The sequence below is a fragment of the Haemaphysalis longicornis genome, unplaced genomic scaffold (genome assembly GCF_048455015.1).
Source record: "Haemaphysalis longicornis isolate Haplotype H1 unplaced genomic scaffold, Haemaphysalis longicornis Haplotype H1 scaffold_7, whole genome shotgun sequence".
NCBI lineage: Eukaryota > Metazoa > Arthropoda > Arachnida > Ixodida > Ixodidae > Haemaphysalis > Haemaphysalis longicornis.
The window spans coordinates 191,274,082-191,346,170 of NW_027526422.1; the positions used below are offsets into that span (position 1 = coordinate 191,274,082).

Consider the following 72,089-nt stretch of genomic DNA (forward strand, 5'->3'; position numbering starts at 1 on the left):
AGTTCAACAGGTCTCGTTGCTCAAACCGTGTAGCGTATCATTTTATGAGGGTTGCACTAGACATCTTATCTAAGCTATACAAGTAGAGAAGACGGTGTCTGTGTTGAGTACGTTCACAGGTGTGTTGTAAAAGGGCGGGGAATGCAAATTCCCAGAGGTAGTTGTACTAGCGCGACTACGGAAATTTTTGCTTCGCAATTTGCGAATACGGTATCTTTTCAAGTTTATACCCGCTGGGTCTAATGATGTGAATGATGGTTTAAAATAGCTCACCAGAAAGGTGCGGCATATTTGTTTGGCGAAAAGAAAGAATTATAACTTTGCGTGCCTCATTGCTGTCCCTCAACCACTGATCAATAGCAAGCACATATATTTCTAACAGCGAGAGCACCAACTTTGTGTACATTGATGGTCGTTATATTTCTTAGACAGTACCACCCAATAGCATGCGTCTCTTAAAGTGGGTTGTATTTGGCGAACGGCGCATGGCGGCAGAGAAACCGGTAACACATCATGAGTTGCGTGGACCACGGCTAAAGCGAGCTCGTCATAACTGCGCAGAGATGACGAGGCACAATGTCCCAGCCACCCCTAACTAAACGAAGAAATCTTCTCCAAGCCTAAAGCTGCATCTGTTCTCGTTTTAGAGCATGCTGTCTTTTCATGCAATGTGATGTTTTCATACTTATCGTCGTTTGTCTGCACCGTCGTTGTGACGCGTTCGATTATTACGCGGCGCAGTTCTGACCGCCCTCCTTGTTTAAGCTGTTGACCCGAGCCGCCTTCTGGAGATTTGTTGTGCCTGAACGCCGCAATCTACTTCAGTGTGCACCAGCAAACTTGCTTTCGGATTGAGCAGATGCTGCTAATACGAATGAATATGAGCCGAAATATTTTAGTAGAAGGTTCGGGAAATAGCAACGCTGTTTTAATTTATAACAAAGTCTTTATCACACTTTTTCTCACAGGTCACGTTGGAGGCAGTTTTGTAATATACTAAAAATGTATTCCTCTGTTTCGGAACAGGAAGTCTAAATAGACCCTATGATTATGTGCTGGGGCTTGATGTTTTCTACAGTAGGACGCATTTAGTGCGTTTGGCTGTTTATCAGGTTATTTACCAATTAGACAATAATAAAATTTTAGTACATGAAGGTATTTTATTACGTATAAAGGGGCACGTTGTGGTTGAAGCAACTCCTCAGTCTGCGTTCTCCCATGTACCATTCATAATCATAATGACTCGAATATTGTATTTTCATTACTTTTAATGTTAGAGCCAAGAAGTACCACTAGCTAGTGTAGAATGGTACTTACTTTAGGTGATAGCAAGGTTTTGTTTCATACGCAACTTGATAATTTAATAATTGATTACGAATTCGCGCCGATGCTACACAGATAATGAGGTGCGCCGTAGTGGAGGACCCCGGACTAATTTGGACAACGGGGGGATCTCTAAGGCGCGCCAAAATCGCGAATACACCAGCGTTTTAGCCTTTCTCGAACATAAAAAAGCGGCCACTGTACCGAGAAAGTTCACTTCACAACCCCCTCATTTGAACATTTGCCGTGTTACTGCACACAAAACTGAAAACTTTTCAAAAACAAAGCGTGAGTGCGTGCAATGAAGATATACTGGACCGTAGCGGGAACTGAACTAGGGCAAAAAAACCGGATATAATTGGGGAGCTCACCATTGTTCTCAACCTACTATTTCGCACGTGTAGCGTTGGCTTAGGTAACCTGTCTTCAAGACGATTCGGGCACTGTGAAAACCCTGCTGGCCCAGGTTTGGTTTCCCAGGGACAGCGTAGGACCTGCTTACTGTTACAAGCTACATATTGAGTTGTAAATAGGCATTTTCGAAACACAAATTGCCTCATTCATGGATACGCCGTTACTAGCTGGTTGTATGCTACTGTTATTCCGATAAATTGGTGAACCTGACCTGAACGAAATACCGTCCATAAATTGTTCACCTCTTGGTCTCTTTTCGGGGAGCCTTGCGGCCTCAGTGGCCCACCTTAGACAGCGTTTTTACAACCGGACAAGAGGGAGTTTGGGTGTTGTCCATGGCGTCGATTTCTTCGTAATCACGTTGATTTACGTCACACTAACGGCACAATTCTGTAAACAGACCGCAAACCAGCCATCCTTTATTTTATCCTATTTACGATACCGGTATGACAATTACGCGGAATTAGTACGCAGTTTCGTACACCTATTGTTGGGATTTGGGCGTTCCTGGCATCTTTTGCCGCGTATTGATACCGCCACTTTCAGTACCTAATAGCGTAGTCGACCAATTTGTATGGTTTTGTAGGAAAAGCATGGCTCAGTCATGTTTATCGGTTGATTTGAAACAGCTTCATTTTTAAAACAATCAAAATCACCTTTCATTGCATAGCTACGTTGTCCTGGTGGATTCAAGGAATTTCAGCTTTCTTTTAAGCCATACAGAGCAACTGAATACAGGAATAGCAATACTTTTTTTTCTAAATAAAGAAGTCAGTAATCTTTGACGAGCCTTCAACAGCGGTTTACACTGATACTGCTGCCTAATTTATTGTTGATTTATGTGAAGAGGTGTTCGTATTGACGACAGGTACTCGAGAATCAGCGCCTGGGTTGTTCAGGTTATAACTCTGGGATCCCACGAAAACTATTTCCAGAACTAAAGCTATAATATTAAAATGTAACAAAGTTGCGTATTCCAAAATTGGAAATACTCAAAGTTTCAATAGAGTAAGTCTGAAATTTTAACTAATATATAGAAGCTGACAAGACAACACCACGCAAAAAATTGCAAGCTTTTGATTAGGGTAGCTCAGCGATGTATATTGCGAAAATTTATCAGGGCCGTGTCACTTTTAAAGCAAAGCTTTCTACCTGTACCTGCCAACGGTTCTTTAGTGGCGTGAGGGGCAAGAAACTCCCAGCGCGGCTAGGGATGGAGAGGGCGCTTTTCACTCACGGAGCGCAGTGCAGATGGCGTGGTGATAGGGCGCTACTACCCAGCGTTCCCCGCACCCAGGTGACTGCTCGCACCGGCGGGCGCGTCGGCATGACGGCTTTGTGGTCTGCTTTACTGACAGTTGTTTGGGGACCGTTTTGGTGCTGCTTCGCTTCCATTGCGCTCTTTCTTCGCACAGCTTGACTAACTTTTTTTACAGCACGTGCTGGGTAACCCGGACCCTGCGGAATTAAGTGGGCATACGGCAAAGATACTTTACGAATTGGTTTGCAAGGCGGGAAAACAAAATGTGGCGAGGCTAGAGAAACTCTTTCGACGAATGGGGCCCCGTTTTCTGAATTGGTGAATACTAATTTGGTCGTGGTTTAAGAGGTATTAGAAAAGGCGAAAGGAGCAACTGGATTTGATAAATAGTGATTATCCAAGCTCCCTGATCTTTCTCGAAATTCTCAAGCTTACTAAAGTAACTTGTTTAAATCGGTATAAATGGGAATCACTAAGCTCACATTCCAAATTCTTTCGGTGTCTGCGCTTGTGTCACGCGTTGTTGTAGCACCGAGCTAGCATATCAGGATGGCTAGGTTCCGCTGTCTAATCCTTCGAAAGACGGTCATCTCTGTTTTCTCTACGCCGACGCATGGCCGGGCTACAGCGGCGGTGTCCGCTCGGCCGTGCCCGACGGTACTGCGTTCGGTACGCCGCCCCGCGAATTGCAGGTAACGTCTGGCAGAATCTCTGGTTTTACTTTTCTAAAGTGGCGTGTGTGAATTTAAGTGACGTTTCTTGGTCAATTGTTGTTGGAGTCGTTTAAAGCTTTGCTTTCCACCCACCTTCACAGCGTGGATTATAGCCTTTTTTTATTGAGTTTCCAAAACAGTTATTTGAAAAAAATTAATGCATTGAAGTATGACTTGCTTTCTTGCTTGCATGAAAGCTTTCCCTTAAGGAATAATGGCTTCTGCCAAAACAAATTAGCCATGAATAACATCATTGCTGTAGTGTCTTCTATCGAAGAGTCATTCCATTCTGGCTGCACAGCAACTGCCATTTTCCTGGACAGAAAAGCTGCCTTAGACTAGGTCCTCAAACAGCAATCATCGCCGCTCCTGAGAACAATGTTCTTGGCAGGACACACGCATGCATAACGGATTACCTTGATGGACGGCAGCTTTTCACGTCTACTCCAAACGGCCCCACTACATACTTCGCTGTAGAAGAGGGTGTGCCAGAAGGTGCTGTACTAACTTCATTGCTATTGAACCTGACCATCATTTCAATCAAGCGAATCCTGTTGCGTGGATGGAAGATCAGGCTTTATGGAGATGACATCTGTATCTGGTGTTCCTCACGTGCTTGGCGATACACACAGCAGCGCCTACAGAAAGCCCTACATAACATCTCCAGCTACCTCGCAGCCCACGGCCTTCAACTATCACCTCATTAGTGAGTAGCCATCGCTTTCACACGAAAAAAACGTAGATTGTTACCGACTGATGCTACGCGGCCACACACTTTCATATGCACGAGTCGAAAGATTTCTTGGAATTTTAATAGACCGTAAATTGACCTGGTCACCTGAGGTCAAACCGCTACGGGCCTGCAATTCTTCGACCACTCAGGTGTTGCAGTTTCTTGGGAGCTCCAGCTAAGTCAGTGCTTGTCCTTCAATGGTTATGCTGCACATCCGGTATAGCCTCTCAATCATACATCAAATATCAGATGCAAGCATAAAGAGTCAGTCAGAAAGAAACAACTATTTTCCCGTCTGTTCTTGGCTTCCTAACGGTCTTTCGAGCATCGGAACCCCTGCCTGAGCCGTCCCGTCTTATAGCACGACAAGCCTCAGGCTCGTGGGATTTCCGGCTCTATGCTTGCTGTCCCCATATTTTGACCGGTAGTGTCTTAATCGATGCCTTTTAAGGCGAATATGCTCTGCAGGAAAGCCAACCTTCTCTGGCGTTGGTGAGGAAGGATCGCGGGTGAAGTGAGAGAAAAACCGCTTTCCGTGGCAGGAATCGAACCTCGGTCCCTCGCGTTATGAAGCCGACGTCTGTCCTATTAGCCATTTCGACGTGATCGAAGCAGTTTTGCCTTTGACGATGACGATTGGGGGCGGAGCAGGCTCAGCTCTTTTAATGGGGATTCATCTGCGGTTGTCAGAGTTTAGACTTTGACTCGCAGGCACTTCGCACTTTCATCGTTTGCGCTTTGACAGTGATTGCAGCGACTTCTCCTTTGGCACTTCGCCATTTGATTTTCGCATGCAGGAATTCTCCGAGCTCTTAACATCGTCGTCGTTAGACGGAACAACTTGAACTTTATTCTGCGTGTGGAGCTCGGCTGCTTCATTAGTTTTACGAACCCCTTTTTTCCAAGGAAGGTATCAAGCAGGAAGCTATGCGGTAGGAAGAGCCGGAGGTTCGCCGTACCGTCGATGTGACTCGGCGCCACTGGCTCAGCATGTTTTTAGCCTCTGCGTATTTTCAAGTGGAGGTGTCGTTTTGGTGGAAGTTGATGCTTGTTCGTTTATATATATGGTAGACACGTTATGGCGTTTATTTTTATTGTGGTTGTGCTTTGCCATGCATCCTATGAACAAGAGTTTTCTGTGGCTCTGTTGCACGTATTCTACTTGCGGGCCCCCTTGTTCACCTGTCACACGATATATCACCAGCTCCACGCAGAAAGACCAGCTCTTGTGGCACCTGTGCCAACGGGCTCGGGTTTCATCGTGGTAACGCACTCGGATCCTACCCTTCAGACAAGGGCTCTCTTTTTCGGTGCTAAGGTGTTATATTTATGTTATAGACCGGCGGTTCTGAAGGTGTAGCCATTTTGACTTACATCAAACAGTTTTCTGAAGAAGATAGGGTTACACGTGGCATATACAAGTCAATTTTAAATGTCTTGCATTGCCCCGACAAAGTTAGTTGAATAGACTGGCAGAGAAAAGACGGCAGGACCGCCTCTTGGAAATAAGCAATATCTAAACCATACCATGAGGATGGCGTTTATTATGACAGAGTATTTCATTTAGAACACGATAGAACACACTACGTACACCTGCGAAGGATGTGCGAAGAGTGCTCTTCGCGTGGCCTACGGCCGGCCATGGCATAAAAGGAAAGAAAACAAAACGCAGGCTTATGTCAGCTTTGTCGCCTAGATTTCCACGTACGCTAGGTCCTTCGCTGCTGCTTAGGGTCACCTAAAAATTCAGGTACTGTGCTACCTAATTTGGAAACCCGAATGTTGTCTGTTAAATAGGTTTCAAATAGTTATCACAAAAACGTTTCTGAGAGCCTATTTCGAAGGGGTTAGTAGGGCGAATTATGTAGTTGTGGCTGAGCAAGCCGTGTTTTCAGTGCAGCATTGGCCAAGATCCTATTGTCCGCCAAAATATTGTAGCACAAAGGTTTCTTTTCCCATTGCGTGTTGCAATCAACAAGGTTATTCTATATCTTTACAGGGATAATTCACTCTGGACCAACTTCGGGAACATCTTTCCAAGATTGCAAAAGCAATGCCAGCCCGACTGCTGAAGGGTAGCCTCCAAGGTCATGTGCCTCAATCGGGCGAGGGGCTATAATAAATACCGATGCCTCTCTTTGGGATTAAAAAACCTGGAATGGGTATATTTTCTCCAATTCTTAACTGGTTATTTTCAGATCGTCATTTGAATTTTATCCCCATGGGCTATGCTGAACACTTCGATGTACTGACGGCCCTAAGAAAATTAGATATATTCATATTGCTATATTATTCGTTATTATTATCATAACCATCACCACCAACAACAACCGCATAGTGAGGTCCACTGCATGACGAAAGCCTCCCTCATCAACTTACAACCGATGCTATCGTGCGGAGCTCGAGTGCCTGAGTTGGATCTCAAGTTTTTTATTTCGCCCCCCTACCGAGTTATTGGCCTTCCCCATCTTTGATGCCTGTCTCCCAGGTGTAAACAATTAATCCAGAGCCCTCCACTACAGCGCGTCCAATCACCTGTGTAGCTTCGGCGCATTAAATCTCCTAATTAAAATTGCACCCGTATCTCCCAATTCACTCTGTTATCCTGGTGGTCCACCGCTTGTCAATTCGTCTCACTACGTGCCCAGCCCAAGTCCTTTCATTTTCCTTTGTTTCAACTATGATATAACCTACTCGAATTTGTTCCCTTCCCCAGGAATCTCGTCTTCTGACCCCAAGTTTTACTCCTGTCGTTATTCGATGCATGGTGCGTTGAGCCGACCTACGCTTCCTTACCAGTTGGTAAGCAAACTAAGGCGCCAAGTTTCCGCTCCATATGATATCACCGCCAGGATGCATTGCTTCCATATTGTTCTTTTCAGTGATAGAGCTATCTGTCTTCTACTGTTTGAGACGGCCTTTCGAGTGTACCCGAGCCCATACCAATTCTGTGCCGGCTTTCTCCCTCGTGGTTGAGGTCAGCAATGAAACTCCATTTGGGGTAGATGTATTCTTCAATATCTTCAAGCGCTTCGTTACGCAGCCTAAAGAGTGCGCTTTTGGTACGCCTATGTATAATTACTTTAAACTTACAGTCAAGCCCGGATATATCTATTCCGGACATATCAAGTAATTGTATATATCGAGCAGTCCAAACACCCAATTGAAAATACTATGCAAAAATTGAGCACTTTTCTACCCGTGTATGAAAGTCTCGCCGGCCGCAATATTCCATATATCGAACGCCGTGCCGCAAGTGTCCCTGCAAGTGCGCATCTCAAGATAGAGTTGCGAGCGATGATGATGACTTCTTGGGCGTGGCGTCCATGGGTGGCATTCAACTCCTCCTCGGCATGCTCGAAGCGATAACGTGTCTATAACTTCATTACAACGAGAATGCAGGGTGGGATTGGATGCGAAAATGGAGGGGGACGGTGAGAAAAAACCTACCGGAGGCGTTGTGACCCAGTGGTGGCTCTGCTGGCACGGAAACCGGTGCAACTTGGTGCGTGTTTGCTTTATTCCAGGCGGCGTGTCTCGGGAGTCATGGTCGCGAACAAACGAAAGAACTTGGATTCAGGAACTAAGGTGAATATTATTATACGGGGAGGCCACTAAAAAGGGCCCATCTCCCCGCGAGGGGGACTCGAGTAAATGCGTCGCATAGGGGGTGCGTGTATTGCGTTAACGTTTAGTGTTTGGGGAGTTGGTGGTAGTGAATGCGTTGTATCAGCAGCTTCTTGACGTAGTTTGAATGAGTCAAGGATATAAGGCGCGTTCGTAGCCTTTCATTCTGTGTCGTTTTGTGGCGCAGTGGGAAGAGCACCTTGTACCTCGCGTTCCGCCCACAGGTAGTGAATGCGTTGTATCAGCAGCTTCTTGACGTAGTTTGAATGAGTCAAGGATATAAGGCGCGTTCGTAGCCTTCCATTCTGTGTCGGCTTTGTGGCGCAGTGGGTAGAGCACCATGTACCTTGCATTCCGCCCGCAGGGTCGTGGGATCGAAACCAGGCGCTGGTAAGTATTATTTTTTTATACAGTGTAGGGGGAGGGGTGCGGACCTGTTGTTGAGAGCGAGGAGGGTAGCGTGATGCGGGAGAGGAGGAGTGGGGGAGAGGGCGCACCTGGAACGGCTGTTGCAGACGCCGAGGCACGCCAACGCCGGGTGACATCGTGAGTTAAAGAAATGCTCTGCATTTAAAAGAAGCCTTCGGTTGCAGATGCATTAGAGATTCGAAACTTCTCGCAGCACGTTACAGCACGACACGGCGCGCGAGCTTAAGGGGAAAGAAGCTCATCCCACGCGTTTTGAAGGGTGTCATGGGCGTGTTTCGGCAGCTTGTTCAGAAAATGGTCTTTACTACGGCTCCAGACGAGATGTGTGAGGACACACAAGACGACAGCGTTAGGTGCATCGAGAGTTAATTGTACAGCTGTCAGCATTCTCATGCGCCATACCGGATTCCGGAACATTGCTTCAATTCGTCAGCGTTGACGATGATGTAAAGGCTATGGTGGATTGAAACGATGCGTGATCGCGCTGGGGATGGCCGTTACCGCAGAACCGTACCTTATTAGCGACCATGAAGACGTTAGCCCAGCTTGCGTCAGCATTCAGCGGAATTAGCGGCGTGGTGGCGCAGTTGATGGCGCCGGGATTCGTCATTCGAAAAGCGTAGGTAAGCTTTAAAGCATTTCGGAGAACTTCATGATGCAGCAGATAAAGCAAGAGAAGCTCAACAAAGTTTTTCGTGCTAAATAAAGTGCGGTGGTTGTCGCACTGCTTCGTATTTATAGTTCTTTGAGAAACAAATCAGCACGCTAACTCTGGTCTCGGTATCGGAAAGGTCTCAGTTACGCGCGGATATTACAGATAAGCTTCAGATGGGCATGTTTTATGTTTCGAATTATCGAATTATCGAATGTATCAAACTATTTCGTAATCCCCTTGGAGTTTGATACATCCTAGATCGACTTTATTCATAGTTATTTCTAGCCTCCCGGCCATGCTTTCTGAATGTAGTTTCTCAAGCATTACTTGTAAGTGTTCTGCTGACTCACCAAGCTACAGTATGCCATCTGCGAACCTCAAAGGCCCATGTAATCTCGTTTTCCCGTAAACCTATGTGTTCCCAGTCACGCTTCCTGGATACCCCTTTCACACATGCTGGGAACATTTTTGGCGAGATGTATCGCCTTGTCGTATCGACAATTTGTTGCATTGCTTGTAAAGGATTATCCTGCCAGTACATCTTTTGTAGATAACGTCTAGACCACTAATGCAGGTCTCCTTCACTCCCGGGTCTTTCAATGCATCCAGCGTGGCTCCGATGTGCACTGAATCGAAGGCTTTTAAATGCGAATGCATTTCTTAGCCGCGGGTTGTCTTGCGTCGTTGAGCGGCGTGCGCCTAGCAACAGCTGTGGCGCGCGCCTAGCAACAGGAGCAGGTGCGGAGTAGCGGAGGGCAAGGGGAAATGAGGAGCGTGCTCGGCGTGTGAGGGCGCTCGCATCGCGGAGCTCCGGCCGAGTAGCGGAGAGTGAGTGGAGAGGAGGAGCGCGCTCGGCGTGTGAGGGCACTCGCATCGCGGAGCTCGGGGCGGAGAGAGAGCTCGCGCGCGGGCTGGCGCGGGTATTTATCTCCTCTCCGCGTACCCCTCTCCGCTCGCTGCGCATATAAATACAGGGAGCGCGCGCCTCTCTCCGTGACTGCTTGCCGACTGGCGCCTTGATAGCGATGGAAGTCGGTGAAGACGAATCCCTCGCGGCAACGATACCGCAAAGAAGAATTCGGTGCACCCAATCAATTCGCATTTCCGCACGATCCCCTTCGGGGAGGTGGGGGGATTTTTTCATTGAGGAATTTCTTTCTCTCGAAGGGTCGAATTTCTCGAAGGCTTTTTGGTCGTTGAGAAATTTCGGCCCTCTGAAATTCTCGTGGCAACCTAAATGGGGCCATTCACGCAACATTGAGGTCATTATTACGGACCTTTGTTGTAGTGTTCACCAGTTCAGGTGCCAGGTCTCGGCTGACGCAAACTGCTCTGGGAAGTTACTGCAACGGAGGTGTGTCTATTGAGCAGTATCTTTTGACCTGTCGAGAATTTTCAACTCTCAGACATCACCCCTTGAGCCGCCTCTTTGAAGGCTGGGGGTAGCTGTGTCAGTGCCGGCTTTTCTATCACTGAAGGTTTCAGAAACAAGGATCTGTCACCTGGAAGTTCGCTCGGCTCTGCTGCCATCCATTGGAGATTTAAATAGATATAAAATCTAATTCGATTAAGTTACTCTCGCACCTCACAACGTTTCTTCAACGTATGCATGTCTGCACCTTTTTCTCTTATTTTATTATTAACACTTTATTATTGCTTCGATCTTGAGGTAAAGAAGCAAAAACAACTTTCAAATGCCTCTAAATTATTGTCCTCGAGTACCGTGATTAGACGACTACTTTTTCCCTCGAACCACGGATATTTACTTGATCCCCTGATCGGGTATGCGCCATTCAGAGAGGAACAGAAAAAACGTTCGCGAAGAGCACGTGTAAAAAGAAAGGAAGAAGAGAGGCGCAGGCGAAAACACAGGTGGCAACGCGGAGCCAGGAGGACCGAATTGATCGGTAAGCTCTAGGGTGGACGTCAACGAGCAGGACACCTCACTGCCGAGTCACATCATCCAACCCCCCTTGAAGACTGCCAACGTGGGCTCTGCGGGTTCAACACCATGGAGTTAATACTACGGACTCTAGAGGAAAAGCTGGCCGGCCACCCCGTTCATTTAAAGTGTTAAACCTGTGCGCAGCCATGATGCCACCCTAACATCGTTGTCCGCGGTCTTTTTGCCTACTAGAGTTGGCGGCAGTAGTGGGTATTCAAGTAGCAACCAACGAATTCCATCATGGCAGACACCGTTGCAGTGAATGCGCCGTGACAACTTCGCTGTGTAGAAACGTTGTGTTGGGTTTTTCCTGTGGTAGGTAGCGACGTTTTGTGCCATGCTAACGCGTTAGACGCAATGTTGAATTCTGCGCAACTTAGAAGGGTAGCACGTAGATTAGCGGGTACTTCGTAAGCTCGGAGACGTAACTTTTGCGTATGCGTCACGGAGCGTTCGGTCGTCGCTGCGTAGTTGAGCAGACGTCTTTTTCGTGTTCCTGTGCTTCGTAGGGACTTCATTTCGGCGGCCCGTTGTACGCGCGGGCCACCCCCTTGGATGTGAACGTCGCCCTGATTTTGCTCTGTTGGTGTGGGCGGTGGAGTGCCAGCTCCCGCCCCCTCCCCCCTCCCCCAGCACCCGTCTGTCGGCTGTACTCTAATCCAGCGAAATTTGACGCGGTCGGGACCGCCGCAGACTTCGCTCCTCGTCGCAGCAAGTTCATCTCGATCCGCGCCTCACCGTTGCCTTCGAGGCTTCTGGTCTCCCGGACGCGGCATTACGCCAGCCAACAGTGTTCGTGGTGTGTTGTGTGCGACGGAATCAACCATACTGGAACTACTCTTCTCTACTCTTACCTCACCTTTCCAATCTTTACTTTACTTTTCTCTCTTATCCTAATTCCCCTACTATTCCCGATTGTGTTAAATGCCGGTGAGCTCGCGTGAGAGCTTAATAATATCCCCAGTCTATTTCTTTTCTTCCTTCAAAAACAAATCACTTCCCCATGATTTCTTTTTTCCACTGATTTTTTTTCCTGGTGGCTTCCCTCTTATTCGCGCATGCGCTGCTTCTCTATATATCATTTTGTGGGCGCTAAAAGAGTTCACTTGATATGCAGCGCTAGTCCTGCGTAGTCTTTTCTTTGTTTTCCCGTCTGTACAGCGCTATTTTAACATGTTTCACACGCCTCGCCCCCCCCCCCCCCTGTATGCGTCAGCTGATAGTCTTCGCGATCTGCTGAGGTGCTCATTACAACTACTTGCTATTTTAGCAAATAGAAGTCCGAACTGGACAATGCTTCCAAGAAATCGTATTTTTTACTGCACTTTATGCTAAACAAACATGCTTTCTGAGATAGTGTAAGTGCCTGTCTACGAGGCCCCTGCAGCACGTGTGTCAACTTTTGTTTCCACTTGAAATGCTTTTAGGTAGTGCCCCTTGCATTAGCATAGATTCAATAACCGTGATATACCCAAGCCTATTATTACTATGTTATGTGCATCATGAAGCTCACTCAAGAAATTTTTCCTTTTTCTAGGTGTGCTTAGAAAGAAGATTTGACATTGGTTGTGTGCTTGGGGAAGTCACACACGATACATTATTAATGTTGCCAGGTTGCATTAGGTCGCAATTATTCTATTTAAAGCAGCTTAAACAAAATCTCAACAAAAGCAAATCAGAAACTAAAACGGTATGCAAAACATGCAGTGCCATTCTGAGTTGGTGGTACCTATAGCTTTCAGTACTTACAAACACAAAGAAAGTAACGCAAGTGTTCATTAGTATCACCGCAGGGCTCTTTGCCCTTTAAAATTCTTCATCCCCCTGTGTAAGAATGAGTAAAGAGGAAAATATTGTGAGAACTGACTTGCCTCCAGCAAAGCCATGGCAGGTTTAAAGCTTTAAAGCCAATAAACAGGCAGGGCTAGAAGCCAAAAATGTTTTGCAAAGAAAATGAAGTTCAATATAAAAACATTTTGCAGTTGAGAAGCGCAGAAGAACGAAATAAACTTGTACAAATAATGGCAGAATAAATGAAATGAAAGGCAGCATGAATGAGGCGCATCAGGGAGAGGCAGCATGAACAAAACAAGTGCAATTCTAAGAGTCACTTTGGGGCAAAAGCCTGCCAGAAAGGAGCAGCACCACTTCAGGAAAAAAATGGAAATTATGTCCAGTATTTACACCAATATACACAACAAATCAGTCGTATTTCACTTGTGAACACGGTGCAGTTGAGGCTATCAAACCAATTATCGTCTTGAAGAAGCAGATTTAGGTGCGTAAGAGAGAGAAAAAACACTTAGAGATTCTGTAGGGCGTTGCCAGCGTGTAGCATCCTTCGTTTGCCAATTTTGTCGTTTTCCTTGCCTAGTTTTATTCCGTTTCTTTTTTGCCGGTGCTGCTGTATTTGTACTTGCCAACCCCACGCCCGGTATTTTTTATTTTCTCCTCAATTTCCTATCCTTTATTCATACCAGTCCTTTCTTTCCCTTTCTTGACCCTTATCCCGGTTCCCATGTGTAGCGCAGCCGACCGCAAGTTCTTCTCATTCTTTTCTTGAGTAACCTCCCTACCTTTCTTCTACTGTTTGTTCCTTTGAACTCGCACACTAGGTCATGTTAGACTCGCGGTTAGCATTACAAACGTCCCTAAAGGTCTGGGGGGAGTTTTGGTGAGAATTGCTTGCAGATGTGGGCCCGTTGCCTTTTCTGTGTTTTTTTTTTTTGCTTGTTCTCGCAGCCAAAGAGTAATGTACTATATGTGCTGTACGTATGAAAAGTAATGTACTTATGCATGTGTACAGGGTTTCATTGGGTTCAGCTTGCACAGATAAATCCTCATGTCTCAAACATAACCTGCTGAAGAATGAGAGGGCACGGCTATCGATGTCAAATTTGTCTTTGTTACGTTGCCGGAATTGCAACACAGAATATGTTCTGTTGTGATAAGTACATGATGCATAGTGGTTGATGGCGTTATCGTTCCCCAATTATTTTGATGAAACTAAGAATGCTGGTGATTTCAACCAGAATGAGCTGAAACATTCATAATAAGCTACAGAATTACTTTCACCCAGCTGTGGTAGTGCAACTTCGTCGTCGTTCTTGTTGCTGTGAGCACGCTGGAATGGAAGCTTGGAAATTTGACAAGGTCTAGCACGGCATCTCCCGGGTTACCGGTTTGATAGCATAAATAAGAAGGCTGTGCTGTGCGTATCGGGCTGTGGGGTGGATGGTTCATTGTATAACTTCTTTCTAACTGATGTAGTCAGCTGATAACTTCTCTAGGTCATCCCGGCTGAACCGATACGCACAGATGTAATTGTCGCAAATAACAAATTACAGAGTTTAATTTATTGTCAGCTATCTTACTGGCTGCTACATGCAATATATATTAAATCTGAATACTCAACACTACTGAATGATGATTGTTCCATGCTAGGCTATTTGATTTACCTTTATACTCTGCTGAAAAGTTCCGTATATACGGAATTATGAGAATACGGAGTTCATACGGAGTGTGACGCCCCCAAGCGTAATGAATGCAGATAATATTTTCACAAACACGGGAATTATATGAGTCTGCACAATATGAACTTTTGGCCCAGTTTTCGTGTTTTTATTTTCAACAGTAAGCGAGATAACACTCCCTATGATTTGCGTATACTCCGTATGTACGGAATTCATACAGGCAATGATTTCGCGGTTCTAGTGATCATACGGACTTAAAACAGGGGTCAAATTTTTCAAAAGGCATGCGCTGTTTTATTTTCATGTGCTTCTCAAAAATCGTTTTTGTTTTGTGGCGGCTTTGCGTCATGCTAGGATTGTACTCCGCATTCCCATATTTTCGTATATACGGAACGTTTCAGGATGGTAGTTAATATTTGGCAGCTATTTAAACATTACCCACTATTATTTCACTGATAAGGCGCAATAACTAATTTATAGGTACACTCAAATTCATTTACTTGTGAAGGGAGACATATATACTTGGTCGACGTCGCCTTGCACAAATGCACAGCATGCCATTGCGACTTGAGAAGGCGCGTATGTACGTTAGCACAAGACGCTTCGAAGGCGGTTTCTATAGACAGACAGATTTCCGGCCAAACCGCAGGCATTTCATGCAAAACTGGGCGCGAACGGAAGCGGCCGTTTCCCTTCATTATCGAAGGCGCACAGAAAGGACAGAATATTTTTTTAACCCCCAAAGAGGCTGGTGCCCAGATTTCATCGCCTATGGCTCGGATTAATGAATTTTACTCCTCTGTCTCCTCCTCTGTGCAGGTATATACGTGGGCCACATACGAGTGGCAGTACAAGTAGACGGGAAAAAGTGTAACTTCGCTGATCTATCGAGCACTGGTAATGTGTCATGCAAATCCTCATTAGGAGTGCATACGGGTGCACTATATCTTATCTTTAAAAATTTTGGATTGCGTGTTTCAGTGATCGAAGGAGCATGCATCTATCGAAAACTGGTACCTTTCTGCTTCGCCTTGTCCTCCTCTAAAAAACATCTTTTTGGGCAAATAAAATTACCATCAGTAGTACTATTGTTCGGCGCTTGTTTCTTTTGTCACTCAAACAAAACAGCGTTTAGTGAGAGTATAACAGCACAGGTAAACAAGAACCTAGTTTTAGGCTAGACATCGCAAAATCTTTCGGACGCTTGTTTGTTTTTTATTTAAGAATCGTGCACACTCAAAGGGAGCCGATCTGCCCAGCAATGTATCACGTAACATGACATGACCGGTTGACGGCGAGTTCAAGTCGGCAGCAGCCACTCCCAGCCATGTAGGGAATGCTATCCATGAAAATAGGCGGCAGCAGATTTATTCTTATCGTCGACAGTGTGCGGTCTGCAGCACGGGGGTCGATTAGATAGTTTGCGGAAGCGTCTAAATGACACAGTACACGACACCATGGTGCGCTAGTGTGAGGCTTTATAAATTACTTCCACATGACTGACGCTCCCCACAAAATACCGAAACTGAATTTCGTGCCACAGCCCCCATTTGTTTTCGCTTAATAGTTTATTAATTTTTGTTTATCAAACATTAATGCGTTGAAAAAACTAATAAAACCATACAATACGTAGTATATGCCCTCCTTCGTTGAGTTTAGGGGCCTAAATTTGTGCCTGATCTGCAGAAATTGGTTAACGGTATGTTCAACAACTGATCTAGCAACAACAGCGTGGCATCAAGGCGGAATTCGTGTTTAGACAATTTTCAGGGCCAGCTTTACCCGCCTGTTCAGCACCGCCACTTCGACGAGCTAGCGCGCGATCCCCAATGGCGCGTCCTTGGTGAAACATGACCGCGCCAACGCCCCTCGTACCACTACTGCTTACCGATGTCATGGAGCCTGCACGTGAGCCTCAACGTTTGTAGGCTGTACCTGCTTTCATAGGGACTGCACTGATTTAATTAGATTTTTAAGGGTGAAGTCCTTTAGGAACTCGCTATGTCCGTGCCGATATCTGGAGTTGCCCGTGATACAGAGAACTACAATATTTTAATAGTGGCAAAAGCAACGGCATCTTCAATGAGAAGCAGCGAGGCCAAAAAAGCGGAAAACCGAAATGGGCGGTGCCGTCGATTACTAGAGGTGAAATAGTGTAGCGGATACAGACGCCGCCTGCCACTCGTTGTCCCTTTGTTCAAGTCCCGGCGTGCGCCATTTTCCCTTTTCGAAACCCATGCATACGAATAAAAGCAAATGCTCTGTGCTAAACACCGACTGATTTATTGCTGCTGTTGAATAATGACAGCAAAAAAATCTAGAAATTCACAGAATTGTCTACTAATGCCTAGCGTTCTTGTGCCACTTGTGTCGAGTGCGAGTCCTTTGCAGTCAAATATGAGTATGAGTAGCGAAAGTCATTGGTTTATTTTATTCTTTTTAAGTTTTGTTTGTTTCTTTTATGGAATGATGCAAATTTTAGAAATATAGTGATGAAGCGCCTTTAGTTGGCTGATAATAATTTTTCCGAAGGTGCAAGGCGTACTGCAGAGTTAGACCGTTTACGGTATTTTTTATTCGCATTTCTGCGTTCTTTAGCGGACTTTTTATTTCATTCTTCGGTTGTGGAAGGAAATGTATAAGGTGCATACTTTTGACTTTGTGAGATAATATGTGAAAATTTTATTTATTTTTTTTTCTCTTTTATTTTTTGAAAGGCTGCCCAGCAAATTATCCTTGTTCACGCTATTTTAACAATAAAAGCTGTTTTTTTGGCCAAATCTGAATTTTTTGTTGAAATGCAGGGCGTTACACGGTCCTGGCTGCGGAGGTACTCGGCAAAGAATGCTACCCATTACATTTTTGGCATAGAGAGACGCACAGTCTTTCTCTCGGCCAAGTAGTTTAGTGCGGCCGATATGACGGTTGTACGCTTTCCCCAATTGTCAATGCCTCTCTTCCCCTACCAAAGGTACCTACATGTAAGAGATCTACAATATTTGATATGCAAAAAAATAGGCGCACAGCCATGAACTTCTCGGTCTATTTGACGCCTTGGGCTTTAAAAACACGCGCATAAAGTTGTCTTTGCCGCATGGCGTCTTGATGTGAGGGCACCGAGAGATAGAGAGAGAGAGAATAGAAAGTGGGGCAAAGGTTCATAGGGCCGCCGCAACGTGCAGTGCCCGCCACGAAGAGCGTCGAAAAATGTATGAAATCGTAACGTAATACAGCTAAGCTATGAAAAAGCACATAACATCTTGACCATAAGTGTGCTTTAGGCATCTTGTTCGTGCGCTCCATGCATATACAAAAAAAAAACCTAATAGTCCCACAGCGAGGTTGGAACCCATGAATGCTGATTGGAAGGCGGACACTCTATCCACTACACTACGTCCTTCCAGTATTCCGCAGCGGCGCCCCTAGCGAATTTCGTAATTCTGGCTTCAATTTCTCTGTGCCGCTTTTGCCACTATTACAATATTCTAGTTCACTGTACCCCTACGCAAAGCGCTTTACGTGCGCATAGAGTTCTTGTATATAGCTCCCCAAGGGGAGCAGAGTCCCGCGTCCATCCGCCATCTTGAGTTCCAGGTCGTGCGGGAAAACCACCCTTCTGGTATATAGGCCGCCGCGACAGCGGTAGAGGCGAGGAGGAGCGGCGAGGAGGAGTGACGAGGAGCGGCCTGGCAAAAACTGGCGCACGATATTGGACCGCTTATCAGATAAGCCGCCGCCGCCGCTGTCTCCGCTTCCACAACCGCCGATGCTCAGTTGAGCAGAACTGAGTGAACACGGGGTCTTGTGCGTAGCACGGAAAGCGGGCTTTCTTGTCGAACTGGAACCGGGGGCATGTGGCAATCCGACGCGCATCTCTTGCGCTAAGCGATATACAGGAACTCTACGAGCGCACAGCATTGTACGCCATCTATCGAGAGTTGCGCGCACAGTAGTACCATCCCGGTGCCATCTGGGGAGATCGCCGTTAACTCCAGTAAGCGCGAATTTCAAGGGGTACGAAACGCAAAAATAAACCAAAAAACTTAAACTACCTCACGATAATTCGCGGAAACAGACGCCGTGAACGATGCCGAGGGTGCGAAGTACTGGGACGCGAATTGTCTTTCGTGTGGCGCTTGTCATTTACACTGCATTTAGTGCACCTCAAAATCATTTAGAACTCAGAGTGCATCAGCATGCACTGACGACTACGCTGATCACACAGGCAATACACAACTTCTGTACCAGTGCTTCGTACCCTCGGCATCGTTCACGGCGTGGAGATGTGTGATTTTTTTTTTTATTTCTGTATTTGGCATGGAATTTGTCCCGTAAGTATACTCCTTTTTTCCGACGCCAAAGTCCTAATCGCCTCGTTTCCTCCGCGCGGTTAGGAAAACCTCGTAGTCATAAGAACAACCTGCTATAAAGCATGCTAATCACCTCAGATATTACCAGCTTGGTTTGCGTGGCCCATAGCATGTGACATTATATGTGAACTGGATCGTTTAAATTTATGCGTGAGGCCCCGGGGTACCAAAGATTTTCTCTGTCTTTAGTTTTCCTCTTACGGCTCGGGAGTTAAGTGCCAGTCAGATGTATGCCTGAGGGGAAACAGACGTTTGCTAAAAAACTACCAGTATGAATCAGACAAAGTGCACCGACATGCAATACGGGCATAAAAAAACACCGAATTGTTCCACGCTGCGGGGAGAGGTGCAATCACCCAGTGCACTGACACACCCACGTTTGCTCAAATCACCACTGATTAAAAAACAAAAATAAAAAGCTTTGTTTGGTAGTTTTATTGAGATCTCTTCCCTAATGCAAGAATATTTCATCATAATCTGCTTCGTCAAGAGAAAGGTTTTTACACATTACATGAATGAACAAATCATTTCTTCATCAGCCCTCCCTTCTTCCCCCCCCCCCTGGCCCGTGCAATCTCATCACCAAAAAATCACAGGATTACCTTCTCATAGCCACCGCTCATAAAGAACGTTACACTTTACTGTTGTCTATCCTGAGTTTTGAAAACGTATGTTTCCCTTGACTGAAAGTAAGCATTTTTTCGTAAAGGAGATTGCGGGGATGTTGTGTAGGGCAGTTCTTACCAGGGGCTGGAGGTATTAGAAAACTAAATTATCCCCAAAATTTCCCATTGCAATTATGTGAATACAACGCAACGTCCATATTACATAAACCTCTCATGCTGATTTTTATGTTAGCACAAAAGGGGCTCCCGTAATTTCAAAGGCTTACCAGGTGCAGCCACCAACAGAGCATTGCATCTGCCTCCTTTTACTACCCCTAATGCGCTGAATTCCGCAGCTGAAAATGACCCTGATAGAGTGTTCGAGCACATGCGTGAGAGATTATCGTGGTAGAGGATGACAATTTAGTCTCATACACCCCTGCGGCGCAATTCGCGGAAAAGTGTTATCAAATAGTCATTTAGTTGTATTCATTGCTAGAAATTATTTGTTTTTCAAAAGCATCCATCACTCCTAGACCGCACACAACCTACACGTAATAACGTTCGTCAGTTTGTGCATTAATAAGCTCTAAACCAAATCAGCGAAAGTGAATTGCGGAAACTCCTGTTAGGCACTTTTTGATTCCCGACTTCAGGAGTAGTGGATATCCTCTCATAAATTTTTCTGACCCTTAATTGGACGCAGGAGTGATATTTTCGTGTAAAACAGCGTACCTGCCGCTTTGATTGTAATCCACATCACTTAAAAATCGTATCGGAAGTTTGTTTTGTACTTCCTGTATTTACCCACGCACTATACTTCGCTAATACGCGGTGTCGTGTGGATGCCTACAAAAAAACTCTTCTCCTTGGACGCAAAGAGGGATCCAGAACAGCCGCATTCCCTCCCTCTCTCACCCCATCAGGGATTTTTGTATCGGGGAGTGTAGAGAAGGAGGAAGCAATGCCACTAACTCTACCCGCACCAGTGAACTAACTACAATACACTTTTTTTTTATTTTGCGGGCTATGCACGAATCATGTGCGCTTTCCATAGATGCTGCCACTGCGTCAATCACATATTTACCAATTTCCTCAGATGCGACAGGAATAAAAACCACCGGTATCTTGTGTATACTACCAAAGGGTACTTGGAAATTTGTTTTTATTTTCAACAGAGAAATAAGTATTTTCTGGAACATTTTCGTCTTAGTGGTGCTCAGGTTTTCTTTACTCTTTGTTTTTTTCTGGTCCTCTGTCATGTGGTGGTAAGAGCACATACCCGAAGGGGGATTGGCCCCAGAAGAAGATGTTGTCATAAAAGAGGAAGAGAAAGAAGAATCAGCATACGGGATGGTGAGAAGGATTTTGGAGTGACCAATGGAGAAGAAACACAGGGTAATCGAAGAGGAGGAGGAGGTAGCTTGTTCAGCGAATGGGAACTGCACACGATTAATGCGAGGTGAAGAGGAAGAGAACAAGGTTGGAGTGGACAGAGTGGAACGGGTTCTTTGGAGGAACGGTGGGAAGTTCGGGCCGTGCCTGCACAACGCACCAGCGGCATCGCACCGTTTGGCAGCGGGCTGCCCGGAACCACCGATTACCAGCAGCTGCGCTCTGCTGGCCTCCTGCTGACCGGCGGCATCGCACCGCCGGCGACCCGTCGAGCAGTGCCCCACGATGCACCAGCGGCACCGCACCGTCTGGCAGCGGGCAGCTCAAGACCACCGATTACCAGCAGCTTCGCTCTGCTGGCCCCCTGCTGAGCCGCACTGCTCAGCGGAGCCGAGTCATCGCACCGCGGTCCGCCGGACCACGACGCACCAGAACGGGCCATCGCGACGTTCGGCGAAGTTCGGCGACGCGGAAGCCAACCAACCCACTGGGCCACGTCATCTGCATCGCACCGTGGTACCGGCGGTAGGATTTGTTTGAATGTGACAGATGCAGTTAATGTTTTATAGTGACTCTAGGAGTAGATTTTTGGTAGTGTGAGGTTGTGCCTGTTTTTTTTGTATTGTGTGATATGCTTGTGAGTGTGTTATGTTCGCGTTCGTTTGAGGTTTTGGTTCTGTAAATATATTGTGTGGTCATCAAATGAATCAAGTTGAGCCTCATTTCTCCGCCGCGTGAGACGCGTGACAAAACATTTGGCGAGCCTGCTAGGATTTATCCTTGGCCCAAACACGCGTCTCACCTCGCGGAGAGATGAATCTCGAGAAACTTTTAAGCTTGGCTAGTACATTAGGTTTGACCAAGGAGGAGGTGTTCAGCCTGTACGAACGGGAGAGTACAAGGTTACGAGAGAGAGCTCAAGAAGATGAGAGGAAAGCCGTGCAGGAAATAGAGATTTTGGAACTTAAGGTACGCCTAGCAGAGTTAAAGCGGCGCCGCGAGGAAATAGGACGGAGAAAGAACGGTGAACGCGCCGCACGTGAGTATGAAGGCACGATGGTCGCTGACCTCTCTGAGGCACGAGAGAAAGAAAGAACGCAGATAGGTGACCGCGAAGAAGCACGTGCTGTTGAGAGAACGGGGTTTGCACAGTGCTGTGATGGGAATGAAAAAAAAGGAAGAAAGGTTCTCGCGAACGACCACTCAGGCAAAAGGCGCGTTTGATCGGCCAGGCGGTGAACTGGCCGGATGGGGCAGAATCGCCGACCAGGCGCCTGAAGATGAGTGCACTGAGAACTCGCCAAGCGAGGACAGCGCATTGCCGCCTAGTATCTCTGTGGAGCCAGTTGGTTTTACGGTCTCTGAAAGAATAATAACTGAGACGGAGGTACCTGCCGCTCCGTGCACTGGCAGTAATGGCATCCGGACAGAAAGCTCTATTGCTGGTCGGGTACAAATGCCTATCACTATTGAGAATACACTTGCCCCAAAAAAGGACAGTGCGAATTTTCTAGACAGCTCAGCGGACAGCTCAGCGTCTAAGATGATAAACGGGGTCACCAGTGCACAGCCAGGTGGAGGGATTTCAGAGCAACTAGGACAGTTCCCTCAGACCGAGCAGCTTGTTGTTGACAAGGAGTCCCGGCTCGAGAAATTTAGGCAAGGCCCAGGACCGGGGTTAGTCCCAAGCGAAAGGCAATGGCCAGCGCACCATCAGGTTTCTGAGACTCAAGAATGCGAGAAAATATGTCCGTCTTTTCGTAAGCGTGCGAAGCAGAGGAAAAAGATGTCGGGTCTTAGAAGGTTCTAGTGCATAAGCGAAGCTGTGAGAAAAGTGATAGGGTAGCTGGGAAGTTCGTAGAGTTAACGCACGCTACCAAGAGGACGCGCAGAAAACCAGTTAAGGCCTGTGAGACGAACGGCTGGCTCAGTAATCAGCACCCCGGCCAAGGTGGCTTCGGACAAAAGATATGCAGTGAGTTTTCCTCCGGGAGTAGCCAGATTACCGTCAGAGGAGACCGAAAGCGCAGACGTGCCAAGAAGACAAAAACGAAGAAATCGTGCGAGTCGTGCACAATGGAGAGAAAGCTTGCACTAGAGGACTGGAGACAGGGCACGGATCATAGGGCAGTGAGACAAGTGAACATTGGTGGTGGTGCCAACCGAGAAGACAGTGTAATGAAAGGGGCTGAATGGACGAAGCGCAAGAAGGTGAAGATGAAGGCAAGTGTCACCTAACCTGATGGAATACACGGAGATGACCTGGACGGAAAGAGGACTGATAAAGGTGACGAATAGGCTGGGTACTAAGATAAAGCATAAATGTTGTGGTATGGTGCAGACAAGGTGTTGTAGGAGTATGAAGTGTACACGGAAAGGAGGTAGTTGAGTAGTGTAGAATAATTGTGTTTTCAAGCTTGAGATTGGTTGATGTATTTGATTTTGGTGATATTAGAATACTTTGCGTGAGTAGATTAGTGCAAGAGAATGAGGAAGAGTTGTCTTTTAGTAATACGTGTTGTGATTGACTGTAGAATTTGAAGTTTTGGTAAAGAGTGAACTCGGTGTGCGATGAATATTAGTAGTTGAGTAGGACTGATGTAGTAGGTTAATAGGACTGAGGTTGTTGTGACGTACGGACTGCGGACTTTGTTTCCACGAACAGGCGTGGTGTGTAGCAGTTTTTTTTTTAAACAAAAAAAACTCTTCAATTTTGGGGGGTAATGTCATGTGGTGGTAAGAGCACATACCCGAAGGGGGATTGACCCCAGAAGAAGATGTTGTCATAAAAGAGGAAGAGAAAGAAGAATCAGCATACGGGATGGTGAGAAGGATTTTGGAGTGACCAATGGAGAAGAAACACAGGGTAATCGAAGAGGAGGAGGAGGTAGCTTGTTCAGCGAATGGGAACTGCACACGATTAATGCGAGGTGAAGAGGAAGAGAACAAGGTTGGAGTGGACAGAGTGGAACGGGTTCTTTGGAGGAACGGTGGGAAGTTCGGGCCGTGCCTGCACAACGCACCAGCGGCATCGCACCGTTTGGGAGCGGGCTGCCCGGAACCACCGATTACCAGCAGCTGCGCTCTGCTGGCCTCCTGCTGACCGGTGGCATCGCACCGCCGGCGACCCGTCGAGCAGTGCCCCACGACGCACGAGCGGCACCGCACCGTCTGGCAGCGGGCAGCTCAAGACCACCGATTACCAGCAGCTTCGCTCTGCTGACCCCCTGCTGAGCCGCGCTGCTCAGCGGAGCCGAGTCATCGCACCGCGGTCCGCCGGACCACGACGCACCAGAACGGGCCATCGCGACGTTCGGCGAAGTTCGGCGACGCGGAAGCCAACCAACCCACTGGGCCACGTCATCTGCATCGCACCGTGGTACCGGCGGTAGGATTTGTTTGAATGTGACAGATGCAGTTAATGTGTTATAGTGACTCTAGGAGTAGATTTTTGGTAGTGTGACGTTGTGCCTGTTTTTTTGTATAGTGTGATATGCTTGTGAGTGTGTTATGTTCGCGTTCGTTCGAGGTTTTGGTTCTGTAAATATATTGTGTGGTCAAGTTGAGCCTCATTTCTCCGCCGCGTGAGACACGTGACATCCTCTTTGTCTTTTTCGTGGGACCTCTGCTCCTCAATCAAAATCCTGCGTACGCTCCTGTCACCTTGAGTCACAGTTTCACCGGGCGATGGTCACCTAGCGTTTTTTTAAAGAAAACCCTCATTTCTAATCTTAACATAATATTCCCCTATGCTTTTCAGTACCACTACTACTGTTTAGACAATATAACTCATTACTACACTATTGTACAGTAAAACCCGGCTATAACGAACCCGGATAGAGCGGATTATGCTATATACCGAACAAAAATATTTCAGTTACGGAAATACATGGGAAACCTATTCCTTATAAGGAAGTTCACATCCGATATATCGAATTCTGGGCGCCTAGAATGGCCACCGAAATGCATGATCTCGGAGCGGCGATTGACATGTGGGTTGGCCGCGACAACGGAGCAAGATCCGCAACTGAGACATTGCACCTCACACGGAGCGACGTGACGCCCAATACTTTTCGTAACTGTTTCCAACGCGCGGGACTCGCGACGGAACCCACCCAGTCAGCGAGTCAGGACCAAGACAGCAGCATCGGTGAACTGTGGGAAGAGCTCGCCAGCGTTCCCGATGATGTCGCGAGTGAAATCCGTCCGACGCTTATAATGAAGCCCTTTCGGCTGTCGATGTGCTCCGCCAATGCTTCTTAGATTTTTCACGACGCGGACTCGAACTGGTGCAAACAATGTTTCGTGTAGAGATGCTATGCTAGTTGAAGCCGCCAAATCGAAAGTGAAAACAAAAATAACCGCTTTTTTGCAACGTGGGCAGTTAAGGCGGAAAGTAGCTTTATTAGTTGCAATAAATTGATTATTTTGGTATGGTAATGGCTACTGTACTGCGTTCGTTTCTGCATACGTGGATGGCGGATTTGGTTAGGGGGGGGGGGGGGGTCCCGCAGATTGCGAACTCGTAACAATAAGCTCGTTATAGGCGGGTTCGGCTATATCGAACTATTGGATATATCGAACTAATCACGGTGCATATTTCAGTTCGCCATAAACGGGTTTGACGGTATATACTGATGGACTAGCCAAGCAACTTTTTGCATCGGAGACAGGAAAAGACAAAGGTGTAGAGGTAATATTGTATAACATGTATAAACGTAATATTGCTAACAAAACTAAAACAAAACGGCCTCCTATGTACTCATCGCTCTAGGTCCTGCAATTAGAGTATCTCTAAATTTATTCGTATTGGCTTCCTGCACTTGAAGTCGGTTATGGAAGTTATGAGGGCTTAGAAACACCAACACAAGAATACCCGACTGCTTTTTTTCCCTGAGACATCGTAATTACTGCAGTTCGCGTTTCTTCTAAGAGCGTTCAGGCTCTTTAGATTTGGAGCATAGCTTGGGTCCACTATTTGTGTACGGTTCCCTACCTCATGCGTGGCCTCCTACTGCGTCTGCTAATCACTTAGCATTAATAGCACAACCGCTGTACAAGCAGTAAGTTCAGAACAAAAGTGCAGAACAAAATACCGTAAGTGCTGAACAAAATACCAAGAAAATGCCGAGCCCGCGTGAGCACGTGCCTCGCGGCGACCGCCTAGTGCCCGGCTGGTGCAGTGGCTTTACAGACAAAAATAACTCCCGCGCTGTCTCCAAACGTTGCCCCGCATGTAATGCTTGACATGAGAAACACGACGATATTGATGCATATGGCGATTATTACTACTACCGGAGTGCAAAGCAACAACGGAACATGTAAGTAAACAACTTCAAACTTGTACAAATGCATGTTGATGTTCCCTTCAGGTCTCACGTATAAAGACACCCTCCGGCATCGTAATAGTTTAGGCCTTTCGCGACTTAGGGCAGGCTTCGCCAGTTGACCTGGTGGAAGTTAACAATGCTGAGGATAAATTTGCATCCACTACTCGCACCCGCCGCGGTGGCTCAGTGGATAAGGCGTTGGGCTGCTGAGCACGAGGCCACGGGTTCGATTCCCGGCAGCGGCTGCCGCTTTTCTGATGGCGGCGAGAAGCACTAACGCCCGTGCGTACCAGATTTCGGCGCACTTTAAAGATCGGCAGGTGGTCAGATCAATCCGGAGCCCTCCACTACGGCGCGCCTCATCGCCTGCGTTGCGTCGGTGCGTTAAACCCTACAATCAAATCAAAATCTATTACTCGCTCCGAAGAAGACGACGACCACTTTGATGCATATGGCCATGATTACTAGCACCGAAACCATGTGAATAACTTGACTGCGTGTCCGGCAGTACTCACCTTCAACAACTTCGCCATTTACGTCCTGCGCGTGAGTGCATGCTTACCTGAATTTTTCGTGTCTGTGGAACACGGTTCACAAGAATTATAGGGGTACTTGAGTGCACACTGTTGCTAGGTCCCGTCACGAAAGACAATCATTATCTTCTCTGCTCCTTTACTTTATCTCTCCACGGAATTTAATTGATTGTAGGGTTTAGTGCGCCGACGCAACGCAGGCGATGAGGCGCGCCGTAGTGAAGGGCTCCGGATTAATTTCGACCACCTGGGGATCTTTAACCTGCCCCGAAATCTCGTACACACGGGCGTTTTTGCTTATCGCCTCCATCAGAAAAGCGGCCGCCGCGGCCGGGAATCGAACCCGTCCACGGAATCGCCTGTCACGAGCCACAATATTACAGCGTCAACCAGAAATGATATCAAGGAAAGCGTCTCGAAATTGCCGACGTGACCAAAGCGCATATGTGCCGGTCCTGCTGTGATGAGTGAAGAAATGTTCACTTAGCCTGCGCAATGCGCTCGTGGGACTGTATCCTACCAAGAATGGAGTTCACCATCTCGTTAAAGGCTTTTATGGCACGACATGACTTACGCTATGTTAAGAATACCGACGCAAAAGCCATATCGTGATCTACGGATGTAAAAAGACGGCGTGTCACGCTGTTCGGGTGGCTGAGACTTGAAATGACGCCAGTCTTTAAAGTTACCCTTACAAAAATGGATTCTGAGTTTCAATTCTTTTCCTGTTGAGTTTTTGTTGAATCAACAGAAACTTAATTCAAACTCAATTGGCTATTGAGATGTGTCAGTACAAACTCAAAATGATTTTTATTGAGAAAACGCAACACAAAACCAATTGACACCAGTCAATTGAAAATCTTTGGAGAACCAATGGACAAAACTCATTAGGCTCAAACATACACTTTGAAGGGTTATTTTTTTCAGCGCTGCCCACTGTGTCTACGGAATTAAGACTACTAGGTTACTTTTATGCTTTTTTATTTTACATTGACATTTCTATTGAGTGCAGTCAATAAAAAGTCAACAAGGTTTCAATAGACAAACCTCAACAGAATGTCAAATGACTTCCTTTAATTGAAACTCAATAGAGTTTCTACTGACAAAACTAAGTAGGATTGAGAGTCGAACTAGTTGGTGAACATACATTGTTGAAAATTATACCGGTGTCCTTCTTTCTTTTCCATGTTTTATGGTTCGCGCTTAATTTTCAACACTGATGAAACTCCGTAGGGTAATCCAGTAGCCTTTACCAGCAGCATATCTTTGCACAAATAATAATTATACCTGCTAAGTGGGGAAATCAATTGTATTGGGCAATTTTTGAATGCATTTCCTCAAATACTGCCGCAACATGGTTTGCACAAAACAATGGAGGAAATAAACATTGACAAAACTCCAGTGACTCATCTCTTCTGGCACGTGACTCCCGCGGAAACGTTTCCTTGCTATAGCAGCTGATTTTCTTCTTTATACCTTAGCACACATTGACATAATGGGTGAGCAATCTTCAGTACTGCTAAGGTTCCGCTTTGGGACGCTTTAGCGGCAGTGGAGATATTCGAAGTCAGTCTTCGGGGAAGGTTGGTGCGGAATCATGAAGCATGCATATCTCGGCGGGGAAAAAACAGAAAGGCGGGGGAAGGGGGGGGGGGGGGGGGCTACACATCTCGGGTCCCAGTTCTGGGGACAAAAAAAAATAACTCCTCCTACCTCTTTTCACACATACAATGCTGTGATACGTTGTGTTACGGGGGGCGGGGGGACGGAGGTAGATTTAAAAAGTCATTTCATCTGCTACATCTGCAAAAGTCATATGTGACATCGCATCCTAGTGCGATGATTCAGTGTTTTTCTGTGGAGGCACGATAATAACAGCGCTGTTTTGCAGAAATGAATACTTATCTCACAAACCCAAACGCGAAAGAATATTCCAGTAACGAAAATGTGCCTATAGGGTGTATTCACAGAGCCTTGGACCGCGCGGCGGCGCTACCTGCGCGGCGGCGGCGACGCCATATTTGAGGTTGCACTCCGCCGCGCGGGCAGCGCGTCTCCCGTCGCGACGCATGGTTTGCGGTGTGGTGCTAGCAGGAACGTTTGTGTGAAGGATGTTTTTCTCTACGTGATTCATGCGTTTGAGAATGCCTGGTCGTAACAAGTAGCCAGCGTTGTTTTCGCTGCGAAATTCAGGATGCGCTGTTCACGTCTCCCACAACTGCAGACCCGAAGCAGGCCGAACGACGAAAGCAAGCACGCCGTTTTTTTTGTTGTTTTTTGTTGTTTTGATAGGCCAGGGCAGTGCTTGAAAGCGGCATGATTTCGCGCGACGAATGCAACTGTCCCATGGTTTGACAGGCACGGCCAGCGGCATGCATGACCCCGTCCGTTTTTGCTATTTCGCGCTACCTCGGTGTCATTCCCGTGCGCCGATTTCTTTATTTCCTCCGTTGCTTGAAGCGACCGTTGCCCGAGTTGAGAAAATTTCTTCACCCAAGGCTTCGAGGATATTTGATGTGGTGGTGGCGTGTGAGAGAGGAGCTGGTTTTACCGTGCACCACCCAGGCATCTGGCGCGCTTCTTGAGGAGTATGAGAGACGTTGAGGTGCTCTGGCGACAGTGTTCTGCGCGTTAAACGCACGAAGGTCGTCCATTTGAGCTCCTAATGAAGCGGAACAATTACGCACAGGGTCTGGGTGGAAACCATCGCGAGGTAAGTACGTGATAAAATTAGGTATGGTGACGACGACAAAGATACCACCGATGATTTTTTTTTCAAGTGTTGTCCTTTTGGTAAAGACGAAGCGGAAATTATAAGCAGAACGACATTATGGAACACGCTTTGGCTACTTTGGAAGCAGCGCAGAGACAAGTGACAAAGGCTGCTCTAGTTTGTCCCCGCATACGTTAACGTTCGTCTCTGCGCTGTTCTTGAAGTAGTAAAACTGTGTGTCTGATCACGTAATACGCTTGGTCATTAGAGAACCGTCGAAGGCGACGAAGAAGAATTGGATCAATTTGGATGCCCGCAAACCTGGGAAGCGATATTTTTTGCGTGTACGCGTACGTGCGTTCACCTCAATACTCGAAGTAGCCCATGTTGAGGCTGGGAGCCCAGTATGGTTCGTCTCATCCATAAAGTACGCCGGCTACCTTAATTTGTGAACATGTTAAGCATGCGAATGTTTCAAACGTGTGACGAGGTGCGAGGTGAAAGCTCTGACGCCCATCGTCCCGGGGCCCACCTGAATGAAACGGGCTCCAACAGATTCGGTACTGATCAGCCATATTATCGATAACTTCTTTGGGAATTCGTCGAATGAAGACAGACAGCCTTCAAGCACTGCCTTAGCCATCGCTTCGCAACAGCGAAAGAAAAAAAAATACACGGCGCGCTTGATTTTGTCGTGCGGCCTGCGTCGGGTCTGCGGTTGTAGGAGACCAGCGCAATCCGGATTTCCGAAGCGAGAACAATGCTAGTTATTTGTTACAACAAGGCGTTCGCAAACTCACGAATCATGCAGAAAAAAAACACCGTCCACACGAACGTTCTTGCCAGCAGCACGCTGCAAACCACGTTTCGCGTCGGGAAATGCGCTGCCCGCGCGGCGAAGTGCAACCTCAAATTTGGCGTCGCCGCCGCCGCGCAGGTAGCGCCGCCGCGCGGTCCAAGGCCCTGTGAATACACCCTATACATACTCAGAAAAAAAATAGCAAAACGTTGGTGTAAATCACTACACGTCGAAAAAAGAACAATTAAATTTTTTTGTATACAGCGAACTTTTAAAACAAGCCTTCAAATCAAGCGAACGCAAGCTTGGCCTCATCGTCGTTCACTCGTGAACTTCATTAGGGTAGCCAGAACTACACCCCGCCGTGGTCTGAGCCCAAGGATGCGAGTTCAGTTCCCCATCGCGGAGACCGCTTTTCTCTTGGAGGCAAAAAGCGAAAACGCCAATGTGTTCGAGATTTAGGCGCACGTTAAGACCCCGGGCTCGGGCTGTGAATCCGGGGCCCTCCAATGCTGCGGGCCTTATCGCCAGTGTAGCGTCGGCGCCTTAAATTTCGTAGTCAAACAAAGCAATATCCCTCGCATACATAACTTTCCTTGAGGATACCGTGAACTGCCTACGATAAAAACTGTAGAACTGCAGTGTGGAATACAGAGAATCCCGCAAGGAGCAAACGCGCATCTATGTTCTATTAAAACAGGTGAAAACAGTTCTTTCACGGCAAAAGAAATCTGTACTCGTAAGGGGAAGAGACTCACAAGGCGCCCCCGCTCACACGAACTAAACGAACAAACGAAGAAAAAAGAGAAGAAAGACAAACTGAAGCGCTGATTAACAACTCATCTCTACTGCACAGGGACACAAAAAGAAAGAACGAGCCTGACACTGCTGCACGTCACTACAAAAAAAGAAAACAAAATAGAGAAACCGAACAAATTAGTGAGCTGGCATGCCGCTTGTTACACTCCGAACCGCTCTCTCGCTAACAAAAGTATTTTAAAGATGTCAACGCGTCCGCGGAATGTTTCTCAAACACAAGCGCCTCGCAAATATCCTGCGCCCGCAAGCAGACTACGAACTTCAAAGCTGTTTTGAAGGATTCTCTGTTCTGCTGCCATAGGCCTCCTGCGCTGCCCAGGGGGCGCTGCGCAAGCGGCTTCCGGGCAGTACTTCCGGGTAGTACAAAGCTGCGCGGGTCCCATAGGATCTCGTGTTGACAGAAGCAAATTGAGCTCGACGCTCCCGATTATTTTGCGACGTGGTCACCAGCTCATCCCCGACGCGTCCGATCTATTTCAGCGATCAACTTGGCATTAGGGGAAAAAGCTTTGCAGCGCTAAACACGTTTACAGCGCCGACGAAAGTTCCGGGACCGGGACGGCGTCTGCTACCAGGTTCACCGATCGACGGTCGTACGAAGTGAAATTTTAAGGGAAATTTCTAGTTTAAACTAATACTCTAGGTGGTAAAGACTTCTCAAAAACAGCCGATCAAAAAAGAAGAGTAACGCAATCGGCGATGATCGCGCTTTAAAAAGCCAACGAGTCCGGCGGACCGCAGGCTCGCCTGCTGCGGCGTGCCGCTCTTTTGCGTACCTGCACACTATGCGTGCACTTTCATTAACAGTGCTCGTTTGCGTCGCCGTTACGAATACATGGTGCAGCGTTAGCTTGCCGTTTTGTTGCGTGTCTCAGTGACAAAACGCCGCGACCGCCAGAAGCGTGAAATCTGTTTTGCGTTTCCGAAATTAGTGGCCGTAAAACAAAGTGGTCGGGCGAACTTCTTTCCTTGTTTGCTCTCACTTTACTTAATTACGCTCTTGCAGCATACATTCCCAGTTCGCACTTAATAGCCTAGAATGAGGGTCAGCAACGGCCGAGTTCCATGCAGCCGACACGGCGGAGGGCTGGACTTCAAATCGGGTGGGAGGAGGAGGAGGAGGAGTGCTTTTTATGCAAAGTTAAGCGAATTTCTAATATTTGACAATAATCTGGCGTAGTGTGAATATGGGGGGTGGGGGGGCAATTAAACTGGAGGACGCCGATTCTCTGTTCTTGTCTCGCTGTCTAACTCCATTTCAAGTCAAAACTGGCGTGTCGGCGTTCAGATTCGACGACCCCTGGCACTAGAAAACCAACACAGTCAGTGATGATCGTATGTAAATATTCGAGGCCCCGCGCCGTGTATGCGGCTGTGTTAGGTGATGTTATAGAAGTACACATCTCTGTAGGCAGCGGGCGTGCGATTTGGTGCATGTTTTGCGTCCTTTCATAGCGCCTAATTTGTTCATTTGGCGCTATTGCCCCACCTATATTCGCTAGTATACATGTGCCCAGCCGTTCGTAAATCGTGCGGCGTAAAACGTTACGCAAGAATCATTTAGTTTGCGAAAATACGAAACAAAATTTCCACTCGTTGCAAAGGCGGTGCCAGGCCAGCAGTGTCAGCTGAGTCGGGTGCGCAATTCTTGCGTTCGCTTGCATGCTCCCGCTGAAGCAACCTTTTGCAGTTACCTCAGGATATAGGATGAGCAGCGTTCCGTGTTTATGCCACTCGTGAACTTTCCTTTGTCGACCACACGCAAGAAGAAAAAACTGTATCTGTCGTGAAACAGTTAAACCACCCGACCTGGCGATCCCGTCTCACGCTGCGACCACCGCGACAACTCGCTCAAAAGAAAGCCGATAAATTGGCTTATTTTAGCGGATATTATTTTGTTTAGCCACTGCAACTACTTTAAGGGCTATTTCATACAGTATACAGTCATCTAAACACGCCACAAAGCGCCACAACCAACTTTCACTCTGACTTGTAATTGAAAACACACGGAGGGCGGCGAGGGTCGTCTGCTTTTGTACTACCCAGAGGCGTCGGCCGCTAGGGGCGCTGCATGTCACCAAAACTCCAGCGCAGGAGGCCTATTCGCCGAGGTGGGGAACTTGGAAGGGCGCGGGCGCCCGGACACAAAAGACGTACCATCCACCTCCACACCCGCCGATAACCAGTTCTTCTGGTTCCTCTGGCATCCTCCCACGCTAAGCTAAAGTGACCGCGCTGTCGCGACATGGCCTCCGAGATTCCCCGCGAATGTCTAGTACGCTGAGTTGCCACTGCCGCTAGTGGCGCTAACAGCCAACATCGTGACCTCGGCGGAGTTCGGTTATCTGCAAAATAATATTACTGCTGCTCGACGGGTTGGTAATAATTCTATAAACAATGATCGTATATATTAACATAGGACTCACAAGCCGCCGTCGGTTTTTTTTAATATCTCGTGTCAATGTTTTCACGCTCAATTTTTCACAAGAATGCGTAGCCGGGGCATAGCCATCGCAAACCGACTCCAAGCCAAGCCAAAGTCGCTTGTTCGCAGTCCCGGATGTGCGGGCACCAACGCTGTACTGTCGTTCTCACTGTTCTGTGCAAATTTACAGCTTTGCTCGTGTTGTTGACGATTTATGTGCCGTGTGCGAATCTTTTCAACGAGCATCGAAGGTCAGACATTGCAGTGCAGCTGGCGATACATCGAATTTATTGAAGAAAAGCCATCGTATGCGCTTTTCTACCGCCGGTGAACATCCTTTGTGTCCGTGTTGTGTCTGTGCGCTGTGATCGTACGGTGAAGAAGCTTGCGAAGTGAGGTGTTACCTTCCCTGTTAGCAACGCTTTGGAATCCGTCAAATTCACCACGCTGGGAGCGCCGCTGGGAGCGACGTTGTTATGAGGTAAGTTTATTCTTTCCGAGCGCTCCTATGCAGTGCGCCTCAGGCTTGTCAAGGGCAAGTGAGCACGCGGCTTCGGAGCATGCTGGCGACATCTGCTGATAGCTGCTGGGTTAGAGATAGCTTGCCATTGCGCGTGCGTTGATCTCGGACAGGCCCTGGCCGGTCGTCGTTCAGCTTTGGCCTCTAAAATTTGGAGACACCACCACCCGCACGCAACGGGTGCTTGTTTTCTTCGTGCCAGCCGTGAGCGGTGACGCCGGAGATCAGTGCGTAATTTGACGCGGTGCATTATCACCCCAGGGACTTACGTAATCGCACAACAGGTTCGACCGAAAGCCCTGCAGTGAATTCTTGTTGCGTGCTTTCCGTTTGGTGCGCTTGAGATTCAGAAGATTGGCGCTCGTTGCTTTATGCGATTACGTAACTGCCTGCGATAAACGCGTCAAACGGCGCGTCTATCTGGCCTGTCACCGCTCATGGCTGGCACTGGGGAAGACCAGTGCCCCTCGTGTTTGGTGGCGTCTGCAAATAAGAGTGGCCCATGCGAAATGACGACCGGCCCGACCCTGTCCGAGATCCGCGCACGCGCAATGGCAAGCTATCTCTAACCCAGCAGTTATCAGCAGATGTCGCCAGCACGCTCCGGAGCCATGCGCTCGCTTGCCCTAGACAAGCCTGACGCACACTGTACATTTCATCATGACAAATGTTGTGCAGACCTACCTGAATGGCGATACTCACGACTTGGTTATTTGTCGGTATATGAACAGTGTTTTTATTCCCGCCATCTCCAGATCGACCTAAAGGGTATGATTTCACTTCAGCCTTTCAAAAATACTGTACGGAAGTGTAACAAACTGAAGGGGGGGGCTATTGTACCGGCACACAACATTTTGACATCAATCAGTGTTTTACTGTCTTCCGCGCTGCTGTATTGCTTTCGCGTGTTCTATATTTGTATGTATCTTAAGCTAAAGATCTAACAAAACCTTTGAAGGCAGTTGACGAATGAATAAAATCCCAGATGCAGTGCCGCTACAGAACGGAGCAGCAGCCATGAATTACCTAGTACGAAGTGTCACAAAAAAAGAAAGAACACCATGATGAAGATAAATAAAATGTTTGACGAACGAAGTTAACGAAAATGAAAAAAAATGAAGGAGGTTGAATCGAACAAGTGCCTGTCGGATCAATAACAGACGCACGAATACTGCGCCATGCAAGCACACCTGACAGCGCTAGGCTGAGAGGCAGATCTACCAGTCACAAATAGGATAGTGTGTTCAACCAGTTAGGAGACATGGCGGTAAAATATACTTGCAAGCTAAAGTGCTGGCAGCCAGCAATATATTTGCGTATTAATTTGAACGATTGCTTGGAGAAAGAGCGTTCCCTGAGTGCAGAGCAGTGACAAATGTGGCCTAAACCGTACTTCATTCCAGCTAAAAAAATAATGCCCAAGAATATAACAAATTCATTGATTGCTTTTGGAAAATAGAGACTATGTATCCGCAGAAGGTAGGGTTTGAACCCAAAACATGTTTACACAAGTCTGATGTGTTACCTCGGCACCCTAAAGGCAAGCAGACACTTTGGCTTTAAAACCAATGCAGAAAAAAACCTGCTGCGTTAGTAGTAGTTGGAAACAGACTGCACACTGTTGTCATAAATTAGTCTTTTACCACTAAGTGCCAATTCTCTCCATGTATCTTTCCGTGAATTTCTCATTTGCCAATTTTTGTCACAGGTGCTAGGCAGCTTGCGCTAGAACATGCACATGCGTCAAACTTTCAAACTGATGAATACCAGTTTTGACTTAAGCACTTGCTCGACTTGCTAGCGTAAATTGAAATTTGCCATTGCTTCTGATCACAACCTGCTGACTGCCTTTCTCGGAGCAGTTTTGAATAAGTTGGGCTGAATGTGGTGTGAGTAATAGCAAAATCACTGAATAACATTTTGGCTGAATGTGGCATCAGACGTGCCACTGACTGATGCTACACCGGCATTGCGCGAGGGCTTAGTCAATCTGTATTGACAGATGTTCTGCCTCTAGGAATTACCCAAATGATTGGTCGGCATGGTATCACTATACTGTTTTAGTGCTGCTAGTGTATAGAAAATCTCGCCAAGCAAAGGGATACAAGCTTTTAAATTTTTTCTCATTTACAGAAACTGATGTTTTTCCCCTCACCAAACAAAACTGTTTCGTGTTCTCCTTGTGTGTAAACTGGCATTAGACGGCCTTGTTATACTGGTATACCCCTCTGGCATTGTTGTGATGAAGGCAAAAATGTGGATATACCCATGTCTCATATGATCCCTTTAAGCTGCTGCTTAGTGCTACTTGTTTGGTAAACGTACAGCAAGGCACACACCATGCTTCAGCGTTACAAGAGTGTAAATACTGCGAAATTTAAGTTATGTATTTTTCCTGTCACGTTCTTTTTGGCACGTTTTTTTCCATCACGGTTCATATATTTTTTTCCACTAGTCGGTAAGCACAAAGTATTATGCGCTCATCCATTCATAAAGCCATTTGCGATGATTGCCTGATGTAGTAACTTTAGATTACAGTACCATCTGACCCTAGTTTTTTTTAATCAAGGCTAGTTTTGTAAACAAGTTCATGCAAGTTGACAATTTTCTAATTTTGTTTTACGAGATTTCAAGCATTAAAATTTCAAAAAACAACATCCACAGGTTGACAGGTATGCTTTTACACAGGTTTGGGGTTTCTCCTGTCAGGTAGTGGCTCAACCAGTCTTGATAGGCTTATTTGGATTTCTTTTGGGCCTGAAAGATGTGGAAGACACGATTACGGACCCATGCGGGTGATTTTTTGGCTCCCTGCCGCGTTGAAACATAGTCGTTCCTGTAGATTTCAGGCGCCTTAATGCGGAAGGCATTCAACTGAAGGCATTCCACTCCCTACCAATTGTAGAATTAATTGATGCGGCTAGCTTGGCTTACGGCATTAAAATCTGAGGAAAGCTTATACATTTGTTGAACTGCTATCTCCCTGCTTTCCAAACATATAAGCCAGGTAACTTTTAAAATAGCCGGGTACTTAAACCAGCATGCTTAATAAGAAGGAATGCAATCATCATTTCGTACTTGCCTGGTGCAAACAAACAAGTCTGTTTCTTGTATTTTGCAGGCTACACAGTCAAGTAGGCAAGTGGACCCTGCGAGGCTCCAGCCCTCCCGTGATGCTTTCGTGAGCAATAAAGCAAGCTTTGCCATGCAACACCTCACTATTTCGCCTGCTTATTGCACACCTTGACGACAGTTTTTAGAATGTCTTTGCAATATTGAAGCAGACTTAGTATATATTTAGTACAGTTTACTGAACTTTACTATGCAATTGTTGAAATAACTTGACAAAAAACTAACAGGAAATCGAACGGGCTGTCTTGAATATGCTCAGTAGGTTTTCATTTGACATTTCTCAACAGGAACTCAACAGGAGAATGAATAGAGAGTCAACACAGACTCAACTGGAACTCAACAGACTTTTCTCAATAGACTTTCAATTGACACGTCACAACAGGAACTCAACAGGAAAAGTGTATTGTGACTCAACAGAAAGTCAATTTGAAATCAACAGACATGTTGACTGTCTGTTGACATGTTGACTTTCAATTGAAACGCGGCGGCCAATTTTCAACGAGAACTCAATACAAAATTTCTATTCAAAGTCAATTGACTGTCAACACAATGTACTGATTAAAGTCAATTGACTTTCAATTCAATCTCAATAACCATTTTTGTAAGGGTATAACGAGAGTTGCAGCAACAGTCTGAACCTGCTCTTACTGTCCAGGCATGCTACACTTTACGCCGTGTACCCACAAGCAATGTTGAAGACATGGCGATGTAAGCGGTAAGAGTTTGGACCGGATAGCAGGAAAGATATTACCGTATCGTTATTTTATTTCGTCGATTTCGGCTCACATATCATCCCAAAACACAACTGTGTCTGAAATGTTCCTAGTAGGTTGTACAGCGGCAGTGCTGTGGGCAATGGTGTAGCCGCCACAGTGGATAAGGAGGATTCTACGAGATAATGAATGACCATGTTTCTGATATGTTTCTGACCTCTCCTTTTCCGCCTCGAAGATGTCTTCTTAGAGTCGCTTAAAATACATATTGGCAATTTTTCTTTCGCTATTTCAGATCGTGTACAACTGGGGCTCACTTGGGTATCAGATGCGAACTGATAACAACAACGATACGGACCTCAAAACTGAGTGCTTCCATATAGATGTAGCAGCAACCATTACTTCAATTAATCTCTAAAGTTGCCGGATGACTTACAGACCATTTCGACGTTATTTTGTACTTTAACATAGTAACAATATGGAACACACGTATTGGTGTTCATAAATTATTTTTACGTCACGGTTCCCACAAGCATCGTCCACCATTAAGTATGGGTAGATACTGGGCCAAGCTTTGTTACTGTTGCCGTCGTCAAGTGAAAGTGATAACCAAAAAATTGGTTCTCACCATCCATGACTCTGCGCAGACGACACGTTTAGATGTGTCTTTAGAATCTTTCATTCGCTTATGTTTTTTATAGTATTTTCCCCTCGCCTGTTGCTCACATCTTAAAAAATGAGAACTGGACACACAACGTAGTTACCCTTCACAATTTGGCAAGGCGCCTGTAATGTAAAACGTTATTATCATTTTTTTTCATTCAGAAATGCCCAAAATATGAAGGAAGCTCAAACTAACGCGTAAGTCTTCCATGTAGCGAAACTGTACGCAACTTTCACGACCATCAGTCCGCGATTGCAGCCGATTTGCTTTTCCTTGGCTTGGGCAACGACCTTTACTCCGTTATTGTTGAGGTAAATGAGAGGTTAATTTATTTTTGGAAGTGATAATCATTGGACATCAGTTTGAGGGGGGGTACGTTATGGCACGTCTTTCTCCTTGCAAGCAAGTGTTGCCGCGATTATAGCGAACGCTGAAGTTTTCTTTTTTCAAATCTTGGCCAGGCTCCCTAAGTCCGTAGTCTGGGCTCGATAAACGCGCGCCGGGAACGCTGGGCGGTCGCCGCGTGGCATGCAGACACGAGGGCTCGGCATTTTCTTGCTTTTTACACTGTGAACACCATACACTAACGATTTGCTCAACAGCTTCACTGTTATTATCATTAGCAGCTTTTTTGTCAACAAGACCTAGTGAAGTGCCGCTGAGTGTAAATTGCATAACCACCAAAAATTGTTTGTCGAGGTCATCGCTTTGTTTTGCTGCGTTAACGAAGGTGCCTACCTTTTACCGCGGTCGAATATTAACTCCATTCGTAACGTCCAACACGCGCTTGCAAATTGAAAAAAAGGTCGCTGTTGGTACGTTCGTCATCAGCGATGACGTCTTAGCCCGTAGCAGCCGTGCACCCGATGACATTCCATGACTGGCAAAATAAAACTACTTTTTTTCTCGTTTGACACAATGAAAGCCCGGTTTCACTCTCACGTCGTGAGTCGAGAGAACTTGTCAGGGCTTGTAGGACAGCCAACTGGTATAAGGGGAAATGCGTTAGAATTTTTGAAAGGACGTCATAGGTCCCACTAACAAAGCTTACGCTTTAAAAATATTACGGCTCTCATCATAACCTTAAAAGCCTTGAAAGAGAAATGCTACGTGGGGTTCAAATAAAGAAAGACACATTCGACGACACTCCATGAATCGTCCGTTTGGAGACGTTAGCGTGGGCTCCCTCTAGCACCATTATTTTTGCGTCCAAGGTCAAGATCTTGGTCTTAGTCTTTCGGCGTGACTACTTTACTATTGACACTTACACCTTCTTCATGCAAATTCGTTCCGCCTTTACACTTTTGCATTTAAAAGTACAGCTAATTTGCGGCGTTAATTAGCGTTAACTTTGCGTTTATTACTTGGAGTTATAAGCTAAGTAAACTGCAATATTGTTCGCGGTGATCATCAAAATTCCTGATTCATCCCTTTATTCTCCTAGTCTTCCAGCTAAATTCACTGAATCGTTCTTTTTTCTCAGGAATACATCTTAAAACCCATTAGGTCACATTGAGGCATTTTGATTCACTACTTAGCCATGCCCTCTATATCTCTTTAGGTCCAACTATTTCGTCCAAATTTGTTTAAATTACTTAAATTCCTATAATTTGTTTTACTTTACGGTAATTCAACTAGCCTTCACGTTAGTCTTTTTTGTAGGTAACCAGCGGTGCGGAGCGCGCACTTGGCGAATTGTGGGTCGTTTTCAGACAAGATTTTGATGTAGTGCTGTGGCAACGCGCAGAGATCCCATTTTCGAGTGCCGGTTTTGGTTGCAATGCCCACCTCATTTTCTGCGTTAGGATGACTTTTATAACTTCGTTGTTGATAACCATGTTTTGTGCAGGCCGAATGAACAACGAGATTGAAACGCTTTCGCCTTAATTCGGCTTTAATAGTGCAACAGGGGTTCCTCAGTACTAAGGGAGTAATATGCACAACGCACACGCTTTTGCTTGGTGTCAGCCTTTGATTGTTTTATTCCGATTTTCGCTCAATTACATGCTACATTTTCAGAGTTTTCAACTGACTTGAGTTAAAATAAAAGTTACCTTGTAAAGTTCTTGGCGGTGCTTATAAACGCAGGAATAAAATATTTGTTTATTCTAGGTGACACCCTATTCTACGCGGCGGCTTCTGTGTCGGCGGCACCCTCGTCGTTTTCGGCTGCTGGCTGCTCAGCTTCGGCTTCTTCAGCTGCGTCTGCAGGCTCCGCTGCAGCACCGTCGTCAACGGCGGCAGCTTCTTGTTCAGCGGGTGCCTGCTCATCTTCCTGTGCGGGCTCTTCAGCCGGTGCGTCTTCGCTAGCAGCTTCCTCGGCGGGCTGCTCACCATTCTCCTCGGCAGCCTGTGCCTCGGGGGTTTCCTCGGCTGCTGGAGCATCGTCGGCCTTTCCTTCTTCGGCAGCATCTTCTACAGCGGCTTCTTCGGCTGCGGGTTCCTCGGCAGCTGGCTCTTCTGCTTTGGGCTCTTCAGCAGCGGGTTCCTCGGCAGCAGGCTCTTCAGCGGCAGGTTCTTCGGGGGCAGCCTCCTCGGCCGGTGTTTCTTGAGCGGGTTCTTCAGCCGCTGCTTCCGCAGCTGGCTCAGCTGCTTCCTGGGCGGGTTCTTCGACAGGTGCAGCGGGCTCCTCCTGGGCCGGCTCAGCGGCTGGTTCAGCGGCAGCAGCAGGTTCTTCTGCAGCTGGCTCAGCAGGGGCAGGTGCTTCTTCGGGAGCCGGCTCAGGTTCCGGAGCAGGTGCAGGCTCTGGGGCCGGTGCAGGTGCCGGAGCTGGAGCTGGTTCCGGCGCTGGAGCAGGCGCAGGTGCAGGTGCAGGTGCAGGTGCAGGTGCGGGTGCAGGCGCGGGTGCGGGTGCGGGTGCGGGCGGAGGCGGAGGAGGTGGCAGTACGGCCACGCACTTTCCGTTCAGGCACTCGCCTTGAAAGATTTTCTTTGTCTGAAAGGAAAAGCAATCACGTGTTAATGTTCGTCCGTATTGATTTCTTACTGTAAATTTTCCAATGTCAGTTCACCAATCGATCAGGAAGACGTGCGAACCTACGAATTAAGAGGATGTAAGCGGCACTTCGAGGATATCAAATCTTGCCTGGATTCGATATATTTTTCTTTTTGTTCTTAGTTCAAAACTGATGCAATTTTATATGAAAGATTTATGAAATGCGTCATGTCCTGCAAATTATTATACTGCATCTTTTCCTAAAATTGCTGCTAATAAACTTTTCAGCAGCTTGCACTTATCGATTTAACGTAACACAGGCTTGAAAATTGGTACTCGTGATTCCAATAAAAGACAGGTGCTTAATGACAGTAACGAGTATCTTCATTTAACTTGACGCAGAAACAAATGCTTGCAGAATGATTAACCTCATGGCAGCTGTTTAAATTGAACGACTGAAGAACAGAAAGAAACTAGGAACGGTAACAATAGCTATTAGCGCTACTGTGAATTGCTGAAAATTGCTTGCAGTTATATAATAAACGTTAGATTTGCCTTACTTCGAAGAAACGAAAATATATTTTTACTAAGATAAGCTCTTTTTGCCAATCAAAGTGTTATTTTAGGCGAGAAGCTCTTGAAGGCCAAACCTGGTATATTTGCCTCCTAGGTCAACGGAAAAAAAAACGTGCTCGAAGATTTGGTGGACCTTCAAAAACCTGGAATTTCCTTTACAAGGAATATATAAAGATCCATGCACCAATTTTGTGACATTTTTGTGCCACACACAGAAACAGTAAGGCGCAAACCTGTGGCACCAGATTATAAGACCACTGTTTCCGAATGTTTCATCCATCAAATAACCATCAAGGCGCATCAGGGATCAATTTAGTTATTCACCTTAGTTTGATTCAGATGAGCCCCTTAGATTTCTGAGTTTTGTAAAAGCTTGTACGTAACGGCCAAAACAGTTACACTAAAATTTTATTAAAATAATTTTAAGCAGCTGGAACACATATAAAAAAATACGTTATTACTCGACAATTATATATGCCCTTTTTACAAGAAACGTTTTGCTTTATCAAGTGATCAATAGTTTGTTAGAATTTCCTTAAATCGTAATCTTAAAATATAGGAGGTAGGTAATTAACAAAGTACGTACCTAAATTGTAATTAAGAACCATTTTTGTTCATATTTAGAGCGGATAAAAAACCAAGAGCCACAAGTAATCATGACACTTAGATTGGACGTACCTGGCAAGGAGTTCCGTTGTCTTCTGCTTCAAACCGGATCGGATATCCGGCGCATAGGTACTTGCATGGGTTCCTCATGCGTGCAAAAATAAGCTGAAACACAAATAAAACAAATGACGGTAAGAAAAACAGCAACAATGCTCACATTCATTACCAGTGATGTTATATTCGACGCACTGTTTTACTGAAGGAAGAAGCTATGCATATTGCAATTGAGCAAGTCTGTTCGTCATTTCAGTCTTAAGTCCTACTTTGCAAAAAGTGGGAAATGGCACCAAGGATAAACTTTTATCCTCTTCACAGCGCGCTATATAAAGTACGTCATACCTACGGCAATGGAAGCAGAATTGCAAGCTATGTACGCTTATTTATTGGTACAGACCTACACAAAAGAAGCAGACACGACGGTACTGGAATGCAGAAGTATTGCTCGTTACTTTCTTCAAAACTGCCTGTCGCCTCTGTGTCGCAATCCAGTGGTTATTATAGATATCACATATGACCTCCAGACTAAGAAAATCATTAAGTCTAAAAATTGAGACAGATTTTTCTACTGACCCGTCAACGAACAGTGACTGCGGTGCAACATCGCTGAGCTACCAGTGCTCTATACTTCTGTGAATCGACTGATTCAAGAGAAGACTGATGAGTGAACGCCGGGACCTTTTCTTCATAAATAAAATTACATCCCGCTAATTTTCGCAGAGTAAATATGGACGCGCTTTGAAACATGAAACGACCGCTTGTGGAGGGAAATCTACGTGGTACAAAAAAAAGCCAAGACCTGTTCACCACTTTGCTCTCGAGCGCCCCCCATGCCTCAAAATTAACAGCAAATTGTGACCCTTGAATTTGGTATATTCTCTGTTTATTCTTATTCATAGACCACCAGGAAAACGCATCCGCCGGCATACTTTCCAAAACCGCTAAGTATCGTGTATTCGGAATCCAGTGCCCACACGTTCTTGTGTGTAAACTATTCACGTATTATATGTAGTGAGGATACTGGCTTATCATCGCTTACACTTTACCAGTCTGAAAACCTGCAAAGAAAAATCCAGCGATGTATACAAACCGAGATGGGCGGTTTTCATTTTATGTGTGGTCGGAAAAAGGGAGTGCTACTTTAGCAACTCGCCTAGCCGAACAAGGCACCGACCCAGTCGCGATAAAGCTGGCAGCTTCACATGGTATTAAGGTCTCATGTGACCGCTAATGTTTCCGCCTTTTTCACAGAAAGCCACTGCTCAATTATTAAAATTATGAATTTTTTTGGAAATAAGGGGAGTGTAATTGCAAGGCTGACTGTATGCACAACCAGGACAATTCGCAGGGACTTGCAGTAGCTGCACACGCTTCTAACATCACGCTACTGAAAACCTTCAACTATTCTTTACACACATAATGTATTAGTCGGGATGTCTTGTTCTAAGCCTTTTTATAGAAATGTTTGGAGTGGCGCCTTACAAATCCATAGTTCGTAGCTTCCGGACACTTTGGTACGACCAGTGCTGGTGAGGCCGATCCAACTGGAACGGCTGCAAAAAAGACAGAAAAACAGAATAAATATTGGTACACAATTCCCGAGAGGGATATCCCGGATCAGTGGTCGTTGCGTTTATTTCTGCAATTTAATGGTTCAAAAACATTTCTAAAGTAAGAAACATGAAAAACTGGCCTGACTTTGAGCACAAAAAGCGCGAATGGGTTCTGCGTAGGATATATTTGCACGTAAATACGTATAGCATGCCTCACATTTTCATAGTTTCAGATGTTGAAGGTATAATAAATTTGGTTAATAAGTTTAAAGAAAACATTCAAAGTAGAATTAAAATAGAAAAAGACCAGAAGCAGAATAAAAATATCGAGCCGACATGGCAGAGGGATAATGTGCGCCAGCATTCTCAAAGATCCACAATAAATATTCATGGAATATAGTTTTCTTGCAATCCTTCGATCATACTCTTGTGATGTTTTCATTGCTTTAATTATATCCGCCATCATGTTAGGCATACAGATATCAGCTTTTGTACAAGAGACCCCTGATATACGGCCTCATTCGCATTTCTTTTCTTTAGCCTTTAACCCCTTAATTATGCCTCCACTTGTGTTTAATATTTCCTGACACCTCACCAAGTCACTCGATAGTCATTTTATGACTGCAAGGGTCGCTCTGTTGTCAGTCATTTACGTCACCTGGCAGGCCCTACTATACTTCTGTTTTACAAGGCTGTAGGTCTAACCAACGTTTCTTTCAGGATATTTAGTACTACTGAAGCTACTGCCCATTTGCCGAAGCTAGGTTGGCACTGATGAATAGCATTCTTTTTGATCACAGGTGTCATCTAATGTTTACTACTGGTGTCTGTTTCTGAAATCCGCGCCCGCCCATGCAAAAATGGGTACCTGATTTCACTACCGTGGTGAGCATCACAACTGGCCACTTCTCGAAAATGTCTGTTATATTCAACCTGCCCCAGATAGTACCAAAAACTGGCTTATCACTTAGGTACTCAATATTCTCTTGTAATTATTCACATTTAACCCTAGTAGATCCAAAGCAATAGTCTTCCAAAATCACAGTTCCAGAATTAACCACGTGGTCCATCTTTAGACACTTTGAACAAGTCGATGTCGTTTGGAGCTCTCAACTTCTCCAAGTGTTCCGAATTTTTATATAAGTTATATTCCTCAATCAACACTCCTTGAGATCTAAATATGTGTGCTGTTCGTAATTTTGCAATAATGGTGTCTTTTTGCCCGACGCTAAAGTTCCACCATGCCTTACAAAGAAGGCAGTATTGCACTTCTGCACTTTCCTTCTGCACTTGACGGCACATTTTAATGTAGTTCTTCGTTAAGGCAGGTGTCCTGGTCCCTACTCGCTTATCAGACCCAAAGTAGTACCTCACCACAGAGACGTGCCTTCACAAGCGGCTCCGATGAATCATGAATTATCATTAGGTGCTGTTAAACTTCATTGCGGTGAGTGTTTTTCTTCGTTAAAAGAAATGAAATGTTTTAAAAACGACGGGCTGAAGGACCTATGTCGAGATTCACATTTACAGCCGACAACGTACGCTGTTAAAAATATACTGCAGTGCTTCAGCTTTGTGTGAAACGTTAGGTACAGCCACACTTTCAAAGTTCAGCTAGGCCTTGTTTCAATTACCCGTGCTGCATGTACAAATCAATGTTTTTTTAATGACCGTGTTTTAAAGGCACGTTACAAGAGAGTGAAATACATGGAAACAGTTATGGAAGCCTTCCGTAGTTTGAATTACTCTTTCGGTCTACTTCGAAGTCGTCATTGGGAATTGAATAGGTAATGCAAGAACCCACAATTACCACAGTACTTTAGACCTTGAGACTACAACTTTCCGTCATATTTTAACACAAAGAACTGAAGAACATAACGGTCATTACTTGCTCAAGTTACAGATTTGTATGACGCTTCCCAATTGGAGCCCTAGTTGGAAAAAGGCTTGCTCAGGCCAAAGAATACAGGCGGGCTTTCCTTGGCACAGGCCGATCAGAACTAGTTTCCTTAATAAGCTACACATCATCAGGACGTGGAGATGGAAAGATAAGCCAAACTGGTCGTTGAAGCTTTGTGCCAAAGCATGTTGCGTCAATCTTATTGAGACGATAAAAAACGTTGGCGGGGTGAGAGGCAGGTATAGATCCGATAATGCTACAATTAAAAAAAAATGCAGTCAAGACAAGCCGAACCAAAAGAAAGACATTATAATCACACCGTTCTTCTATCATCTATTCGTCTAATTTTAAGCGCCGTATTTTCTACGTTACATCATGCACAAACTCGCCCACATAAAATAGGCGAGGCTATGTATATCGCCATTCGCTAATTAAACGGCTTAAACAAAGTGAACATCTTTTAACGTGTTGATTACAAAGTTTGCGCTGTATTGATGTAATGAGCCTGTCTCTATTCTTGCACTCCATACACTAAGTACTGAACACTGTTGAACAAAGAAGTATTTCATTAGAGGAAGTCAGTTAGAATTTTTTCAGGCGACACTTGCAACAAACGCGTAAACAAAACAGCGCTTACCCATCACCTGCACCGCCACACTGAGGACGACGGCGCAGACACACACGACACCAGTCACCACGTTCATCTTTTCGCTTGGTGGTATTCCTTCGAGCTTGGGTGTTTCAATCGTGCTTTTCAACTTCTGTGTGTCCAGGCAACGCAGCGGCACTCCGCTTATATACGCAGTGCTGTTGACTTCTCGCTATCTTGGACGACAAAAGCTCCGGTTGGCTGGCTACTGAGCTTACGATGATGACGTCACCTTTATGACATCGTTTACGATGTCAGCCACCTGAAACGAAAACGGCTCTGCAAGAAGCCTCATTGACGTCTCCGGGAAGACTATCTCGGATGAAATTTCCAATGATAAGCTTCTCTTGTCGTTTGCTCACAGCACGACGTCACGCCTTTGGCTAACAGGCATAAAAGTTTATTGTACGAAGCAGCCAGACACAGCAGCTTATCCGCGCTTCCCTCCTGCTCCAGGCGGGTTTTTTGCTTTGTATTCTTGCCTCATCAACGCAGAAAAGCGTGAAAGAGGATGTGGTGATGGTGGTCCCATCTTTGTGGTTTCACGCGTTTTGAAATATTTGTGTCAACGCGCCCTTGGTGCTTTCAGGCTTGGGTATCCAATTCCATCAACGGCTTGTATCTACACTTGTTTTAGATAAACACAGTGTCGGGTTTGTGTAGAGATTCCGAGGCTGCGTCTACTGATTGTTTCTTAACGCAGTGTCTTGGGAGCTGACAATCAGTCTCCGACAGGTTGCTCCCGGATCTTTCCTCCTAGTCTAACAGGATGCTGATAACAATGTCGGGTACACGAGAAAAGAAAAACTGGGCACTGGCCCAGACAATATTGATTTGTGTACCATTCTCGGGAAAACTCTGTCAGCCTGAAGAAACCAACCAACAAAACTGCATTTAAAGTCCCCAATGAGCGTACCGGCCCGTTAAATCCACATTGTTAACCGGAAGTACGAGCCTCAGGGTTTCTTACGTTAATGTTAGTCCTTAATTGCTACATCAGATAAATGTTAACCTCAACTTTATAACGGTCATGAAAAAATTGTTTTACGATGAAATAAAACTTGTTTTTTCTCAACATGCAACCACCCCTGCCGGAAATAAATGGACAAGAAAAATGCCGTAAGGTATTACCGTATAGGATGTACGTTTCAGAAACTGTGTGAACAACAAAAGTAATGTTGTCAGTTCGTTTCCGGTTTTCTTGTCGTTGGGGCTATAGCTCCAGTAAACAAAAGCTGTTTTTCCTCTCGCTAATATTATGTTTCCACCAAAAATTGAATAAATATGAACTTTTTTTACTCCATTTGAACAAGTCGGAGCACCTAACCCGTATCTCGGTGTGTATGAATACCAAACGTTGTGCATAAATCAACAAGTTAGAAGAACGAAAGGGGAAACATGCACCGAGAAACTCCAAGTTGCCTGAGCCTGAGAACTCTGAAAAAATTTAGATACGTTAGTTCTAGCTATGTGACTGCGTGATTTAGTAGCGAATGGTGTAGTAGTAATTCCTAATTGAAGTTATCATAATGTAGTTATGATGACTGATGAAGTTTTCATTCATATCTTAAGAATTCCTGTTAAAAATGGTATGGTATTTCCTCGACAAATGCAGCAACAGCAAAACCCCATAGCTCAGTTCCAGAAAGTAACAACATTGATGCTTTAACGGAAAGAACAACGGTTCGTCCTTCAACTAGAACAACATCCCATAAAAACGGCCTCTCGGTGAGCGGCTGCTCTTTGCCTCTGATTAGTATATGTCATCACCAACAGGCTGAACATGTAGTAAGTCACCTTCTCAGTTGCCCGAGTATGCTTCTGCCATAGCGTTTAAATACTTCTAGGGGCGCGTTTTAGATCGCGAGGATGGCTTCTGCGTTGCAGGGTTGCTACTAAAGCAGTCGACCGCACGTCAGCCATGTTTATTTTTTTTGTTCAGCACGAACTCATTATTGAAGAGTTATCCTAGCTTTAAAAAGATTGTGCACTAAAATAAGAATAACAAATTTCACCAGAGCATAGTTTTCGGTTGTGGTGGTTCGAAGAATGGACGAAGAAATAGTTTAAACACTTTTGCCTTACTCGATTGGCGTGGTTGATAGGTAAAGTGTTGCTTACTAGGATAACCTTGAAGTTTATTAATTAATGTTCTTTTCAATTCAAAGAATGAAGCTTAGCGGCACGCTGGTTTGTTACCGAAGCCGAATTCTAAAGTTAGTTATGGCTTGAAAGAAAGCAAATGGGTACACTGCCGGTTAAAAAGAAATTGCCCGCCTATGCGCTTACGTCGCTACAAATGTCGTTGCAAGACGCAAGTCCTCTGCCACTTCTGCAACGTATATGCCTTTACTCCCCCCGGTGAAACGTTCCAAATACAAGTAATTATAGGGAATACGGAATGCATACGTTGTCGTAACTAATGCAGATAATCGTTCCAAAAACAAGAGAATTAAATGACTTTCCGAAATAGACGCATTTCACGGAGTTGTCGCATTTTTGTTTTATTAAAATAAAATGAAAAACATTAAACCTGCAATACTGCACCACTTGTTTTCCGTATGCTCCGTATATAAGGAATTTATATTTATATCACCACTTTATATGCGCGCTTGAAGGAGAGGAGACAGCGGAGGAAAGTTCCGCATGCGCACACATGCGCGCACAAGCCCGCCGGAGCACATGCGAACGTAGGCGAAGCGCGCCAGCTGTTGCTATGATAATGAGCCGGAGAGAGCGCATAACGCGCAGCTGTGGGAGAGAATAACGGAGGAGAGTTTGCGCATGCGTAATGAGGAGTGTGGACTACGCCGGTCAACGCGGGACAGGCCGAGTGTAACAGATGCCTTGCATCTGAAAATCACCGGCTGTGCACACATACTTACTGCTGATAAAATATTTTTATTTGTCTTCGGCGCTACCGTGCTCGTGTTATAATCGCAAGCGTAGTCATGAACGTGACTAGGATGGAACGCACTACCCGGCGCGGAGTGCTTCCCGTATTCATTCATTCCAGCCGTGCAGTATTTGAGCACTGCAGCCGCTGGAATCGGACGCCAACAGCAATTCTGCCCCGGAATAACCCACCGACGCTTTCGACGCCGAAACCGAAAGTGACGGCGCGGAAAAGTACGGAGCCTAGTACATATAATAATTGTCAAGCCTCAAGTTAAGCCAAGTTCGAAAATCACGAGTCTACGTCACACAATCAGCTCCATGGGGGTTGAACAATTTTAGCGCCGGTGTCTCCTCTAATTTCATTAGTATGAAACTCTATGTCGCGAACCACCACAACGGCCATTATCGGTAGCGGCATGGGGCCCAGCTTTACGTGCCCGCCCCACTTCTCTCCTTCACCCCCGCAACCCGTGCACGCATAAACAGACAACTGGTGATGGGCGCATACTTTGGCGGGAAATACACCAGCGAAAATGTCACCCAGAAAGTTTTACAATTTGAAGTAGAATGGCCGGCAAACGCCGGCGTTCTACCCGGCCAGAGGATCTTCAATTCACGCATACTAGGTGAGGCGGAATTTGAGGCGGCCATGGCAGCCCTTGCTTTCCGTTATTATTACGCCCATTCGCGCTTCAGTGTGTTCTCCACATTTATATGATGACGCTGTTGTCACCTCATAGCGCAACTTGCAAACGAGGAATCGGTGGTGGCGGGGCAATCGCAGTGGTGAGGGAGAAAACTCTTTAATGTGGGCTGGAGTGTTCAGCTCTGCTAGCAGCAGTGCTTGCTACGTCAGATAGGGATGAGTACAATGCAGTGAAGTGAATGTGAGAGATCGGGAAAGCAAAAATAGAGAAAAAACAAAAAGTTTAATAAAAAATGACACACAATGAAATGCAAGGGAAAAACTCGAAATAAAGTTAGGTAAAAAAATAGAACGAATGAACCCCAGAAAACGCAGAGCGCCTAAGAAGAAAAATTAGTCAAAGCATACATCACGACGCAAACGCGTACAGACGTAGCCATGCGCGCAATGGAAGAATTACCAAGTTTTGTCTAGTCCAGAGTCTCGCAAAAAATGCAGAATTTTTGTCCCTAAAGATGAGTCATTCTTGTTGTCGCAGGGTCCAAGAAAGTGACAAAACTGAAAGCTTGCTCCACGTCGTACACGAGACAGGCAGCTCACCGCTGTTACAGCATTGCCACCGTGGATATCCGCACCATGAAATATAATGACCAAAATTCCCGGAATAAGCAAAAAGTCGTCCATGTCCACACTAGCACTGAAGTTTTTCACTCTTGAGTATGTATTTGCCTCGTACGCAGGCCACACGCAAGATTATTCGGACGGCTTACTGACCGCAGAATCATCTGACATTGACATGTGGATTCCGTCGGTCCACTGCCCAATCAGGAGAAAACTGAGCCACAAAACAACATCCACCGCTACTGAGTTAGCGGCTGTAAGGGCTGCCCTTCATTTCATTGGTGCCCATCATGCTCGGCGATGGATGATCGAGTCATGGGGTGCTTTGCAAGCTCTAAGAAGGCTGTCCAACCACTGCGGTCAGCTTGTTTGTGAAATCAATGAAATCCACACAGCGGTACTGCGCACGGGTCATCACATCGTACTTGAATGGCTGCCTGGTCATTCGGGAATAGAAGGAAATACTATATCTGATGCAGCCGCAAGCGCTGGCCACTGTCTGTGTAAAACGACACAGCTTCCTTTCTCTCGATAGCAGTTGGGATAGAGTGGTAGGCGGTGGCGAGGAAGGAAGCGGGAAGCTGTTCCGAGTAAATCGACTTCACCGGAACGAAAACTGTTGGAGGAGGTGGAGAAGGGGGGACTTAAACATATATTTCTTCGTATAACAAACAATTAAAAATACGCCACGCCGAATTCGCGCGCATGGGCAGGTCGCTATTAATGAAGCCGGTCGTCGTGAACACACCGCACGTCGACCCCATCCCTCAAAGAGAATTCTCGACTACCTTCAACACTGCGTCAACCAGAACGCATGCTCTATTTTGAATGTTCATACAAAAATAGCTCAGGTAACCCTTCGAAGCCCTGTTATCACGGGCGATGCAAAGACCATGCACAGAGTGTTACGTTTGCCTTATCTTAACATTTGTCAACCGGATTTCAGCTATATCTACTGGATACTTGGATTCAGCCTTTGTCTTGCACTGAAGAACACGCACAAACGCCGCAGCCTGGGTGACATCAGTGGTAAGACTGAGAAACAAAGCGCCTGCAACACCGCCGGAAACGCAGTGCTACAGTGAACTAGAATATTCATTGTAGCAGGGCCTTCGTGTTGGTACATCGTGTGTTTCCGTTGTCTTCGTTCCTATAAACTCACTAAGCGCAGTATCAGCCGTTAAACCTCGTCCAGTCGCGCGGTTCTCATGCGGTAAACCGCACGCCTAGATTGTACATACACCGCTGGCCGATAAGGCGCACGAGAAGCAGCCTTTTTACCCTCGCCTAGTCACGTGATACGGCAGCGGCGAAGGTGTGAGTAAGCCAAGCCATAACAAATGTGGGACGCATGCTCCGGCGGCTGGAGACCATTGCCACCCGATGAATTGCCCTGAAAGGCGTAGCGTCGTAGATCTTGGCTCTAAAAACAACAGTTAGCTTTGTTATCCCAGTTGTAAGCAACAACAGTTGCGGTTGCGACCGTGTTCGCTTGAACTATCATATTTACTTGGGTTGAGCAGGCGCAAGCGAAGCGCACGTCTGTCGAACGATTTTAGTACATGTGCTTTCACAGTAGCCCAGAAAGGCATTCCGCCGAGTGGTGGCCTAAATGTACGGGAGGAACAGCTTCTGCTACGCTAGAACATGTCTGCCGCCCCGACCAGCGGACGAAATAGGGTTCCCGAGGGCGCATGCGCTGACGACTCAGGGGACTTGACAACGCGAGAGAAGCGTACGCTACCGCTATGTTCAAATGTGTATACGAGAGGATCATACGCGGGCTTCTAGCGAAATATTTACAGAAAATGTTTGGTGCTTTCAAGCGGGACAGACTCAGTTTGCCAAAGTGAAACCACTGTGGGAATCGTTTGCGAATACTTCATACAGAGGACAAGCATGTGTTTGAGATTGCTGAGCCCGCCATGTTTATCGCAGTGGAGATTTAGAGGGAGCGCTTGGTGGAGGAGCAACGTTTCTCTTTGACTGCTTTCCGGAGGACGGAAGGGCAAACCGGCTAGAGTGAGGGACAAACGGCGCGGCTACAGGAACAAGTGGTTAACATTGCTCCTTCTTTCTACCATTTTTAGAGCGTGTCAAGTGTTACATACTAATGTTGTGTTTTCGCTAGCACCAGTCTGCATGTCAATAAAGAAGTGCCCACTTGAAAAGCAGCCGATATGGCTTGCGTAATCACACGCTGCTTACAGAAGACCTAATCGAGTTTATACTGTGAAAAAAAGGGCCCACACAAGGCCGTCTGAATGTTAAAGACAACATTGAGCAATGAAACTGCCACCACCGCCTTCCTCTGATTAGAGTGTGTAGTGGCTTTCCGTTGGGTGCTAAACGAGCCTAAACAAGTTCAAAATCCGCCCTAAATTTAGTGGGGCCGTTTAATCGTCATTCGCAGATCATATATAGTAAAAATACCCGCATGAACTTTTAAACGGCACGTGCCTTGCTACGTCATTGCAAGGCATATGATACATGATTTCTCTCTTAAAATACCGCTCTTACATAACAATTTAGTGACACTGGAAGTAATTTCTGCTACTCTGAGGAGGCACACATTGTGGCTTTTCTTGGCGAATTTCTTCTGTTTTTAAAGGCTGGTGACGTCGATGTATCTTGACAAACCTACTCAAAGGAATAGAAGAATCAGAACACGATAGGAGTGGCTCGTGATCTTTAAGAGAGGCCTTTGTCCTGCAGTGGACACAACCAGTCTGTTCTTGTTGTTGATGATGATGACACAAAATATCTGGCAGGGCTTTTTAAGCCTTCTTTGCTGGCGTTTTGCCGTGCCCTCAATGTTGACTGAGGCTATGATAATGAATTGGATGATTTTTTCCTCGATTGTGAAAAGGTACCACAATCTTTTTTCAGTCACCTGTCCTAGACAATATCTAGAAATATTTTGTTATAAACTACTTTCGTTCTTCAGATGTGTGAGGCATGCCTAATTAAGCGGCGCCGCATTTGACCACGAACAGCGTACTGGAGTGTCGCTGACTTGCAGGGAGCACGTGTGTAGCAGTGAGGGCGCGATGTAAAACACTTGCCTTTGTCCTCAGCCTCACTCAAACTCCCTTTTACCCACATTTCTTCAAATTTTATTGACGTGCAATGCTTCCCCGATGCAGAGTTTAGTGGGGATATTTTGTACTAGATTATATGTTGACTAGTTGTTTGTTGTTGACATATCCAAGCTAGTTGACATATGTAACTAGTACATATGTTGACATATGTACTAGTTGTTGACATATCCAAGCCGTGCTTTTCAATACTATAGTTTTTCGTTCCCCTTGCGAAGAAAAAATTGCCTCCTTCTAAGGATCTCGTGAGAAGCACGAAAGGCCATGGCTGCTCATTGCTTACAATGTGCAGGGCGTCGGCCTTTGTACTAACTCGTCCTCCAAATAAATAGAACATCACATGATGGTAATTGCATACAACTCAGTATGTGCAAGAACAAAAAGACTTTCAGGTCGAAGCGAAAAAAAAATGCTTGTGCGTTGAGATTAGGACACACATTCACTATCTCCGGGTAGTCAAATGTATCCGAAGAAGTCTAATACGGTGCGCCTCAAAGCCCAGTTGCAGCTTCGGTGAGTTAATCACCATTACCCAAAACGTAAGCCCCCCAACAAATAAGGAAAGCTTGCACATACGCGTAAGACTTCAATGGCGAAGCTGTTGTAGGTAAGCGTTTGCGGACACGCAGTTGGATTTCAATTTGATCGTTTATTTTCACAGTTGCGGTGCTGGTATTCATCGTGATATGCATCGAAGAGTTCGTCGGCTTCTTTGCGTCGAGTGGGGGATGCAAAGTCATCACCAGCATTGTAGACTTCAACCAGCTCAACTGGCGAAGCTTGCACTAAGTCGGACAACACTTGAACGCCAGAGAATCTGTAGGATTTCTTTGCACGTGAGCACTGAAGGACACATTTGCACGTTTGAACGTTTGCACGTGAGCACTGAAGGACACATTTGCACGTGAGCACTGAAGGACACTGAAGGAAGGAAGTGTTTATAATAAGCGAAGCTTATTAGCAAATTATAATTTTTCGTGTCTGCGGGTAAAAATACCAAGAAATTGCTAAGCGCTATCGTCAGCGCACGCACGTGCGCGCGAGCCTCGCGGCGACTGTCCGGCAGTTAAAAAAACAAAACAATGCCTGCCTCTGGTGTGTGCGTGCCTCGCGGCAATTTGCTGGGTGCTCAATCATATTGCATTAAATACAGTTACGTCGTCAAAGCGTGCATGTGCCGGCACGCAGCAGGGTCACTGCCATGGTAGTTTGGGTTCAAGATTGCCTGTTTTTTTTTATGCTCAACACGGTATCATATCAGGCTACTAATAGTGCGGATGCTTATTAAGGCCAGCATTCAGGCACAATTATGAAGCCAAAACGTGGGTGGTCGATGCCCGGAGGCCATGTACGTACAGGTCACGGAGCGATAACTTCCCCGTTCACAAACGATTGTAGATTCAAGTTCGCCCGTTATATCTATACATATAACAAGCGAAAGATGATTAGGAATGACACAGCCCTCTTTTTTTTTTTATTGTGTGTCCTGAAGCACGCTATTGCAGAACAGGTAATACGGAGCAGCTAGTCAATGTCTACCTTTCCTGGCCTCGCAACGTTGTAACTTATGTACGCAACATAGCTTTGTTTTTCACAAACATAAAATGGAGGTTTCTCGACGAAAATAAACACATTTCATGAAGTGGTGTAAACATTTTTGTCAAATAACATAATTATTCCAACCAACAGCAAAATGGTGCCGTAAACCTTTTAGGAAATCCATCTAGATACGCATTGCAGTCAGTCGTTTCCTAGAGTAACTATTGAATCAAGGCACGAAGGCAATTTCTGTCCGTTATCATAACTTCATACTGAATTTGGCAACAATTTCTTATTTACGCCTACAGAGTTAGGAAAACCAAATAGAGGCCTATTTACATGCCTGGTCAAATTTATTCACCAGTTTAAATTGTAATGACTAATGTACCCACCAGATATACGTTCTCTACAATATTTTCGCGAGCCTTCGAGCATTCAAGCAATCTGCGTCATAAGTTTCCGAGTTTACAGTGCCAGTTTGTTAAGGTAACGACGGGTTGAATACACATACCGTGCGCAAAAGCTGCTTCCGAGTATTAGCAGCGAGGGCCACCACTGGAGAGGCTGGCGCTACGATCGCTTTGACGCCCCTCATAGGTTCCTCGTTCCTACCTTGCTGCGTAGTTGGCTTGCAGTCCGTGACGCTTCGACCAAGGGGCGCTTTCCAGGTGCATTTGTGGGATAATTTTCGGGTTCTAGGTTAATTTTCAGTGTGCGGAGTGCCATTTCTCCCTCTGAAAATTTCGTAGTACGCCGTAAACCACTTGAGCACCGTATAAAAAATTTAGTGTTTTTCCACTCTGTGAAGAAGGAAGACATGGCAAGCTGGACGCACTCCACGGAGTGCACGGAACAAAACGCGCTTCTTTGTAATTTGCGATTAAGCATTCTTCCCAGGAAATTAGCTAAATGAAAGTTGTGTTGACTCGAGCTTTACTTTATTGCACAAATAGGGCTGTCTGGTTCCATCCCGCGTCGTAGGTATCTTCCGTTCGGTGTAACACACCAAACCACTGCGCTGGACTATGAAGAACGCCAGATGGGCTGTTTCACGTACACGTTTAAAACTCTCGCAAGCACAATGGTAATGCCATCAGTGAAGACCTAAAGCTACGCGTGCACGCCCACGCCCTTTGCACTCCCCAGCCGTGTACACATCGACCGGTAACCGTTTATGTGCGGAACACTAAAGTCGACACTAGCGAAATTATCGAGTTAAACTAATTCAACCTAAACAAGAAATATTGGCTCACATCGGTGATCTAAGCTAGGAAGTTGCTGTTCAACCTGGAGGCATTTGTAGCTACTCGGCGAGCTGAAATTTGCGGCAGAAACGGTGACGGCAGCGGCTTTTAGTTGTTGTCGCACCCATTCGCGCTTGTGTGCGGTTCGAGACTCCTTCAAATCCCGCTCTTCTTCCTCCGACCGAATGACACGCGTCCGTCCTATCGTCCTATAGCGAGTGAAATCCTGGAATGGCTCGAGCTTTATTCTATTAGTCGAACATGTCCGTTCCCTTCAATTGCGTCGTCGGCATCTTACTGGCACTGAAACACTCCGACACAAACCCAAAACGCTCGACCACGGAGGACAGGTGAGAGGTCGTATTGAGCCGCGCGACTCCCACCCGCACAAATGCCCTGTCCCCGGTACGGGCATGAAGCTTAGCTGCGTGTGCACTCTCCTTCCTCACACCCCCGACCGTGAATGCGGAAACTGACAACCCGTGGTTAGCGTGTGCTTAAACTCAAAATGCACCGGAGAAAATGTCGTTCTGAAAGCCTTTCATTCTGAAGAACATTGTGGGCTCACTCTGGCATTCCAAGAGGGCATGTTGGTCTACATTTTAGGAAAATTCGCAACTGTTACACGAGGTGGAATATCTGGCAACGGTCTCCGCTAAACAATCGGTAGTAGCGGCTACGTAGTTTTGACGCCTAATCGCGCGTGTGTGGATTATCCGCAATCGTATTGTCGCGAAGAGGAGATCCCTTGATGTTTTCTGGTTGTGTTTTAGTTCTGTGCGGCCGCCGGGGCTCTTCCTCCCAAGTGTTTGTGTGAAGGCGCTTCGGACGCGGTTGGGCCCTGGCCCTTTTTTCTAAGAAACGGCTCCGGCGCGTGTGTCTGCCCGTCGGCCGACCCGGAAGACGCGGCTCTCAAGAGGGACCATCGACGCATCTTGTATTACCGCGCGCACTGGCGTCTCCGACCCCCGTTGCACGCCTACGCGGGCCGCTATGTTCTCCGACCCCCCGTCTCGTCCAAACGGCCGCCTGTCTTTTCTCCTTTTCCAGTTTGTATACCTTTAATTTATTCTCCCCAGTAATTCTTTTGCCAGAAACGGACGCCTTCGAGTTTGAACTTTGTGTCTTCTGTGTGTAATCTTTTCCTTTTCACTTTGGCGGGGACATGTCTGATTGGAGCTAAGAAGCGTCTTCCTGATTGGCTGCGGGTGTGCCTTAGCCTTTTTCCACGCAGTCCGCACACGCTAGAATGCGCTTTTCCCCCAATGCGTCTGTCATGGGTCAGGGCACCCCCTGAGAGGGGGACGCATCAAAACCCCCGAAAAAACGAGGAAAAAGATCAGAGGAACGGCCATTTAAAGTGCGCGCCAAGAGCGCGCCAATCAGCAAGCGCCAGCGACGACGCACCAAGGAATCATGGGCACAGGTGGCAGCACACTGGGCGGTCAATCAGGGGAGGCCACGCAGGGGAAAAGTGGCGAGATGGCCATATAAGGACATAGCAGAGGCAAGAAGCCAATGGGAGTGCGCCACGGGAGAGCCCAGAGGGTATAAAAGCGGGGCTCACAAAGAGAAGGGGGAGGCAAGAACCTGAAGAAACCAGGAGGCGGCCGGAGCACGTGCGCTTCAACGAACGAGCCAGGGGGACGCGGCCAGGCCATCGACCACGCCATCCGAGCCTGGGCGGGAGCGGGCCGACTTCGCATTGGCACCGTCATCCTAGGTGCACCACGAACCTGTGTCTTCGTGGCCCCAGCGGCATCGGTCGGGCACCAGCGGCCAGCGTCCACGCTCCGTCGACGTTCGTTTCGACGGCCCCGAAAGGCGACGTTCGTGCCGAGCCTACCTGGAACCTCCAGCGGCAGCGGCTACCAGGGGGTAGCCACCGAGGAAGCACGCCGCCGAAGGGATGACCGCGCGCGTCGAACGCCGGCATTAAGGGCCTCCAGCGAGAGCGGCTACCAGGGGGTAGCCACAGAGGAAAGAAGTGAGGACGCGCGGAGCCCATGCCGTCCACTTAGTGACCGCCCGCATCGAACGCCGGCACCGAAGCGAGAGGAGGACGGCTACCACCGGGTCGCGGCCACGCAACGGGTCCGACTCGTCAGCGCCGACGACAGCGGGGTAGGCCAGTCCAGTAGGGACGCAGTTGTAAAGGACACAACTAGGGATTTGTGGTTCGAGAGAAATTAACTAGAACCGTATGAGTGTATTTAGAGGGGACTGAGTGTAGGACTGTATTGTAGATACTTTTGGGGTTTGATATGAATTTTATATTCAGCTGTTGAGTTAGGGGTTTGTATGTTAGTTGTACTTCGGGATTGTAGAGGTTTGAGTGTTTATCGTTTGTGTGTAGTTTAAATATTGAGTGCTCTGCATGAGGGTTTTTTTTCGTGTGTGCATTATATTGTAACGGTCACTTTTGTCCAGCACCGCTACTTTTGAATGATCAGTCCGGCGATGAAGCACTCAGCTGAAGGTTTCCGATGTTCAAATGTTAACTGGTTTAATTAACGATACTTTGTTTTAAAACATAGAGGCAAAACATTACACTGTTACATAAAATAGGATAAAAAACAGGCAATCAAGAGTACTCAACGAAACATGGTTGGCGGGCGAAGGGCTCCCGGCGTCCTGCCCCGACGATCGGCAGCAAGCGGCTCTCCTGGTGTTGCTCGCCCTCGCTCCCCAGAGGGGCCGCGTTATATTTGCTTTGGGGGGACGCATTGGGGGAAAAAGCGCATCCTAGCGTGTGCGGACCGGGTGGGAAAAGGCTAAGGCACACCCGCAGCCAATCAGGAAGACGCTTCTTAGCTCCAATCAGACATGTCCCCGCCAAAGTGAAAAGGAAACATCACACACAGAAGACACAAAGTTCTAACTCGAAGGCGGCCGTTTCTGGCAAAAGAATTACTGGTGAGAATAAAGTAAAGGTATACAAACTCGAAAAGGAGAAAAGAGAGGGGGGGTCGGAGACCGGGGGTCGGCGAACATAGCGGCCCGCGTAGGCGCGCAACGGGGGTCGGAGACGCCATTGCGTGCCGTAACACAAGACGCGTGGATGGTCCCTCTCGAGAGCCGCGTCTCCCGCGTCGGCCGACGGGCCGACACACACTCGGCAAAAAGCGGGGCCTCGGTGGCCGAAGAGAGATGCTAAAAAATTGAAAAAAGCAAACGGAACCGGGGCTTCGCGACAATATGTATGTTGTTAAACAAGTCAACGGCTTCCCTGTGTCCATTTCTCCGAGCTGGTTAAGACCATCCCACCATCAGTTCACGTGACAAATAATTGGCGAGCCTGCCAGGATCTTGGCATATCAACTGCCAGGATTGGCCCAGTCACGTGTCTTACCAGCTGGGAGAATGGATTGGGAAAGGTTGTTGACGTTGGTTCAAACGCGAGGTTTGAACAAAGATCAGTTTTTTGAATTGTTAGACGAAGAGAGCCACAAGGCGCGCGAGAGGTTAGATGCAAAAATTGAAGAAGCTCGCAAAGCAAACGAAAGGTCAGAGGTGGAGGAAAGAAGGTTTTTGGCAGAGGAGACAAATTTTGAGGCGGAGAAAAGGAGGATTGAGACGAAGAAAAGAAGCATTGAGGAGGAGAAAAGAAGGATTGAGAAGAAAAAGAGAGAAATTGAGTTAAAACAGGCAGAGTTGAAGCGAGCACATGCAGAATTAAAGCTGTGGCTCGAAGAAGGGATACGCAAAGAGAGCGGGGAACGCGCCGCACGTGGGACAGAAGGCACGCGAATCGCCGACGCGATGAGTCACGTGCGATAGAGAGAACGCAGGTCGCAGATCACGATGGGGCACGTGACATAGAAAGAACGCGGGTCGCACACAACCACGCGGTCGCAAGTAGAAACGAAGACAAGGAAAACAATGGTTTGTGTGGACAGCTCGCTGAGGCGAAAGGCGCGTTCGAGGTGCGAGGCAGGGAACTGGCTGGGCGTGGCTTAAACGCAGGCCAGGCGCTGGGAGATGGGCGCACCGAGAACACGCCAGGCACGGACAGCTTTCTGCCGCCTAGTAGCCCTGAGAAATTAGTGGGTGTCCCGGTCGCCCAAAGATTAATTATTGAGACCGATGTGGCTGCCACTCAGTGCACTGGCAGGAATTGCATCCCGCCAGAAGGCTTTATTGCCAGTGCGGTAGAAAAGCCTATGACTCTTGAGACTATAGTTATCCCGGAAAAAGACAGTGAAGCGGGGAGCTCAGCGTCTGCGATTGTCAACGCGGACACTAGGGTGCCGCTAGCCACCGGCATTTCAGAACAACCAGGAGAGCGCCCTGAGACCGAGTTGATTGCGCTCGATGAAGAGTCAGGAGTAGAGCAGTGTGGCAGGAATGCAGTGCAGGGGCTAGTGATCTCAGGCAAAAGGACGCTGGGAGCTTCGAATAAGCTAGCGGAAGCACACTGCTGTAAGCCGAAGCCTACACATAAGCAAAAGAGAAAGCAGTGCAGGAGAGCAGAGTCGCCCAGCAGTAGTCCGGTTGCGAGAGGCAAGGAGAATACCAGATTGAAAGGCGGTCTTGCTCGAAAATTTGCTCAGATAAGGCACGAAGATAGGCAAATGAGCAGACGACGGGGCAAGAGGAGGCAGGGTGATAAAAACGCCCACAGTGAGCACGGCAAGTCCGATCGCTCACGGCACAGAAGACCTACCGCGCTAAGAGGCTTGCGAGCTAGGTGTGAAAGGAACACTCTCTATTGCCCAGTAGGAGGTGAACTCGCAAGGCTTGGGCGCCTCAGGCAACCATTCAGCCTGGCTACGTGCCACCGGCTATCCAGCGGGGTGACAAAAGTTGATTGTGTGAACCGAGCCGACAGTGTAGCAAAGGGTGCTGAGTGGCTGAGGCGGAAGAAGGTGAAGATGAAGCCATAGGTCAACGAACCTGATGGAAATAATGGAGTCGACTTGGACAGGAATAGTACTCATAACGGCGACGAAATACGCAGCATTAGTGAAAGGAATGAAGTAGTGATGAAGTTAGGATTGAGACATAGTGGTGTCGAATATTAGATCATTGATGAGTTTGATTTGATGATGTGTTCGAGTAGGTTGTAGGAATATGGTGGTGTAAGTGTAGGAAGCGTACATGGAACTAATGTAGCTGAGAAGTGCGTAGTGAGTAAGAGGGTTTTCAAATTTGAGTTCTTGTGATGTGGTTGATTTTGGTGATGTTAGAAAAATTGTATGAGTAGTTTGGTGTATGGGCATGAAGTGTAGATATGAAAGAAGTAGTTGCGAAGTGCGGTTGAGGAGTCGGAGGAGGAAAAACGTTAGTATGTGCCGCTTGATAGTGTTGTCCAATAAGAGTTCACTGAAGTGTTTGATTTTTTATGATGTGTTAGAGCGGAGTGTTTGAGCAGAATGGTGTTTAAGAAAGTGATGTATTGGTGATAAAACGGGAACGTTGTGTAAACCAAGTGTGTGTGTTCGGGACACAACTGAACTACAGATAAGGGTGAAAAAAACTGGTGTGGTGAAGTGTGAGGCGTAGTGAAAAGTACCACTGAAGAAGTGAGCAGGGGTGATGAACAGTGGACTGCATGAGTAGATTTCTGTGAGACATGATTACTTGGGGGTTTGTAAAGTGATGAAGGGTGTGCGGACGAAATGTATATTATGGTGTGTAGAAAGAAGTGAACTGTAGAGTGATGAAGTTAACGGTGGTGTGTAATGAGGTGTCTTGTGTGAGTAGTGAACAGTGCTGGTGATCAGAAAGTACATCGGCGGCCAAGATGAAGCAGTTTTTTGAGAAAAAAACTCTTAAAGCGGGGGGTAATTGTCATGGGTCAGGGCACCCCCTGAGAGGGGGACGCATCAAAACCCCCGAAAAAAAAACGAGGAAAAAAATCAGAGGAACGGCCATTTAAAGTGCGCGCCAAGAGCGCGCCAATCAGCAAGCGCCAGCGCCCACGCACCAAGGAATCATGGGCAAAGGTGGCAGCACACTGGTCGGCCAATCAGGGGAGGCCACGCAGGGGACAAGTGGCGAGATGGCCATATAAGGACATAGCAGAGGCAAGAAGCCAATGGGAGTGCGCCACGGGAGAGCCCAGAGGGTATAAAAGCGGGGCGCAAAAAGAGAAGGGGGAGGCAAGAAACTGAAGAAACCAGGAGGCGGCCGGAGCACGTGCGCTTCAACGAACGAGCCAGGGGGACGCGGCCAGGCCATCGACCACGCCATCCGAGCCTGGGCGGGAGCGGGCCGACTTCGCATCGGCACCGTCATCCTAGGTGCACCACGAACCTGTGTCTTCGTGGCCCCAGCGGCATCGGTCGGGCACCAGCGGCCAGCGTCCACGCTCCGTCGACGTTCGTCTCGACGGCCCCGAAAGGCGACGTTCGTGCCGAGCCTACCTGGAACCTCCAGCGGCAGCGGCTACCAGGGGGTAGCCACCGAGGAAGCACGCCGCCAAAGGGATGACCGCGCGCGTCGAACGCCGGCATCAAGGGCCTCCAGCGAGAGCGGCTACCAGGGGGTAGCCACACAGGAAAGAAGGGAGGACGCGCGGAGCCCACGCCGTCAACGTAGTGACCGCGCGCATCGAACGCCGGCACCGAAGCGAGAGGAGGACGGCTACCACCAGGTCGCGGCCACGCAACGTGTGCGACTCGTCAGCGCCGACGACAGCGGGGTAGGCCAGTCCAGTAGGGACGCAGTTGTAAAGGACACAACTAGGGAGTTGTGGTTCGAGAGAAATTAACTAGAACTGTATGAGTGTATTTAGAGGGGACTGAGTGTAGGACTGTATTGTAGATACTTTTGGGGTTTGATATGAATTGTATATTCAGCTGTTGAGTTAGGGGTTTGTATGTGAGTTGTATTTCGGGATTGTAGAGGTTTGAGTGTTTATTGTTTGTGTGTAGTTTAAATATTGAGTGCTTTGCATGAGGGTTTTTTTTTGTGTGTGCATTAAATGTATGTTGTTAAACAAGTCAACGGCTTCCCTGTGTCCATTGCTCCAAGCTGGTTAAGACCACCCCACCATCCGTTCACGTGACAGCGTCCCCCCAAAGCAAATATAACGCGGCCCCTCTGGCGATTGAGGGCGGCGTGCGGCCTGCACCAGGACTCTCTTCAAAAACTCTGCCGCTCGTCGTCGTGCCCTCCCGCCGCGAGCCCTTCGCCCGCCAGCTGTGTCCCGCTAAGTACTCTTAATCTATTGACTGTCTTTCTAATTTATGTAACAAGTGTATTCATTCTAATTCATATGTGCTAAATGTCACCAATGTCATCTGTAAAGTAAACAAGTTAACTTTAAAACCTCTTCAACGTGTCGACTTTTTCCTTCCGATCTTCATGCTACAGTAGCGCCAGTATGTAACCAAAATACTACGTTACAAAAGTGGTGATAGGTGCGGGGTACCGAAGACCCCCTCTGCCATCATGGGCTCCCCCCACTCATCGTTCATCTTCCTGCTGCTCGTCGTCGGCCTCTCCATTCAGTCTGCCGAGCAGGCTTCATCTAAATTCGCGCCATTCGTCCTGACACCGTGGCCTGCAGGAGCAAGCAACATGTGCGGCAGCACAAAAGACTTTACCACTTCACGGCCGTCACCGCGCCACCAGCCCGAGGCAAGCCGGGCCCCTCACGCTCGCCACGCTCGCCACCGGAAGAGCCCCCGGCCCCGACGCGGGCCGAACATCGCCGCGACCGCCGAACTCGATCGCGGCGGCGAGCTTCCCGCGCATGCAGTAAGGTGAGAGATTTTCGCCTCTCGGCGCACCGCATGACTGTGGGCCTGTAGGCTTTTCTTCTTCGTGTGTCCGGGGCGCCCACTGATTGGTTGTCTTTGGTTCGCTTGCTTTATAAGCACCAGCTTGCTTATGAACTAGACGCTGTTGATGCTGAGGCAAAAATTTATGAGCGTGCAGCCGTTTTTTCGTGGGGTATGTGGGCTCTTCGCGCGGGAGTTGGACAGCTTTGTAGTCAGAATCTTAACGGCACAAGCGTTCGGCTCTCCCGGCGAAGGAGCCCCGAAGAAGAAGACCCCCACGCGCCTATGCAAAGGCTGATTTTTGCGCAGATCTCGCTATATTAGAGACTGCTTATATCCGTTTCCTCGGCTCCTTTCCACCGAAGTTAGGTTATGTCTTGAAGCAAATACGGCAGTTACTTCGGGGTTGGGGGTCTGAGGGAAACGAGGAGTTGAGAGATGTTTACGCTGCACGACGCTACTCGAAGTACAAACAGACACCAGCAGGGGTGCCCGGGATGCCGCAGACGGGGAGAGCCAGCGGGCGTGCGGTTCTGCGAATGCGTCGGGTTGGCGAAAGTTTCTCACCACTGCTGATATTCGGCAGACTCTGCTCTTGTTGTACGCTAAATTCAAACCAATATGTAGTTTTGATGTCACCTTTGTTGATAGTCGAGCATGTGTTACTTTATCATTTCTACCGCTCCTGTTCATGAAAAAAGTGTGTATCAATGTTGTTGTTTTTTGTTTGTTTTATTGTTTGTATAGGAGTATTGAGTGGTTAGGGGCGTCTGAAAAGGCTTCGTCAGGCGCCAACATCACTTGTATCATGCGCCCGAATATCAAGTTTTGCATTTTGTAGCTTTTATGTTTGGATGGTCGGCAGTTTGTATGATTACTCGTTTTTCTTGAGCTGTTCTTTCGTGTTGGTTTCTAGTAGTTTTCTTGCAACTCGTTTTCGTAGCCGTTCCTTTGTGTTGTTTGCCAATGTTTCAGAAAGCGTTTCGATTTACTTGGGGTACACTCTTGTCATAGTGGACGAGAAGGATGGTTTTAGAAAGAGCAGAGTCGAATGCAGATATGTTGTATCAAGTGAAGTGCCCAACAGTGGCTAGTGTGCGTAGATTTCCACTTGCCGGTGAGATATAACTCCAATACAGTCAGCACTTGTATATAATTTTTTTTTCAGTTTTCTAGTGCCTTCTTATGAACTGTGTACTCCTATCTTTAAGGCACTGAGTATTTGCTTGAGTGACGATGGCCGAGAATGCGCTTGTTTTTATTTTTATTTGCTGGTTACTTGAAGTTGGATAGCGGGTACTTTGCGTCATGTTTTATGCGATCTGTTGTTTAAGGACAGGTTATTTCTTTCGCGCCTTACTGCTTAGAACTCGGCAAATGGCCTGAATGGTGGAGCTGTTTTTTAGATTTCTCCGAGATGTGAATTTTAGACCGCGCCTGCTATTCCTATGTTATTCATGGTGTTCTTGTTATTTTCTTGTTATGTGTAAATGAAATGTTTTCGCCTGTGCTGGACAAGAGACTGTGCGTGTGTGAACTGAAAACGGAACTCTGTTAGGTGCACGCGTGTGTGTGGTGACTGATCCAGCCTACATACTCCATCGACCAACATGTGTACGAGCCTGTTGTTGTCTTCTCGAGTCCGCATGCCATGTCATTTCAGTATCTCTGTGAGTTGGCGAAAATGTTTTCTTATGTTTTAAACTTTGTGCAAGAGTGAGGGCACTCTTTTTTCCGTCGGGGAAGGTGTCGGGAAGAGGAGATCCCTTGATGTTTTCTGGTTGTTTTTTTAGTTCTGTGCGGCCGCCGGGGCTCTTCCTCCCAAGTGTTTGTGTGAAGGCGCTTCGGACGCGGTTGGGCCCTGGCCTTTTTTTCTAAGAAACGGCTCCGGCGCGTTTGTCTGCCCGTCGGCCGACCCGGGAGACGCGGCTCTCGAGAGGGACCATCGACGCATCTTGTATTATCGCGCGCACTGGCGTCTCCGACCCCCGTTGCGCGCCTACGCGGGCCGCTATGTTCTCCGACCCCCGGTCTCGTCCAAACGGCCGCCTGTCTTTTCTCCTTTTCGAGTTTGTATGCCTTTACTTTATTCTCCGCAGTAATTCTTTTGCCAGAAACGGACGCCTTCGAGTTTGAACTTTGTGTCTTCTGTGTGTGATCTTTTCCTTTTCACTTTGGCGGGGACATGTCTGATTGGAGCTAAGAAGCGTCTTCCTGATTGGCTGCGGGTGTGCCTTAGCCTTTTTCCACGCAGTCCGCACACGCTAGGATGCGCTTTTTCCCCCAATGCGTCCCCCCAAAGCAAATATAACGCGGCCCCTCTGGCGATTGAGGGCTGCGTGCGGCCTGCACCAGTACTCTCTTCAAAAACTCTGCCGCTCGTCGTCGTGCCCTCCCGCTGGGAGCCCTTCGCCCGCCAGCTATGTCCCGCTAAGTACTCTTAATCTATTGACTGTCTTTCTAATTTATGGAACAAGTGTATTCATTCTAATTCATATGTGCTAAATGTCACCAATGTCATCTGTAAAGTAAACAAGTTAACTTTAAAACCTCTTCGGCGTCTCGACTTTTTCATTCCGATCTTCATGCTACAGTAGCGGCAGTATGTAACCAAAATACTACGTTACAGTATGGTAACGGCGCTACCGCCGTTATCAGCCGTATGCGCAACTTATGCAAGCAGAATCTGTGGGGGCGAGGGGTATAATAGTTGTGAAAGCGGGGTCGTCCCAGTCACGGGGCAGGCTCTTCGCATCGCCATCACATTGCCGGAAGTCCAGTCAGGTCCACTCCACCCCAGGCCATCCAACAAGAGGTGGCCGCACTGCTGCAAGACGACTCTTCCCGTCTTCCGCTCAAGTTCCTGATCGTGAAAGGACTGGCGAGGCATTTGTAGAGCCATCGAGCTATGGACGAGACGAACGCGACATATACTATCTCCAAACCTCCCCCTCTCTCCCCTTTCTTCCATCCCTCTATCTCTCTTTCGATCTTTTAAAATGTCCACTCCCCTTTTCTCAAGTGGGTTGTAAGAGGGTGAACTTCCAGTTGAGCTCAATAGTATCCCCAGTTGGTTTCTCTTCCCTCCTTTCTAAATGAACCACCAGCACCACCAGCACCGATGGTGGCGAGGAGGAGTATAGAAGCGGCGCCAAGTAAATCGGCTTCGCCGGAACGAAAACTTCGGAGGTGAGGGGAGGGTGAGATATATAATGATTCGCAGTCAAATGTTCAAAACAGACTGGGATGTATCACCACCTCTCATATCTTTTAGTCGTGCTGAACTTCAGCATGGCATTGTTTATTGTTTTGTATTGTTTGCTCCGTGTATTGTTTGCTCCGCACTGCCAAACCTATGCGCCCGAGCCCGGTGTAACGTTTCATGATGGCCCCAAAAGAGTGCCGGATGCTTCGTTTGTAGAGCAGAAAATCGCGACAGATACCAGCGCTCACTCGTACAAACTCGCGTCCTTATTTAGCCGAGAAGTCGCAAAACCTAAATATATTAGCTGTAAACAGTACTACGCTGATCATTAATCAAAAAGAGCAGTGGAGGTGCACTGCTTAAGCCATATCGCTGATCCTAAAAGCATTTTTAAGCATGGGCGTGGTTATTAAGCCTGGGCGAGGCTACTACTGAGTGGCACGTTTCCTTAGGTATAGCAAGCTATATTGTATTCATAGTTTTAAAATTTTGGCTGACTATTACAACAGTCCGTTATTCCAAACTTGAGCGTTGCGCGGTCTTCAGGATCTTCTCGCGGCAGCGCATACCTGCTGACTTGAGGGCGCAAACCTCTGGATTCTGGCGGCGGCGGCGCTGAGCCTCTGCTCGAGCAGCACTTCCTTAGTGTGAAGAAGTGACTGCTTAATCGAAGGAGGTATGACGGCGCGCTATCTGGCGCGACTACAACGCCTTCGTCAAGGGACAAGAACTGTATTTGCATGTGATCACCGACAGAACACGTCCGGTCGCCGCCATTGTTCTTCGTCGTTATCTTCCACTTACATCTGCGATCAACTCTTTGTCCTTACGGTAATAAGTTTCAACACCCCATTCCGGGGATACAGTTAAACATTGATACAACAAAGTTGGCAAAAATTCGCAATTTTTCGTTACATGCAGATCGCAAGTTAAGGCTGGCGTGAATGAAGTAGAAACAAAACCAAAATGATAGACTTCCCTTAGGGTTAACTCACCTTCCAAGGATTTATTTCACTGTGAAAAACTGCGTGATTTCCGTCTGCTGCTTTGCCACGAGCTTTGTCACAAGACGTCACTCCAAAGCAGCAACGTCACTCACTCACCCCGTATTTACAAACGTAACTTCGGTATCACTTTTGCTTTCAACACTTTCCGGTGCCTTAACGCGTTTCAAGGAACAAACATATACTGAAATGGTGCCTTTTCACAAATTTGGTGCTCTTTTCCGCACTCAAAATTGGTGAGAAGGTGGTAGCTGGCATACTGTACCTGGCGGCGACGTTCGTCTTACTCGCCGGCGGAGGCGGCGGTTAAAATTGCGAGGTGGTCTTTAAAAGACAAAGCTTTTCGTTTTTTCGATCCAGAACTCATCACCGACGACCCGACACCACAGGTAGCAGTGGGGACGCGCGACTTCACGCCGACAGGCAGGCCTAGCAGGTAACCCGGTATATCAAGGTTTACCGTCGCATAACCTCGGCGAACACATGACTTTCAAGGGTGCTGGCAAAGAGGACTTGCAAAACCTCTTGACCTGCACTCTGATACGTAGGATCGCTGTTGAAGGTCCGTTAAAAGGACGTTTTGTCTCGCATATTGAAGCTTCGTTCAAAGAGCGAAAAATGTGGAACTTTCTAACTCTGACTATACCGGGCCATTTAAAAACTTGGAGCTTTGGGTTTTTCGCTCATTAAAGAAGGCTTATGCATAGAATCCGGAGCGTCTCTTTTACTTCGAAGCAGTGTACCTCTAACCAGCCAAAAAAATTGTCATGTCCGTGTCAGCAGAAAACTCCAAGCTACTACTGGATACATAAAGAAACATCCCAGGCTACTACTGGCTACCATTTACAACCAGGCTGCACCAACAAACTACTGAACTGCCAGGGATCGAAGCTGGGCCCGAAGAGGAGAGAAGCCAGAGACCATCGTCTTGCCGAATAAGCTACAGCCACACGTGAAGACGGGAGACACGCTTGTTTTGGATTCAGCGTCTCGGGAGAGGGTGGCGTTTCGCAGGTAAGACATGTAACAAGAGTGAGGGGGAGGCAGTGAGAGAGACAACGCAGGAGGCTCTGGCGCAGTTGCAGTCTTCCTCGAGAGCCGTGGCCTGCAGCTCTCGGAGACCAAAACGCAGGCCCTTATCCTGCAGCCTGCAGGATGCAGGGCTCGACGGTCAACACCGCCCATCACAATCCACGGGCGGCCTCTTCCCTGGCGGCTGACCGTAAAGTAGCTGGGGCTGCTTATTGACTGCCGGCTCACATGGCGGCAAGCTTTCAAGGGCCTCAGGGCAGGCAGCGCATGGGTGCTCCAAGGGGTGCGGCAGCTTCTGTCACGAGGCAATGGCTGCTCAGACCAAGTGGCGCAGCGCGTGTTCCACTGCATGGCCTCCGCAGCTGTGCTCTACGCGCTTCCACTCGCCTACCTGGGACCACGACGCTGACAGGAGCTGGAGATCGACCAACGCCGCGCCATCCACGTCTACCTGGGCCTCCCCTCCACGTCGCCGGTGGCGGGCACTTACACCGAGGCGGGCACCTGGCCCATCGAGATGCGGGCCTTGCAGACGGGGCTGCGGCACATTCAGCGCCTGCTGACCGTACGTGACCGGGCTCCGCTCCTGCAGAGGTTCCGTAGCTGGCCCAACTCGCATATGGGAGCGCTGCTCACTATCTTCCAGGAGGGTATCGAGGTTCCGAACCGACCCCGTGTGGCGCCGCCACCCCCACACACCGGGGAAGCCCTGCAGATCACCACGACCCTCCGCGGGGTCCGCAACAAGCGGACCACACCACCCCAGGCCATCCCCCAAGAGGCGGCCGCCCTGCTGCAGGACGAGCTGAGCAGCTTACCTGCATCTCTTTACAGACGGCTCCGTCAAGCACAGCACGTGCGATGGTGCGATTGCCTGCGTGGTGCCTGAACTGGGAACCAGCCGGACCTGCCGCCTGCCCTTCCCCACTTCCTCCACAAGGGCGGAGCTGGCAGCGCTGCACCTGGCCGCCGACCTCCTCCTCGAGAGGTGGCCCCATAAACACCCCGGGGCGGTCATTCTTACGGACTCCAGGATTGCACTGATGCGGCTGCACGCGGCCGCTCAAACCACCAACAGCAGCGGCTACCCGGAGCACTCCCTTGCAGCTGCGCACTGTGGCCTCCCGAGGCTGCGACCTGCGGCTATACTGGCTGCCGGGCCACAGTGGCATCCGGGACAACGAACGCGCCGACGCCCGCGCCAGGGAGGCCCACCAGGATGGCACCTCAGTCTCCCAAGACGTCACCGCGTTTGACGGGGCCCGCACTGCCCTGGGCCGCATGGTGCAGACGATGCACCCCGACCCTGGGGTCGTGAGCGGCCTGGCGCCCAGACCGTTGCCCGCACGCATCAGCAGGGACGCCCGCTGCCTGCTTCTCCGCATGCGGCTAAGCTGCTGCGATGTGGCGGGGCGTCTGCACCGACACGGGCACAAGGACTCCCCTACATGTGCGGACTGTTCCGAACTGGAGACGCTCGAGCACCTACTCTACTGCTCCCCCACCACGCGGGGCCGAGGGCAGAGCTCCACCGAGTGCTTATGCGTCGAGGCCTTCCTAGCGCCGGCATGGAGGACCTTCTGTTCCCGAAGGGGCCTGAGGCAACCCAACGGGAAGTCTTGGCTTATCTGCTTCATTTCCTGGAGACGACTGGCCTTACGCAGCGGCTGTAGCCCGGAGTGCAGTGATTGACCGATGTGCCCGGACTGACAGCTCTAGGACTGACAGCTGTCTTTTTAAGTTTTCTGTCTCTTTCTCTTTGTACTTTATCCTATCACGCCCCCTCTACTTCCCTTCCCCTGCACTAGGTTGTATGCAGGTGAGCTCCCTGCCGAACTCAAAATATCCCTAGTGAATTTCCTTCCCTTTTCCCGTCGCAAACCCCCACCCCATAGCCGCGTGTGCCGTCCTCCTTCTCACCCTTCGAAAGATGCTCCTCGCCATTTTATTTACACGATGCTTCTGAGTTCGGGACGCCGCTCCGCCGAATCCCAGGTAACGGCTGGTAGAGTCTGTGGTTTTGCTATTTGTAGTCACGTGTGTGAATTCATGTGACGATGCATTGGTAATCGTTGTGGGGGTCCTTTACACCTTCCCAGTCCAACCACCTTCACAACGTGGATTGGAGCCAATTTTTTCATAAACATCTGAACGGCCATCCCCCATTATTAACTACGAACCTTCTATCCGAGCGGATGATATTTT

At 47.4% G+C, this 72,089-nt stretch overlaps 1 protein-coding gene across 1 annotated transcript; it reads right to left on the reverse strand.

The window, feature by feature from the left end:
* Positions 1 to 40,543: 40,543 nt before the first annotated feature.
* Positions 40,544 to 47,013, reverse strand: LOC144147343 (uncharacterized). Its single transcript, XM_077679461.1, has 4 exons — positions 46,856 to 47,013; positions 44,248 to 44,318; positions 42,781 to 42,873; positions 40,544 to 41,526 (listed from the first exon to the last, which is right to left on the reverse strand). Exons 1-4 carry the CDS (start codon positions 46,920 to 46,922, stop codon positions 40,717 to 40,719), a joined length of 1,041 nt encoding a protein of 346 aa, XP_077535587.1. The 5' UTR covers positions 46,923 to 47,013; the 3' UTR covers positions 40,544 to 40,716.
* Between the last annotated feature and the right edge of the window lie 25,076 nt (positions 47,014 to 72,089).

Excerpts from the sequence above, each read along its gene's own strand:
- LOC144147343 (XM_077679461.1), bottom strand. The coding sequence starts at position 46,922 with ATGAACGTGGTGACTGGTGTCGTGTGTGTCTGCGCCGTCGTCCTCAGT. Across the intron at positions 44,319-46,855 it reads TGTGGCGGTGCAGGTGATGG|CCGTTCCAGTTGGATCGGCC; the intron begins GTAAGCGCTGTT and ends TCTTTTTTGCAG. Across the intron at positions 41,527-42,780 it reads ACAACGGAACTCCTTGCCAG|ACAAAGAAAATCTTTCAAGG; the intron begins GTACGTCCAATC and ends TTTTCCTTTCAG.